This window comes from Brassica napus, unplaced genomic scaffold (assembly GCF_020379485.1).
Source record: "Brassica napus cultivar Da-Ae unplaced genomic scaffold, Da-Ae ScsIHWf_270;HRSCAF=446, whole genome shotgun sequence".
Lineage (NCBI taxonomy): Eukaryota > Viridiplantae > Streptophyta > Magnoliopsida > Brassicales > Brassicaceae > Brassica > Brassica napus.
Window position 1 is genome coordinate 139,342 of NW_026015992.1, and position 70,067 is coordinate 209,408.

General features: G+C 34.4%; 8 protein-coding genes and 1 pseudogene across 12 annotated transcripts; 7 read left to right on the plus strand and 2 right to left on the minus strand.

The window, feature by feature from the left end:
• Positions 1-436: 436 nt before the first annotated feature.
• On the plus strand, positions 437-6,238 carry LOC125601962 (probable WRKY transcription factor 10). The gene is made up of 6 exons (XM_048773891.1): positions 437-1,084; positions 1,255-1,622; positions 1,958-2,084; positions 2,217-2,376; positions 2,460-2,612; positions 2,702-6,238. Exons 2-6 carry the CDS (start codon positions 1,260-1,262, stop codon positions 3,147-3,149), a joined length of 1,251 nt encoding a protein of 416 aa, XP_048629848.1. The 5' UTR covers positions 437-1,084; positions 1,255-1,259; the 3' UTR covers positions 3,150-6,238.
• A 7,566-nt stretch (positions 6,239-13,804) lies between these two features.
• LOC125601963 lies at positions 13,805-15,546 on the plus strand. The gene is made up of 5 exons (XM_048773895.1): positions 13,805-14,047; positions 14,127-14,320; positions 14,397-14,733; positions 14,806-14,901; positions 15,003-15,546. The coding sequence occupies exons 1-5, from the start codon at positions 13,955-13,957 to the stop codon at positions 15,045-15,047; spliced, it is 765 nt and encodes a 254-aa protein (XP_048629852.1). The 5' UTR covers positions 13,805-13,954; the 3' UTR covers positions 15,048-15,546.
• On the plus strand, positions 14,178-17,549 carry LOC106361246 (E3 ubiquitin-protein ligase SIRP1). Of its 4 annotated transcripts, XM_048773893.1 has the most exons (3): positions 14,178-14,309; positions 15,200-15,226; positions 16,304-17,549. In XM_048773893.1, exons 2-3 carry the CDS (start codon positions 15,214-15,216, stop codon positions 17,326-17,328), a joined length of 1,038 nt encoding a protein of 345 aa, XP_048629850.1. In that variant the 5' UTR covers positions 14,178-14,309; positions 15,200-15,213; the 3' UTR covers positions 17,329-17,549. The 4 variants fall into 4 exon arrangements, with proteins under 4 accessions (XP_048629850.1, XP_048629849.1, XP_048629851.1 ...); XM_048773892.1 differs by lacking the exon at positions 14,178-14,309 and having other exon boundaries at positions 15,149-15,226; XM_048773894.1 differs by lacking the exons at positions 14,178-14,309; positions 15,200-15,226 and adding an exon at positions 15,912-16,101.
• Positions 17,550-21,264: 3,715 nt separating this feature from the next.
• On the plus strand, positions 21,265-23,882 carry LOC106361251 (TATA-box-binding protein 2). Of its 2 annotated transcripts, none has more exons than XM_013800973.3 (10): positions 21,265-21,523; positions 21,876-21,955; positions 22,111-22,198; positions 22,426-22,497; positions 22,603-22,653; positions 22,763-22,807; positions 22,926-23,018; positions 23,117-23,218; positions 23,313-23,395; positions 23,481-23,882. In XM_013800973.3, exons 2-9 carry the CDS (start codon positions 21,879-21,881, stop codon positions 23,385-23,387), a joined length of 603 nt encoding a protein of 200 aa, XP_013656427.1. In that variant the 5' UTR covers positions 21,265-21,523; positions 21,876-21,878; the 3' UTR covers positions 23,388-23,395; positions 23,481-23,882. The 2 variants fall into 2 exon arrangements, with proteins under 2 accessions (XP_013656427.1, XP_048629853.1); XM_048773896.1 differs by having other exon boundaries at positions 23,313-23,391.
• Positions 23,883-24,474: 592 nt separating this feature from the next.
• Positions 24,475-27,981, plus strand: LOC106361248 (ruBisCO large subunit-binding protein subunit beta, chloroplastic-like). Its single transcript, XM_013800970.3, has 15 exons — positions 24,475-24,621; positions 24,981-25,203; positions 25,276-25,401; positions 25,485-25,622; positions 25,700-25,795; positions 25,878-26,120; positions 26,194-26,428; positions 26,513-26,682; positions 26,768-26,845; positions 26,936-27,007; positions 27,088-27,192; positions 27,261-27,353; positions 27,428-27,520; positions 27,605-27,728; positions 27,824-27,981. The coding sequence occupies exons 2-15, from the start codon at positions 24,988-24,990 to the stop codon at positions 27,835-27,837; spliced, it is 1,803 nt and encodes a 600-aa protein (XP_013656424.1). The 5' UTR covers positions 24,475-24,621; positions 24,981-24,987; the 3' UTR covers positions 27,838-27,981.
• Positions 27,982-28,106: 125 nt separating this feature from the next.
• BNAA05G13750D (protein MET1, chloroplastic) lies at positions 28,107-29,967 on the minus strand. Its single transcript, XM_013800971.3, has 7 exons — positions 29,481-29,967; positions 29,226-29,332; positions 29,039-29,133; positions 28,872-28,948; positions 28,676-28,796; positions 28,543-28,602; positions 28,107-28,460 (listed from the first exon to the last, which is right to left on the minus strand). Exons 1-7 carry the CDS (start codon positions 29,867-29,869, stop codon positions 28,320-28,322), a joined length of 990 nt encoding a protein of 329 aa, XP_013656425.2. The 5' UTR covers positions 29,870-29,967; the 3' UTR covers positions 28,107-28,319.
• Positions 29,968-30,641: 674 nt separating this feature from the next.
• On the minus strand, positions 30,642-32,401 carry LOC106361249 (KIN17-like protein). The gene is made up of 2 exons (XM_022719356.2): positions 31,026-32,401; positions 30,642-30,930 (listed from the first exon to the last, which is right to left on the minus strand). The coding sequence occupies exon 1, from the start codon at positions 32,266-32,268 to the stop codon at positions 31,090-31,092; it is 1,179 nt and encodes a 392-aa protein (XP_022575077.2). The 5' UTR covers positions 32,269-32,401; the 3' UTR covers positions 30,642-30,930; positions 31,026-31,089.
• Positions 32,402-33,796: 1,395 nt separating this feature from the next.
• On the plus strand, positions 33,797-35,002 carry LOC125601957 (catalase-2-like). The gene is made up of 6 exons (XM_048773875.1): positions 33,797-33,903; positions 34,126-34,144; positions 34,235-34,324; positions 34,427-34,494; positions 34,579-34,672; positions 34,814-35,002. Exons 1-6 carry the CDS (start codon positions 33,797-33,799, stop codon positions 34,871-34,873), a joined length of 438 nt encoding a protein of 145 aa, XP_048629832.1. The 3' UTR covers positions 34,874-35,002.
• A 13,881-nt stretch (positions 35,003-48,883) lies between these two features.
• Positions 48,884-50,431, plus strand: LOC106361252 (annotated as a pseudogene).
• The last annotated feature ends 19,636 nt before the right edge of the window (positions 50,432-70,067 follow it).

Consider the following 70,067-nt stretch of genomic DNA (forward strand, 5'->3'; position numbering starts at 1 on the left):
AATAGAGAATCATAAAATATTATATTTGGTTTAAATATATTATACTAATGACTATTATTTGGCAGAAAATAACGATTTAAAACTATCTAAAAATGATTAAAATATACGAATAACCTCAATTCATTTTTAAATTAGAAATATTATATAAGAAATACTAACGAAGTAGTAGTAGTAGTTTCATAGCAAGGGTTGGTCGGAGATAGATTATAAAATTATCATTTATGGATTTGATTTCCATTAGAAATTAAGTTGTTGGTGTCTGGCGAGACGAAGACACGCCTATGTTTTAACTTCATTAAAACATTCGAAACCAAACTAATTGTCTTAACTGACTCAATAAAAACCAGTTACCTTTAGCACATACAACGGTAATATTCCGATTTCTGGTATACGTGGAAAAAGACTTAACAAAATTAGTTTAGCTACCTATATCACCAAAGTGCATTTATATTTTCATTCACATATCCGTTTAGAACTCCAAGATTAAGCGTGCTTGAATTTGAAATAATGAAAGGATGGGTGATATATCGGAAAATGATTCACGATATCATGCGAGTGAGGCTAAAGCGCGGGAAAAGATCATGTGGTGATTGTAAGGTCAGTATACAAGATTTTTGAGCCTCTGAAAATTAACGCACGTTCCGTCGGAATAAATAAGGTCCATGGACCGAGAGCGGGACATAGGAGGTCCACTAGCCATGGACGGTCGGGCATTATAAGTGATATCAAAACTAAATATAATGACATTGGTTACAAAACTGATAATTAAATAATATACAATAGATTGGTTTTATGTTTTTTTGTTAAAGAAAAATAGATTGGTTTTAAATCTGATTTATTTTGGTTATGTAAATTATATATTAATTTACTAATTTGATAAAAAATATTATATAGCAGAATATAGAAATGAAAGAAAATTTATTAAAAAGTCTCTTTCCTAAATGACAAAAGTTTGACCATATAATTTTTTTTACCAAAGTAAAAAGGTTACTAGTTTTATTATATAAACACCATCTCCCCTCTTATGCAACACACATCTCTTCTGTCTTCTTCTTTTCCTGCTAGCTTCTTCTGAATAAAAAAGGTTTCTCCTTCACCCCTATTTGCAAATTAAATACATTTTTCATTCGTTTACCAATTAAATCATTCAAATATATATCCCAAATATATCGTTATTTCAACTAGATATCCGTTTCCGACGATCTTTGCATAACTTTTTTTTTATTAATGTTGTCTTGTTTCTTGACATCTCAGGAGAAATGAATGCTTTTGATGGAACCTACAGAGGTGTGAGGACGTGTTGGGCTGCACCGTCTAGTCCTAGCCCTAGATCGCTACTAGCAATGCTGAATCAAGGCGACAACAATGATGTTGTGGATCAGATCAACGAGATCTTCCCTCAAACTAACCATCAGCCTGAACAAAGATCCAGTCTCCGCGAGAGAGTAGCCGCACGAGTTGAATTCAATCTTCCACCGCTCGAGACACAGAACAACCGTCCATTTGCTGCTTTCTTCAGGAACCCGTCGACCACCGTTCCTTCTCCTCTCGTCCTAATCTCTCCAGGATTCAGCCCATCTGCTATGTTGCAATTTCCAAACACGTTCATTGATCCTTCACACGTAAGTAACAATGTTTATGATTCTTTCATAATACGATATATAATCATATGATAAACAGTCGAACAAAAATGTGGTTGGACAACATACAACGGAATATTATTATGTATGATATTTTAAACAATTAGGCGTAAAAAGTGAGTATTATTTATCGTGTTTTTTAACGAATATTATTTAACGATATAGAATCTATCATTTCCTTTTTGTTCACGTTTGAATACATACTCTATTTGCGTTTACAATTTTCAATTCGATAACAATTTAATACAAAGTTTATGTATGAACCATAATACTATACTTTGTTATATTTAACGTGTCGCTCTTTAAACATATTTCAGATGATCCTTCCGTCTCCAGTCGCCAATGGCGGGCCTCCAGAGGCGGTTGAAAGTTCTGGTGCCGACCATGCAACGATGATGATATCCAACAACGATCCGATGCACGTTGCTCTGCCTCCTCAACAAGGTAATAGAGTTGCTTCTGTCTCAAGTTTGCTTCCATTTTGGATTCTCCTAGTATTTTTTAACATGCTCTGATGATATTCCAAAGACTCCGTTTATATCCCATCTCATGTTGATTCCATTGATGCTCCTATAGTCGCTGCTTTTGAATCTGGTCCAGCCCTTAACGAAACCGACCTCATCAACATGGAAATCGATAGGAAGAACGAGGACGAAGAGGAATACAAGGAAGATGAAGACGAAGAACACAACATTGTTGATGAGCTAGATGCTGAGCCTTCATCTCCAAAGAGAAGGTCCCAAGATAACATCAGTATTTAATAACAATAAACTTAATATATTTGATTAAATTAACCTAAACTACATAATTCTTTTGCAGGAAGTTTGGGGAATCAACCATGATTGGAGCGACAAGATCATGTAAGAGCCAAAGAGTTATCCTTCAAATGGAAACTGAAGAAAACAATCCTGACGATGGTTTTCGCTGGAGGAAATACGGTCAGAAAGTTGTCAAAGGGAACCCAAATCCAAGGTTTGTTTCTTTCATTATGCTCTTAATTTTTTTTTTTTTATCTTAGATTTTATATTATGTTAGATTTTTATATTTTTATTTTGGTGCAGAAGCTACTACAAATGCACATACACAGCGTGTGATGTGAAGAAGCATGTGGAGAGAGGAGCAGAAGATGTCAAGTTTCTATTGGTTACATACGATGGGATACACGAGCACGATCCACCAGCTGCACGTGGTAGCAGTTCTTCCGGTCTAAAGGGCCAGTACAGTTCATCAGTGTCTCAAGACCATAACAATCACCGAACCGTGCCGCCTTCTTCCTCTTCGGCCTCTGAAGCCCTTAGGTTTTTCCCTTCTTCGTTGGACCCACCAGTGGATATGACACAGTTCTATATGACTGGACTCGCTAAGCTGCCGAGTTTACCGGTTTACCAGAACCATGGTTTGATGAACTGGAATAATGAACCAGAGATTGATCGTGTGATACCGGACGGTACAGAGGTATTCAAAGGGATCAGGGATCGACTTAATCTCAACTTTGGTCTCAACCTTTAGATCGTAAACTTTTGATGTCACCCTTCTTTCTGTCCTTACCCGTATACCGTAGTGATATACAATAATAATACAAGATATCCAAAAACTTGTACTCATCATCAGCTTTATTATGATTTTTAATACATTTTACTCTTGGACTTTGACCAATTTAATTTCTATCAGTTAGAGAGGCTTACTATTGTTAATTGGAACCAATCCTATCCAAAGTAAAATAGAACGAAACAATTTTTTTTTTTTTTTGTTAGCAAAAAAAAAATTAATTTTTTGTTTAATTCTAACTATATTTTTAAAACAAACCCAATCCGAACTAAGCTAAAGAGAGTGAGAGAAAATTTCCGATTATAACTCAATTGAAAACGAGCCCAGAATTAAAGTTCTGATTTCTGTTTTGTATTTTGTCATGTAATTTAACCAAATCCGTTTTCTATTTTGCCATGTAATTTTTCTTGGTTATAATGAGTATCCTTCATTCAAAAATAAAAAAAGAACCGACACATGAAATACAGTGAAACCTCTATAAATTAATAATGTTGAGATTACACCAAAACTATAATTTTTTTTATTAATTTATAGAGATATTAACCAAAAATTCAATTTGGGACTATAAAATTATATTATTTTATAAAGATTTTTAGTGTATATTAATTTATAGAGTATTAAGTTAAAGAGGTTATAATATATATGAATTGAATCAGAGGTTGATCCGTTAAACGTCCAGTACCTATCAGAGCTGTCTGCACGAATCATAACTAAAAAGTAAAATTAGGTCTTTTGTCAAAACCACAAATTTATTTTGTTCATGTCAAAACTGTAAAATTATGTTTTTTTCAACCAAAACTATGAAAACTACATTTTTCTGCCAAAATCGGAGAATTACACCAAAACAGTAAAAATACGTTTTTCCACAAAACCGTAGAATTAAGATTCCCCCTTAAAACATAAATTAATGGTTCCACTAAATCCATAAATTTTTCCGTAAAACCGTAAAATTACGATTTTCCTCCAAAAATAAAATTATGCTTTTCACCAAAAATGTATAATTATGTTTTTACACGAAAGCAGTAAAACTATATATTCCCACCAAAATCGATTGGAAAATTACACCAAAACAGTAAAATATGTTTTTTTACCAAAACCGTAAAAGTTATGTTTTTTCCACGAAACCGTAGAATTAAGATTTTCCCCTAAAACATAAAATTATGGTTCCACTAAATCCGTAATTTTTCCGTAAAACCGTAAAATTACGATTTTTCTCCAAAACAATAAAATTATGTTTCTCGCCAAAATGGTAGAATTATATTTTTTCCACGAAAGCAGTAAAACTATATTTTCCCACCAAAATCGATTGGAAAATTACACCAAAACAGTAAAATGTGTTTTTTACCAAAACCGTAAAAGTTAGGTTTTTTCCACGAAACCGTAGCATTAAGATTTTCCCCTAAAACATAAAATTATGGTTCCACTAAATCTGTATTTTTTCCGTAAAACCGTAAAATTATGATTTTCTTCCAAAACAATAAAATTATGTTTCTCGCCAAAATGGTAGAATTATATTTTTCCACGAAAATAGTAAAATTAATTTACCCACCAAAATCCAAAACTAGGTCTTATGCCAAAACCGTAGAATTCTGTTTTTTCCATCAAAACTATGAAATTATATATTCCGTCAAAACAGTTAAATTATGTTTTTCACTAATGTTGTGAAGTTATATTTTCATGTCAAAAGCGTAAAATTTGATTTTTCGCCATAACCATGAAACTATGTTTTTCGTCAAAATTGTAAGATTAGGTTTTATGTCAAAATCGTAAAATTTAATTTTTCACCAAAACCGCGGAATTACATTTTTTCTACAAAAATCATCAAAGTATGTTTTTGGTAAGCTCATGGACGCTCATAATCAATTTGGTATTTATTCAGTTAGACTATATACCAATAGGTCTTTAGCCTAATTAGACCAATATGTAATTGGATGCGACTGTGACCCCTCCAAAATGAATTAGACTGGGTTTATCATGGACGGTCTGTCCAATTGACAGCTATAAATCGAACCGCTTGTGGGCTTAGTGATTGAGCGGTTAAAGAGCACAACCCGGGTTGTTTAATATAAAATGGGTAAGGATATGACTAACTTTGCGTCCAAACAGGCCTCATCTTTTATTCGTGTCAACAGAGCTCAGAAGAATTGGAGGGAAGATTCTGGGATTGAATTGAAGAAGATAGAAGGAATGGAGGAAGTGAGGAGTTCTGTGTTAACGGATGAAATACTGAAGCGTTAGAACCTTTGTTCCGTCGCCTGCGTCTCCGCCCCTTCTCTCACATCTCTAGATCTCTTTGTTTGTACATAACTATAACTGGTTCTCTTCCTCAACTTGTCAAACTGGAGACCATCCTCAAAAAGAGCTATTTCCTGACAGTGACTTGACTTACAGTGCGCTTCAGTCTTTGGGCTCTTGTCACCAACTTACAAGCCTCTCCCTAGTTCAAACATGTTACAACCCGCTAGATAAGTGAGACTTGCAAAGATTTAGAGTCAGTGAGACTCGGTGGGTTCCCAAAACTCAGCGACGTTAATTAATTGGTTTCGCATCGCTCCTGAAAAGGTTTGAAGTATTAGGACTTGCTTCCACGTGACAGATTCTTCGATACAGGCTGGCGCTGGCTACAAGCAAATAGTTGAGGAAGCTCAATGTCCATAACTGTGTGAGCATGACAGCTGGAGCTCCAAGATGGCTGAGCAAGCCGTGTCAACTGCAGGTCTTCATTGGCTCGGATTGGGACATACATTGTTTGTTGGTCGAAGAGAGACGGTCACAGCTATTATATGTCAGAGACCATGGATCACCTTGTGTTTTGATGGGTGTGAGCTTGGATGCTATCATGGCTGGGAATTCCACACGTCTCCCAAATTTAATGTATTGTATAAATTATAAATTCGATTCAGAAAATGATCCAATAGAATGTGTAATTTATTTGAACTTTTTTAAAAATTGATTGTAAGCTAAGTTTAGGTGTTGTGCTTAGAGTATAGTAGAGAGCTCCACATGGCTCTAACACACAAAGTTTTTAGAAGTATGTAAAAAACATAAAATCTTAAAGTTTTATATCTTAACTAGATTTTGGCCCGTGCGTTGCTACAGACTTTATTTGATACTTTAAGTTAATAGAAAAATATTAAAAGATCATTTTATTGTTGTTTTTAAATTGTTTTTTGCATATGTTATGTGAAATTTATTTTATAGTTAAGAACTCGTTTTCACACATAAGTTTCAGTTAATATTTGTTAGAGATAGAAAAAATATCCAAATGTAAAAATTTAAACCGGATCCAACCCGAAATAATAATTTTTTTTTTGTTGAAATGTTAAATTTATTTATCAACAAAATAAAAAATGTTTACAGCACAATAGAGTTTGGAAACATTTGTAGAGCTAGAATGGTAAACTAGAGAGCAAAGTAAAACTTATGTTGTTCTTCCCAGCCACTCAAGCATCATGCTGCCATAGAAAGCAACATTCTTGTGACGCAAGGAGGACACTCTATTTCGAATAATCTTGTCGATCTTCTTAATGAGCTCTGGTGCTGTATTGAAACCATTGTTGTGTTTGCGTCTGTTCCGTTCACACCAAACACTGTGGATCACGGCTTGGAATGAGAGACGAAGAAAACAAGTGACAGTGGCTGTTCGACGCCGAGAGAGGAGCATTGTGATGGTGATGTTCCACCCGAAATAATAATTATAATGAAATAAAAAGGAATTTGGAAGTTAAATAAGGCCAAGAAGCAATGACAACATTATACACTTACTTATGTACTAATTTAATGTTTTATTAAACTTATTATCTGATGTTAAATAATTTTCTTGATTCATTATTTATTATTGATATATTTTCATAAAAACATTTTAATTAAAATGAATTGTAAACTACTACATAGTAAAAAAAAAATGTAATAAGATAACAATGAAGCTTGATTTGTTTTTGACTAAACATATGTACAGTGACAATAATTTTAATTATTTTTTTATGAGCAAACATGAAAATATATATATCAAACATGCGTTTGATTTTCGTATAACCAAACACTTAAATACCAATCACTACAACATCTTAAGTTTTGATTTTTGTTAATTTAATAGCTTTAGCATCATACTTGTCATCAATTTTTGTTTTAAATGCTATTAAATAGGTATGTTTACTTTTATTAGGATTTTTTTTAGAAAGAGAAAACAATTATATTTTATAAATCTCGTTTTTATTTACAATTAAAAAAGAAAAAATATCAAATACTTTTTTTATATTTTTTTAGGATTTTAGAAAATAATGTAAACTTTTACAATTATCTCCTGTTTAGAATTTCAGAAATTTTTTATTGCTATCAAATAATTATTTCAAGCTACTATTAAATAATTTTAAAATTATGATTTTTAAAGTTCATATCAATACTATTTTACACTTTGTTTGTTAATTAAATAATTTTTAGTATCATGTTCATCATAAAATTCTCTCTTAAAATATACTATCAAATAACTTCTTACAATTCTCTTTTGGTTATGAATTAAAAAATATGATACAAATCTCTTTTGTTTAAGACTTTTTTTGTAAAGGAAAAGAAATATCAAATTTTTTTGAACAGTTTTAGGGTGTAAAAAAATAAAATTAAAATTACATAATCTTTTATAATTATTTTTTCTAGGATTTAGAAAATTAAAATACTATCAAATAATTATTTCCAGCAAATATTAACTATTTTTAAAAGTTGCTATTTTCAAAATTCATTTTCAAAACATCACTATTATTTTTAATTAAATATTTTCAGTATGATATTTATCATTAAATTTTAAAACTAAAAATTACTTTTACAATTCTATTTGGTCATGATTTAAAAGGAAAACAAAATCTTATTTGGTTAAGATTAAAAGAGGAATAAGTTATTTTTCAAATTTCTTTTATTTAGGGTTTTAGGAAAAAAAGTTATTTTCACATAATGATAGATTTTTATTCTAAAATTCTACAATTTTATTTTATTTTGTACAAATGTCACAATTATATTGGGTGAAATATTTGAATTTATTTTTGGTTTATAATTTTTTAACACAAAATTATCTATTAAAGAGAAAAGTTCGTTATTTATAAGAAATAAATTACTTTTATTTTTTTAAAGGAAAATTGCAACTATAATTCGTTTTTGTTTAAGATTTTTATACAACTAATATACTTTCAAGACCGGGTGATTGTGGTCGAGTGGTAAGGAGACGGGGCTGAGACACCAACATGTTTCAGGTTCGATCCACCTGCTGCGCGAAACTAGATCACAATTATCCGGGTCACCTAACACGGATAAGGGCCCATGCTTTAGGGCCCATTTGAATACCCGGAAAGAGGGTCTATCCGTGGGCTGCACCTCCCCTTAGGGATTAGTCTGGGCCTCTACATAGGCCTGGGATACCCCCAGGTTAATCAAAAAAAAAACTAATATACTTTCAATAAAAAAAATTATGTTTACAAAATACTAATTATTTTTACAAAATATTAGTGATATTGAGAAAACGAATTTTAGCCATGATTTAAAAGGAAAAAAAAAAATATTTGGTTAAGACTAAAAGAGGAAAAAAATATTTTTCCAAATTTCTTTTATTTAGGATTTTAGAGGAAAATTTTATTTTCACATAATGATTGATTTTTATTAATACATACACAATTTAATTTTTTTTTGTACAAATGTCACAATCATATCGGGTGAAATATTTGAAGTTAATCTTGGTTTATAAATTTTTTAACACCAAATTATCTATTAAAAAAAGTTAGTTACTTATAAGGAATAAATTACTTTTATTTTTTTAAAAGGAAAATTGCAACTATAATTCGTTTTTGTTTAAGATTTTTATACAACTAATATATTTTCAATAAAAAATTTATTTTTAGTTAATTATATATTGTGACTTATGTTCCTCATATTTACACATAGGTACAACAAAAAAAATCATAATTAAAAAAACTTGTGTTAGCATCATAAGATATAATAAGGATGATAAAAAATTGAGATGCTTAAAGAAATTAAAAGAAAATACTCAGATAATATTTTCCCTGTAAATACTATTTTTTGTGAAAATAATATGAGGAACCTTAAACCTAAATATAGATGTGAAAATAATATTTATTTTGGTTTATATTTGTGTAGCATACATTTATATGTTAAAAAGGAAAGTTAGTTGTTTATATGAAAATAATAAGAGTACTTGTACATTTTTATTTTCTTAGGTTTTAAAAAAGGAATATCACTGATTTTATAGTTATTTTTTCTATTTGATTTCTATTAAATAATTTCTTGTACTTGTAGAATTTTATAATTAGTTTTTATTTAAGTTTTTTTAAACAATTAATATTTTCTCTTGTAATATATTTCTTAAGTATCTTTAAAGATGAAAAATATGCAAAATATTTTAAAAAGAAAAAAAAACTTTCAAATTACAATTATTCTTTGTTTATAGAATTTTTTTAAAAAAATTACTATCAAATATTTTTAAAAGACTATAAAAAGAACCATATAAATATAATTGTTAAAGACTATGTAATAGTAATTTTCCTTTTCTAAACTCCTAAAATGAACAATAAACTATATTTTTTGTAAGAATTTTCCTTTTCTAGAATGTCCAAAGAAATGTAATAATAATTTTCTTTTTCTAAATCTTTAAAAATCCTAAAAAAAAAGAGAATTGTAACATATTTTTCACATATGTTACAATCTTAATAAATTAATTAACACATGTCGCGATCATGTTAATTAGCAACTTTGAAAAACCAAGCTTTATATAATAAAATTTATATATTTATTAAAAGAAACTTTAGTTGTTATTTTATTTTGGGATCGTATTCTTTTTCAATCACTCCACTTACACATGATAAAAGACAACTATGATATAGAGATATTCATCAAAATTTTAACATGGTGTAACCCTAAATTCTTGGTGTATTTAGAGCCTCACGAGGTAGTAAAAGACATGGTGGAGAAATGGAATAATGTTTATCTTATTTCAAAGTTAAAGAATGGTACAAGATCCTAGCTTCTGTTGTGATTATCTTTCATGTTCATTATCCTTTCTCTGCCGTGTTTTTTCAATCAGCTTATTGACATTGTCACAAGATTTTGGAAATAACCAACATGAAGTCAGTGCCAGTCTACCATTCTCGGATGCTCTAAGCAAAAAAATAATAATTTGTAAGATTTTCATATTAAATATTTTGCTATTATAAAAAACGTTTTAAAGCACAGAGATACTTGGATTACCACTGCTTTTATCTGATATTGTATATATAATATAAAACACATTAGAATTGTATAAACTATTAAATTCTATTAATGATTGATTGGTAAACCAAAATTATCAAATCAACTGCATAGCAATAGTAGTCAATATTATTATAAACATTTCACTGTTGCCAATTATAGTTTTATTAAAATAATTTGTTAATATGAAAAATTGAAAAATAATTATTAGTTAACAAAACACTTATTTAATATATTTATTAGTAAAAGTTCTATAACCAATGATAAAATTCTTACAAATATTTTTATTATCAAAAGAATTATAAATTATATTTACCTATAAATATTAACAAAATTCTCAAAATGAGAATATGTCTTCTAAAACTATGTGTCATAAATAATCGTCTGTGTGGCTAGCACTCTGACTGATATGCATGAAGTAAAACTATAAAATTTTGTTGACAACAAGGTTGTAGCCCTTGTGGAAGAAGTGCAACATATATCAAAATTATCTCCTTAACTAATCGGATATATCAACTCGTTGCATTATAGTCATCCCACATTTATTTAGTGGGGTAACAGATGTAGACCCAATAAAGGGCCATAAATGCTGACTTGGATCTTATAGATCATATTGAGTTTCGTTATCGAAAACCAATACAACTCTTTGAAGAAAAACACTTGCAAGAAAAAAACATACATTTTAAAAGGAATTTCATTGATATGAAAATAATATTTTATCAAAAAATTTGAATACAATTGACTATATAAATAGAGATATACGTAATATAGTAACGACGATAAAAGTTAAATTAATTTGAAGATGTTTTTTCTAAAACATTAGTTATTAACAAATTGATGAATGCAATATGTTTTACCTAGTTAAACCTTCTACACACAAAAATATGTGTGGTTTTGTCTTTTTTTTATAGACTCTTTTATTTACAGATCGCATTACAAAACTCAATACATTTGTTGATATCTCTTGATAGTCAACATTCAATACAATCATTCCATGTGTGTGATTATATTTTCTTTATCAAAAACGGTGTTTGCATATTACATTACAACCTTCAATACAGTTGTTGATATATCATGATAGTCAACATTCAATACAATAATTTCATATCGAGTCATTCTAAAAAACAATGATTTAAGTTTATTATGTCATTTGTTGACCCTTGTTAGTCACCCTTATCATGCTGATTCTCGGATCAAACATCTGTTAACTCATATTGTTGTTCCAATTAAAATTCAATAATACAAAATAAAAATTACATTAAAGAAAATAAATATAAGTAGAATTTATGTGTAACTTTATATTTTTTAAAAACTAAGTACAAATAAAATTTTAAAATCAAGGTAGTATTATATATAATCTAAGTTATTGTATTAGTAATTGTGTTTTAACAATTATAATAAATGTATGATGATTGATTTAAAGCTGATTAAAATTAGATATTACATATATAAAAAACTATTAATAAATACAATGTTTCAGTAAAATATGTAGTTTATTTGAAGAGTAGGTAATGTTGGAAATAGGAAAATGTAGGTATTTGATAGTGGCATCTTAAATCTGGTTTAAGTTTACATGGTTGATCGTGCATGTTCTTGTTTGATTTTTGCACGGTCAATCAAGTTAACTTTCCTAGATTAGGAGTGTTACCTTCAGATATGTCACTTCACCCTATATTCTATATATCTATGTTTCAAGAATTTGTACGTGATTTATATTCAGATTGATGGCATCGAAAGAGATAGAGATTAACGGCATTAGAGAAAAGAAGAAGAAGACACAACATAATATAAATAGTATTCCATTCAACATCATGTTGTAATGTATTTTATTTGATGTTATAATAAATTATATTCCATTTATATTTAACTATACTATTTCTCTTTACAAAAGCATATACACATCAACATAAAACTCAAATACATACCAATACAATGCACACTATTCTATTTAGTTTTTTGGTTGGTATTCTATTCAGTTCACAAGAACATACACAAAGTAGTAATAGTATGAACATGCACTCTTCACACTTATCCATGTTACTTGGGTAACATAGACTACTTGAAATTAGCATAGAATGAAAACAACATGCCAAACACAAAGCCACACACTTTCGGTTTAATGTGTTTACAAATAGCAAATCAGACGAAGAACAAAAAATTACTTCAAACTCAGATTTCTCAAAGCTATTCCATTTGAAATCAGATAAGACAAACGAATTGAAAGTAAAATAGAATGAAAAGTAGAGTCCAAACACACACAAAAAAATACTTCAGATTCAGAGATACTTGTTCTGGCGTTCTCTCGACTATCACAAAACGAATCCGACAAGCATCCCATTCCGTCAACGACAAAGCCTTTGAAATTGGAAAGTGTTATTCGACCTTACCACTACGCTGTTGTCGTGACCGTTAATTTCCGAATCGGTGAAGCCTTCCACTCCCATCACAAACATAGGCTGCACAAACGGTTTGGTCTTCTAAAAAACTTCTTCGGGATTTGAAATTGAAAAGTGGTATCAAATTTGTGGTATAATTACAATTTCCCCATAAATATATATAAATAAATAGTTTCAAAATATGAATTTTAAAAAAAAAATGTTTAAAAAATAATTTTTGATTTCTAAACAACGTTTTTAAAAAAAATTATAAAAAAGTTCAAAGTTGAAAAAATAGAATTCGAAAACATAAAAAAAATTATTAATTTTTATTTAAATAACAAGGGTATAAGAGTCTTTTGTCACTTAATGAAAATTGTATTTTTAAAAATATCTCTTTAGTAGTGGTAAACATGAATAATTGTATCAAGAAAGTGGTAAACATGAATATTTCCCTATAAAAATAGCCTCAAATGAAAAAATGACTAAAAAAAAGTTTTATTAAAAAGCAAAAATACATTTACATCCTAGGGTTTAGGGTTTAAAGTTAAGGGTGGAATTTTGAGAATATGGTTACAAGTTTTAAAAAATTAAAAATTAAAATTTTCAAAATAAAAATAAGCTATTTTAATCAATTTTTATTGAATGCTATTTTGTGATAAAAAAATATTTATTTTCTATTTTATAAAATTTTAAATCTTAAACCCAAATCCCTACCCCTTAACTCTAAACCCTAAAGTTTGGGTTAGTTAACCATAGAAGAATAAGTGTATATTTACCTATTTAATGAAACATTTTGGTCATTTTGATTATTAGAGTTTATATTTATGATAAAAAAAAAATTTAGTGCTATCCTAAATATTTCTCAATTAAAAATGGTTATTCTTGAGAATTGTTTTTTCAGTATAGAGAATTATAAACAAACTGAAAAGAGGAAGTGGGCCTAGTGAGAGCAGAGGAATTATTCCAGTCCTTTATTTTGATTTGATTTAGTTTCATTTTAAGAGATACTGATTTGGTTAGTAAAGAGAATTTGTAATTTCTGAGGAGAGAATGATTTGATTTGATCATCTCCGATTCGATGTGATCCCGCCAACACAGAAAAACTCTTATCGATATTTATGAAGGGGGCGAGATTGACTGAAGATGCTTTGTGGTTCTTTGCGAGATCGAATACAGCCTTGGCTTCGCGACTATGTTAAACTCCAATCTCTCGCCGTCATCCTCATCTACGCTCAGGTCTCTCTCTCTCTCTTCAAATATGTTTTGATTGGGTCTATCTATTTCTAGGGTTCATCGATCCGAGATTGTTATCCAGATTGGCTGCGCTCTGATAGGATCACTAGGGGCCTTATACAATGGAGTTCTGCTCATAAACTTGGTGATTGCGTTGTTTGCGCTTGTGGCAATCGAGAGCAATAGCCAAAGCCTCGGCCGCACCTACGCTGCTCTCCTCTTCTGCGCTCTTCTCCTCGATATCTCCTGGTTCATCCTCTTCACCCAAGAGATTTGGTATGATTGTGAATCCTCTGATCTATGCTGGAGACATTATTATTGCTCATATCATGCCTTTTGGTTGATGAAGCAGGTGCATTTCAGCGGAGTCGTATGGGACCTTCTTCGTATTTTCAGTGAAGCTGACCATGGCCATGGAGATGATTGGCTTCTTTGTGAGGCTCTCTTCCTCTCTCTTGTGGTTTCAGATTTATTGGCTTGGTGCTTCTGTTGTCGACAATTCACTCCCCCGTGAACCGGATTCCGGTTTGCGGAACAGCTTCTTGAACCCGCCAACGCCTGCTATAGACAGGCAGTGTTCAGGTGCTGAAGAGATCTTGGGTGGTTCTATCTACGACCCTGCTTACTACGCCTCTCTTTTTGAAGAGGCGGAGGCCCAATCCAATTTGAGTTCACCCAACGCAACACAGGTCACTCTTGTTTATACTGGGGTCTGGGATAAGTCACTCACTCAGTCAGTCCAATTCTTTTTTTTTTCGTAGGTGAATCATTATTCAGCTGAGAACAGTGGATCACCATCTGCAGCAGAAGCCTCTCAGATTAACTCTTCCATATCCAGATCATTGCATGTAATTGATGTTAGTCTCCGTTGATTCAACATTCCTTTGGTTCATGGTTGTCTTGTTTCCGTTGCCTTCACGTCTCTCGTATCACATATTAATAAGACAATTCTGTGTAGGAAGAGAAAGGTTTGAAGCAACCCCCGGGGATGTCTTCATTATGAGCAAATCTCCATTCAAGAAAGGTGGTGTTATCTTAGCAAATTCTAAACAAACATGTGTCTACTTTGCATTAGCTGAGGCTTAGGATTTGAAGCAGACGCGCAAGTAAGTGAGAGAGAGATTCATGAAATAATCTGCATGTTCTTACAAAGGACAAGAAGATTATATATGTTGACGACAAGTAAGCACCGTTTCTACTTAGCTTTTTTTCATTATTTATTTTGTATGAAAACATTTATTTATTTGGGGATACGTGGTTAGAATAGACTATAGATTAAGAATCTACCTGATGATTCTTTCCGGGTTTATCTTTTGTGTGTAAATGGAGCTACTTTTTGTTTTGTTTTGTTTTGGGTTTCAATGGAGATAGTATAAAGATTGGGGGGTGTATAGGTGTTGTCCTTGTGTGTTTGATATGAGTTTAGAGGGAGATGATCTTGAGAAGAGAAAAAAATACTTATAAACTAGCTCGAAATTGCTCATACGTATGAAGATTGTAGTTACATGCTGTGGAGACGTGATATGATGGAGATTGTTGCATTGTACATTGTTCCATGTGATGTGAGGGTTTTGACATGTTTTGAATCCGGTGAATATGGAAATGTTAGATGCGGTTTGGAGACTTAATCGAGTTTTCATAAATTAAGAGTTCGCTCCGACGATTTAAAGCAAAACTTTGCCATCGTTCGGATTTTCTACAACACCGTGTAAAGCCCATAGAATAAATAAGATAAAGCCCAAGAGAAAGTGGAGCTAAAAAGCCTATATTAAAGTATTAAATAAACCCCAAAAATGTCATGGATTTTTAATAAGTTTTTTAGAGAAAAAAGTCCGACTGATTTAAAAATGATGTCGTAATCAATCAGCAGAAAAAGAGAGAAACCGAGAAGGATCTGGAATCAGCACTCCTCCACACAAAAACTTAAACCCCCTTTGTCTCTCTTTTGCTTGCTTCTAATTTTCAAAAATAATCAGAAATTGCTCCTTATATTTTCTTTCGTCTCTGTGAGATTCATCTGCTGTTCTGTTGAAGAAGACTCGGAGTTTAAGAAAAAGGTGCTTTACTTTCTTTCTTGCATTTATCGTTTTGGTTAGTATTTTATTTTTTTTTTGTCATTTTAATCTCCGTGACTAGCCTTATTTGTTCTTCCTCTTTGTGAATAATACCAAAAAAAAAAAAAGTTTGTGGTGAGTTTGAGAAACGGGTTCATCGAGACTTGTTCTTTCTCGCTCATGGTAATCTTTTGACTATGAATAGGAATAGAGGCCATGGAAGAAGCTACTAATGCAACGAGTTATTGGTGCCACATGTGTTCCCAAACTGTGAATGCTGTGGTGATGGAAGACGAGATCAAATGCCCCTTTTGTCGAAGCGGCTTTGTTGAAGAGATGGATGAGGATCACCACTCTTCAGACCGGAGAGCAACAACCACTACTATCTGGGCTCCCATCTTGATGGAAATGATGAACAACTCTGCCACAAGGAACCAGACTGCTGAGTCTGTTGAGAATGAAAACGGAAACGGTAGAGACTTGGATTCGCAGCTTCAAGAGATTCTTAGGAGAAGGGGAAGACGTTCTTCCGTTTCCGTTGTGCAATTGCTTCGTGGAGTAAGAGCACTCCAACCTGAGAGTAGTAGTAACAGAGATGATGATGACAACAACCATCCGTCAAATGGACGCTTGATCGTCATCAGTCCTCATCATCAGATAATCGCCGTCCCACGCTCTCTCGTTACGGATTCTATGCCTGATGGTTCTTCTCTAAGCGACTATTTCATCGGTCCTGGATTCGAAGCGCTGCTACAGCGTCTAGCGGAGAATGATCCCAACAGATACGGAACACCTCCAGCTCGTAAAGAAGATGTCGAGTCTTTGGCTATTGTCAAAATCCAAGAGCCTAGTCTGCAATGTTCTGTGTGTTTGGATGATTTTGAGGTTGGGGTCGAGGCTAAACAGATGCCCTGCAAGCACAACTTCCATGCTGACTGCTTGCTCCCGTGGCTTGAGCTTCACAGTTCATGCCCTGTTTGTCGGTATCAGTTACCTACAGATGAGACCAAGACTACTGCTGACTCAGCAACAAATGACAACAATGGAGTTAATGAGTCTTCTTCTGCTTCAAGCAGCAGCAGCCAGGGAACTGAGAACAGCGATGCAAACCGTCACGAAGGAGAAGAAGAAGAGGAGAACGATGATGGTAATAGGAACGCATTCTCGATTCCATGGCCGTTTAGCAGCTTGTTCTCGTCGTCGTCTCAAGACAGAAATTCATCAGATTGAACATGTTACCTGAGGCAACAGAAGCTTTTGATATGATCATGGATGGGTTCAACCTTTAAGCTGTTGTTTTTTGTCTGTAAATAAGCTTTCTCAGATTTGGTTCAGTGTTACATTTTGAAAAACAAAAGTCTTATGAATTTGTGTGTTTATGTTATGTACCACCACCACCACTGTAGTAGTCCATAGACCTTTGTTTAGTCAAGGATCGCGTTCCTATGAAATACTTTCGCTTACGCGTGAAGATTATTAGGTGGGGATTCATATAAGCCAAGAGTATCACGTTTGTAAAAACACAACATAGGTGTGGCTTTAACGAACTTGAAGTTTTTATAGACCATCCAGATCTACTTCTCTATATATATATATATAGTATATACAACTTGTGTGAACTTATAACACTACTACCTCTCTTGGAGTAATACTCAACCAAAAGAAAATAATGAATCGTCTGGCTTTATCATTAGTCGCTTTGATTCTTCTCTTACTCTCTGCCTTCAACAACACAACAATGGGCCGAACCTTGCTCAGTAAGTGACCTTCTTGTTGAACTCTATATAATATTTTTATCACTTGTAAACAGATTTCATTATTCAATTCATTTTATTTTCCACAATTATCAAGGGGAAGGAGTACCTGCAAGTTTAAAAATTGATGTCTCAAAGAGTGTGTCGCCGCCAGCTCGTAAAAAATCACCTAAACCTCCTGGTCCTGGACAACAGCATCATTGATCTCTTCAAAGTTTTCTTTGACCTTCATGAACACCAAATAGTTGATCATCATAGTTATCGCTTATGTTGTAAAATCAATTTATTGTACATGTTTATATCCAAACAATAAACATGAGAAAATAAAGTATCTCTGGATACCCGAGCAAAATGATATATCATGTTTTGTCCGCAGATACGAGCATATTCTTTTTTTATGAATACTTATTAATGTGTGTTTTATTAATTCAAAAAAAAATATGACCTCACTGATTTAATGTATGTGGGTGCATTGTTCGCATGGTAGAAAACAAGAGAGGGTAATCCAGTAGGGAAAAAACTTGATAGGACTTTGATAAATGGGACTTGGATGCATTAGTACCCTTATTCTTATGCTAGCTGCAATAATGGGGGAAGTTTCTGATCATGCTAGATGTATGGTGTTATTATCGGATATAAGAGAAGAAGTTAGAAGGCCGTTTAAGTTTTTCACCTTTTTGGCAGATCGCGAGCAGTTTCTACCTACTGTACAGTCATTATGGGATACGACAGAACCCTTATTCGACTCTAGAACTACTCTCAGTCAGTTTCATCACAAGTTGAAGTTCCTTAAGGAGTTGGGAGCGCTGAATAAATATTAAGAATCACTTTGGAAACATTATGGAGAGAACAAAACAGGCGTATGAGGCATTGTGCTTCTGGTAAAATCAGGTCCTACTAGATCCAACTCCCTCAAACTTTGCTGTGGCTGATGAACTTTCAAACGTAAGACACAAATTGGCTAGTATTGAAGAACATTTCTTTCGGCAAAAGTTTTGTATCAGATGGCTTCAAGCAAGAGATCATAGTACTGCTTTTTTCACATAGCAGTCAAGGCTAGAAACTCAAGGAATTCAATCAAAATTTTGATTAATGGGGATGGTGTGTCTTTTTCTTTGGCGCAAAATATTAAAAAAAAAAGAAGTTGTACAGCATTTTTCAGAGATTTCTCCAACAATATCAAGATGTTAGTGAGGATATTTCAATTCCCTCTCTCCAGAATTTGTTGACCTTCAGACAGTGGCAGAGGCAAGAAAGAAATTTAGGAGGGTCAATCCATAATTAATATACATTATAAGGTCAATTAACAAAATTTTATAGGGGTCAATTAGCAATTTTTTGCAATATTTTCCAGCTTTTTACAGAAATATACATGTAATTTTTTTTTTAAATCAGAAATTCACCAGGGTCAATTGACCCCCTTGCCAACACACTGGCTCCGCCACTGCCTTCAGATGGTCTGCTGTAATAGATGCAAGTTTAGTGGCATATGTCACTCCTCAGGTGATATTTTCTGCATTGCACTCCCTCCCTAATGATAAAGTTTCGGGTTATGATGGCTATACAACGGAATTCCTCATTGATGCATGGTCTGTTGTTGGAAGTGAGTTTATCACTGCGGTCCAATATTTTTTCCTCTATGGTTTCTTCCCTACAGGGATCAATGCTCATGTCTTTAATACCAAAGGTTGAGAATGCTCTGACTATGAAAAAGTTCAGACCGATAGCATGCTGTAATCTATTGCATAAGGTTATCTCTAGAGTTTTGGCTGGCTGCCTCAAGGTTGTAATACAATAAGCAATTGAACCTAATCAGAGTGCTTTTGTCTAACGAAGATTATTTTTTGGAGAATGTCTTGCTTGCTTTTGAGTTGGTCATTGGTTACCACAAGACATCTACATCTCCTCGTTGTGCTATTAAGTTTGACATTTCTGAAGCCTTTGACATAATTAGGTGGCCTTTTATCACATTCAACTTGAAAGCCATGAATCTTCGCGATCAATTTATTCATTGGATCAGTGTTTGAATATATTTCAACGGCATCTTTTCGGTGGCGGTTAATGGGAGCTTTGAGGAATTCTTTACATCAGATAAGGTTGCTCTCTCTCTCTCTCCCTATGTATATGGGATCATGAACAATGTTCTTTCCAAGCTTTTAAATGAGGCAGAAGCCAATGGAGAATTTGAGTAACATCCGCAGTGTTAGAGTAGTGAATCTGACGTACTTGAGTTTTGCCGATAATATTTTAGTCTTCACGGATGGGTCCTGGGTCCGTGGATTCACTGGATGAGTCAATTTGCTAGAATTTCTAGGTATATGATCTTCAAACACGTTACTTGAGGCAACAGAAGACTTTATAGGTATATGATCTTGACCACGGTTCAACCTTTAAGCTGTTTTTCTTTGTGTCTGTACATAAAGCTTCTCAGATTTGGTTGAACACTAGCTAGTCGTTGAAAAACAGAAGTTTTTTATCATTTGTTTTGAACAGTTCTTGGGAGAATTTTGTAAAAGTCAGCTTGTGGTGTTTGTTGCGCTTTGACTTTAATTAACAGTGCAGTACCTTGTTTAGTCAATGATCGCGTTTACGCGTGAAGATTAGATTAGTAGTTGGAAATTCATAAAAAGCTGTGTGGAAAAATAACAAAAGGTGCGGCGGCTTTAACGAACTTGAAATACCAAATGTTTCATCATCTCCTCCTTCTCTATATAAGTATAGAACTTATAACGCTACCTCTCTCAGAGTAATCTTAACCAAAAGAATAAGCAAGCAAAGGGATGAATCGTCAGGTTTTATCAATAGTGGCTTTGATTCTTCTCTTACTCTCTGCGTTCAACAGCACAACGATGGCCCGAACCTTGCCGAGTAAGTGTCTGCTTTGATTCTTATCTTAAACAGATATTATATTCAATTATGTATCTCATTTTGTTCTTGGGTTTGTTTTACAATTATCAAGAGGAACGAATATCTGCAAGTATAAAAGTGGGGGTCTCAGGGAGTGTATCGCGCCAAGCTCGTAAAAAGGGACCTGGAGCTCCTGGAAAACAAAATCGTTGATCTCCTTAAACGTTTTTTGTCTTAAACCTATATATATTCATCGTTAATCATAGTTACTCTGTTTTATGGTGTAAAAATCGTGTTTATTACATAACCACACTCTAGTTTGATCAAGTGTCCGAAGCGGATTTGATTATTTTAACCAAAATGTACATATTGCAATAAAATTAAAGAATACACGCACGAGCACAAATACGTGGCGGACAAAGAGTGGTCGTTGACATATATCTCCAGCAAAGACAGTAATGTTAGGTCTATCCACGTGATTTCCCAGAACTACCCTCGTTCTACATAATGAGGGAGGGGTAGTTTAGGAAACTATATATAGGCACCAACAAAGAAGTCCATAAGCTCCTCATCAGATCCAAAACGCGACCCTCACAGAACAAATCTCATCCCCAAGAGGCCTCTAGAGAGAGAGAGGGAGCGATATCTAGAAAACGAGTCTCTTCCTTTATAAATCCCATTTTACAAATTTCTTTTCCCTCTCCAAATCTCCTCTTCTTCTGTATATATATAAAGCCTACCCCTTTTTTCAAATCTTTCTCTTCCAATCATTTGGGGCTAACGAAACCCTAGATTTGAGATTCCGAACTGCAAACTAGCGAAAGGTCTGATTCTGTTTCTTACCCTTTGTTTCTTATGGGTTCAATTACTCGGATCTGGTTTCAGTTTCGTCCTACCTTTAAGCTGTCGTTTCGAATTGGATCTCATAGTTCTTTCGATTAGTTTCATACCTCTCTGTTAACAAAAGGGTGTCCGTGTCTGATTGTGAAACAATTTTATAAGCTCTATGCTCGTAAAATTCAGTAATCAAAACCCTTTTTTATTACAACCTGTTTTGGTCAATGAATTCGATTTAAATCATCTCTTGTCTCGTGTATGTTTGTCGGCTTAGATCCACATGAGTTTCAGTTGTAATGTCTGTGTCGAGATCTCTAGCTGATTGTTTGTTTGTGTTAGAGAATGGCTGAACAAGGAATGGAAGGGAGCCAGCCAGTTGACCTTAGCAAGCATCCTTCAGGGATCGTTCCAACTCTTCAGTGAGCTCTCGCTCTCTCTCTCTCTCTCTCTCTCTCTGTCTCTCTCTGTCTCTCTCTCTCTTGTCCTTTTTTTAGATTCTTGAGTTTGTGCTTTGTGAAATTGCAAGATTTTTTTTAAAAAACTTTTTTTGTCATTGTTTGTGTGTATGTTTCAGAAACATTGTATCGACAGTGAACTTGGACTGCAAGCTTGATCTTAAAGCCATAGCTTTGCAGGCTCGTAATGCTGAATATAACCCCAAGGTTTTCATTCCTTTTTCTTTGTTGATTTGGACCTTAATTAAATAAAGTGATTCTGAGAGCCATTAGTCTTTCTTCACCTCTGTATTTAACATATGAAATGATTTTTTACACATGTCACATTTACTTGTTTTTTTTTTCTGAACCTGATTGGCCAAATGAAGTTTAAAGTTAATTTTGTTTGTATTTTTCTGGATTCAATTTAATGTTCCGTGTGTTTCATTTTCCAGCGTTTTGCTGCGGTAATCATGAGGATAAGAGAGCCAAAGACCACAGCTTTGATCTTTGCTTCTGGGAAAATGGTAATGCTATATCGTCTTTACAGCATATTTGTTCACCTTTTTTTTTGTATTGATCTATCTACCCTGTTCTCGTTTTAACGCGGCTTCTATGTTGTCTTATTCCAGGTGTGTACTGGAGCTAAGAGTGAACATCTTTCGAAGCTGGCTGCGAGAAAGGTAATTTTTCTGTCTTCTAGGAACATTGTGGTGGTCATAAACTTGATAGAATTTCAGTAGGTGTTTTGTTTTCTGTTATGTTAAAAAGAAGTCTTATTTGTTTGTTCAGTACGCTCGGATTGTCCAAAAGCTTGGCTTTCCTGCAAAGTTCAAGGTATTCAATGATCTATCTCTGGTTTTGATCCAACACACACTGATTAATACAGCGCCATTCTAAGCAGAAATTTGTACGAAACAAGTCTAGTAATTAAAAAGCTGATTACACTTTGCAGGATTTCAAGATTCAGAACATTGTAGGGTCTTGTGATGTCAAATTCCCCATTAGGCTGGAAGGTCTTGCATACTCTCACAGTGCTTTCTCAAGTGTAAGTGATAACTGATAACCACAAGAATCGTATCATCATTGTATTTGTTGGAGATAATAATGTCTGATCTGATGATTCGCATCTCTCTCTCTCTCCAGTACGAGCCTGAACTATTCCCAGGACTGATATATAGGATGAAACAACCAAAGATAGTACTCCTTATTTTTGTGTCTGGAAAGATTGTTATAACTGGAGCCAAGGTAAAATAAATAATCTTACTTTCTCCTCAGTATGATTTAAACACATTTTTTTTCATGAAAATACTTGGGGTCATCTGATGAAAATCACTATCAGATGAGAGAAGAGACTTACACCGCCTTTGAGAATATCTACCCAGTTCTTACAGAGTTCAGGAAAATCCAGCAATAATATAGTATGTGAGTCTCCAAGCTATCTTTGTATTTTTTTTCTATACATCTTAAACTAATCAATGGTTTGATTATGATCCTTTGATACAAGCAGAGCCCTATTTATGAAAAGAAACAAAAAGCATGTTTACATTTGGGATTGTCAAGAATTAGGGATCTCAGGATTGTCAAGAATTAGGGATCTCTTGGTGAGGTTATCATCTTTCAACAAGGACTTGGTTTGATCGAGATTGAAAACCAAAAACTGTAAATACCGAAAGGAGATGCCAATGTAATCTCTCTTCTTGTTTTCTTTTTGTTCTATGTTTCTTCCACGTATCTTGTTTCCTGTAATGTTTGTTTCACTGAGTAATACCATAGTAACTTAGAACCTCTGTGCTAACCTGTTTCATGTAATGTTTGTTTCAGTGAGTAATACCATAGTAACATAGAACCTCTGTGCTAACCATCTTGTAATAAGACACCTAGACTCTGTAATAAACTACTTTTAAGCCGATTTGCAGTTTTAGTTTCTTAAATGTTTCGAGTATCATAGATCATTTTTAACGATTATTTGTTAGCTTTTAGTGGCCACATATGGTATTAGGCAATTAATGGCTTATTAGTTTATCAATAAACACTTAGTACCGTGTAAATAGACAAACTATATAGTTCTTTAAGTTTTGTGAAGAAACAGATAGAACGGCTAGTACTTGAAAGTCGACTTGATTGCGTCCAAAATCTGCATCAAACGTGAAAAGAAAACACATGATTTGCTAAGAAAATGGGGGGGTTTTTGGACCAAGATGATGATGAGTGACATGACTTGCCTTGTTCTTGGTGGGCATGTAGAATGGTTCAAAATACAAGAGGGAGTGGAGTGTCCAGACCACAAACTCTGCTTACTGGAGCTTCTAGCTGCATACCAAACGGTAGTTAAAAAAACACTTGAGAGAGTTAATATCTTGCAAGAGAGAGATTTGTTGTTGAATCCGAAAAGGGCCAAGGATTAAGGCCCAAGTTGAAGCAAAGGCCAGGGAAATAGATCCAGGATACGATTACCAATCTGGAGCGTTGAATCCAACGGCCATGATTAACTCAAAAGCTTGAAGAGCTAAGGGAACGTTAAAAGGGAATCTTCCAAGCGAGCGAGAATAAAGAGATAAACCTACTACTACTTCCCTTCCAATTTTCTTATCCGGAAAAAACCCTTCCGGTGAAGAACCTCCTCCCCTGCTTCGCTTCTTCACTCCTCTGTTAGTTCCTTTTCTTCCTTACCATTTATAATCATTTTCAGTGGCTCAGTTTATGTTTGGTGTTGTTATGTTGGATGAGAATTTGCTGTAACCTTTTTATAACTCTTTTCCTTAAAGTAGTAATTCATTTCCCTAACGTTTCATTGATATAAAAATGATTGTTTCCTTAGTGTTTTTAGTGAGCTTTGCTTTGAAATGTGTGTTGCCTTTCTTCTTCTTTTCAGACATTGTTGCGAGTTTTCATCCAGTTTACCTTTATTTTGACTATGTTTATCCAAATATTGACGAAAAGAAGAGATTTTTTGTTTTCTTTCATATCTTTGAAATGTTATCTTACTGTCGAATTGTGTGTGTTTTAGTGACAAAATGGCGTCAACTTTCACAGCAACGTCTTCCATTGGTTCAATGGTTGCTCCAAATGGTCACAAATCTGATAAGAAACTTATGAACAAGTTGTCTTCAAGCTCATTCGGAAGGAGGCAGAACGTGTGCCCCAGGCTCAGAAGATCCAGTCCTGCAATTGTATGCGCAGCCAAGGAGTTGCATTTCAACAAAGACGGGACTACCATTAGGAGACTTCAAGTGAGGTTTCTGTTTTTTTTTTTATTCTTTTAGTATTCCCAAAGTTTACTAAAGGTTTTGCATTTCTACTAGGCTGGTGTCAACAAGCTTGCAGACCTAGTTGGTGTTACACTTGGACCTAAAGGGCGAAATGTTGTTCTTGAGAGCAAGTATGGATCTCCAAGAATTGTTAACGATGGTGTCACTGTTGCTAGGGAGGTATGGAATCTTTACCCGCTCTGATTATAATGTTTATATTTTTAATTGAAAAGACTCTTGTAACTCCAAACTTTCAACTGTAGGTTGAACTGGAAGACCCTGTTGAGAACATTGGTGCAAAGCTTGTCAGGCAAGCAGCTGCCAAGACCAATGACTTGGCCGGTGATGGTACCACCACATCTGTGGTTCTTGCACAAGGTTTCATTGCTGAGGGTGTCAAGGTATGCATACCGTTCTTCTTTCAGCTTTCTCTGATGAAAAAAATTGTGATATTTAGCTGGGAATTTGTATTATTCAGGTGGTTGCTGCTGGTGCAAACCCTGTATTGATCACTAGAGGCATTGAGAAGACAGCCAAGGCTTTGGTTGCCGAGCTCAAGAAAATGTCTAAGGAGGTTATAATACATATCTTTCTTTCATTTACTATAATACGAATCAAAAGTATGATCACTTAAAAGTAAGACATGTCTGATGTAGGTTGAAGACAGTGAACTTGCAGATGTGGCAGCTGTTAGTGCGGGTAACAACGAAGAGATTGGAAGTATGATTGCCGAAGCAATGAGCAGAGTTGGCAGGAAAGGTGTGGTGACACTTGAAGAGGGAAAAAGTGCAGAGAACGCACTCTACGTTGTGGAAGGAATGCAATTTGACCGTGGTTACATCTCACCTTACTTTGTGACAGACAGTGAAAAAATGTCAGTTGAGTTCGACAACTGCAAGGTAACTGTGTTTCCTAACTCTGACCTCAATCCATCAGATGAATGTTCTGATGCATTGTTTGTTTTGACTGCAGTTACTTCTTGTTGACAAGAAAATCACCAATGCAAGGGATCTCGTTGGTGTTCTGGAGGATGCCATTAGAGGCGGATACCCAATTCTAATTATTGCAGAAGACATTGAGCAGGAGGCATTAGCGACCCTTGTAGTTAACAAGCTTAGAGGTACACTGAAGATTGCAGCTCTCAGAGCTCCAGGATTTGGAGAGCGCAAGAGTCAATACCTTGACGATATTGCCATTCTCACTGGAGGTAACTTGCTCAGCCCTTGTGTTTAGGCATAATCGTTGTGGTCTTAATCTTGTCCTGTTTTTTTTTTCCAATCTGTGCTTGCAGCAACTGTGATTCGTGAGGAAGTTGGTCTTTCACTAGACAAAGCTGGAAAAGAGGTTCTTGGACATGCCGCAAAGGTCGTCCTCACAAAGGAGACGTCGACCATTGTGGGTGATGGGAGCACACAGGACGCAGTGCAAAAGCGTGTTACACAGATTAAGAATCTTATTGAGGTATTCACTCGAAGTTAACTTGTAGTAGAAATCTCTATTACTTTTGGTCGGTACTTAATAGTAAAGTGGTGTTTGGTTTGTGCAGCAAGCAGAGCAAGATTATGAGAAGGAAAAACTGAATGAGAGAATTGCAAAGCTCTCTGGTGGAGTTGCTGTGATTCAGGTTACTTACAAACACAATTGGTATTCTTAAATATAACAAAAGAATATGCTCGAGAGATTTTTAATTAAAGATACTTTGTATTGGTTAAAGGTGGGAGCACAAACTGAGACAGAACTCAAAGAGAAGAAACTGAGAGTTGAAGATGCTCTTAATGCTACAAAGGTGATTGATCTTCTTTTTATTCTGAGGTTTTGAAAGTGTACTCGTGAACAATACTGATCAGGATGTCTATTGTTCTTCAGGCTGCTGTTGAGGAAGGTATTGTCGTTGGTGGTGGTTGTACTCTGCTTCGCCTTGCTTCCAAGGTTGATGCCATTAAAGCCACCCTTGAAAATGATGAAGAAAAGGTAAGTTGATCAAGCATTCAGTTTCTAATCCCTAAACACTTCAGGTCTTCTAACTTCTCTTACTTCAGGTTGGAGCGGATATCGTGAAAAGAGCACTGAGTTACCCTCTGAAACTGATTGCCAAGAATGCTGGAGTCAATGGAAGCGTAGTTAGCGAGAAGGTAGTTTAACAGACAACCTTCACACACAACTTTAAAGCAGTTGCTTGAATAGCTGTCTTTTTATTTATTGTCAGGTGCTTTCTAACGAGAACGTGAAATACGGTTACAATGCTGCAACCGGCAAGTACGAGGATTTAATGGCTGCAGGAATCATTGATCCAACAAAGGTCAGTTGTTGGCATATGCATAAACTGTATTCACTAGCTAATTTGATCATCACAGAACCTGAGTGTGCTTTGGTCTGGATTTAGGTTGTGAGATGTTGCTTGGAACACGCAGCTTCGGTTGCAAAGACATTCTTGATGTCAGACTGTGTTGTTGTTGAGATCAAGGAACCTGAGCCAGTTCCCGCAGGCAACCCAATGGACAACTCAGGTTTGTTCAGACGCTCAGATACTTTGAATCTCCGGTGAAGATCCACCAAAAAATTCATGTCTCATCACTGATTCTGTTTACTACTATTGTTTCAGGATATGGATACTGAGTGGATCAAGTAACTCTCCCGCATATTGATTCCTTTTAGCTTGCAATAGATGAGCGCTAAGTGTAATGGTTTTGAACCAAGAGAATGTGATTTGTTTACTGAAATTTTGAATCTATCTTATTAATAAAATCATGATTCCTTAAATGTTTGGAAATAATGTATGTATCTTGAGTTCATGTTGTCTACAACTAATGCATGCACATAAGCGTATCTGAATTTAGCATGACATACTAATACAAACCATTACGCTACATGTCTGGTCGTAAAAAGAGGCTGAGTTTTACTTTCATTTCATATGAGAAAAAATACAACTGAGACTGCAATGGTAAAGAGAGAGATTCACAGGTAAAAGAACACCTTTAAGATTGAATACAATTCCTCAAGAGTATATATATATATATAAGCCAAGAAGAGAGGAGAAGCGAAGCTATGAACAGAATCACATCAAAAAGACATAAACTTGCAAGTCTTTAGGTGGTGAACTATTTCTTGTTAAAGCCAAACAAGGATTTGATGGCGTTAATGGCACTTTCGTTGATGAAAGATTCATCAAACTGCTTCATGAGTGGATCAAAAGCTTCCGACTTCCTGATGTTTTCCAGATCTGGATCACTTCGGATTCTCTGCAAACAAAACAAATCCCTCAACAGCTTCAACAGACAACAACATGTCTTTTAGGGAAACATGACAAGTCATCGAGATTACCTTGAAATCTTCATATCCTGACTTCAATGCTTCTTCCAGAGCAGAGAGACCAGCTTGAACCTATCAAAGGAAGTCTTATGAACTCTAAAAACTCAAAATGCTGCAATATCTGAAAGATTATAGTATTTTTTACCTGATTAAGTTTAGAGTAGCAACAAGCAACATTGTAACTTGCAATTGATGCCTCATCTGGTGTTGGTTTAGAGCCTAACACAGACTCAAACCTCTCCAGTGCTTCTTCATATTTACCATTCCTACATCAATTAGAGATTACAAGTCAACATTCACTTTCAGAGTGCTAACTCACAAGAGAACTTGAGGATTTTAACTTGGAAAACTGAAGCCCTTCACGAAGATCCTTCTCCCGTTGAGCTTTCAGTTCTTTCTTCCTCAAATAGTTTTGCATCTACCCCCATACATTTCACAATACATTATTTTGGTGTAACAACAACATAAACAACAATACTTTTAAAGAAGCTTTCAATAAGAATCTAACCTGAATCTCTCTCAACCTACTGCTAATGAATCCGGCATTTCTCTCAGCTCTTATTATCTCTTTCTCTGTTAACTCACCAGAATCATCCACCTTACCTACAAGAAACAATACAAGTTTCTTAGAGAACCACAAAAGGGAGAGAGTATAGTTTTTTTGGGAATGTTAACAAACAAACAAACAAACAAACCATAACGCTTCTCCATCTGCATAAGCAAAGGACCAATTCGCTGACGGATGGTGTACATAGTCCTACCGTACTCAGCTGCAGGCCAAATCTCTGTTCCAAACACTGCACTGCACACTCAAAATATGCAACGTCCTTTAGTTACACAATGCAAAGATAGATACAGGGCCAAGTTTGAAGGTCCTATAATTGAGATTCCAGTCACAATCTCTATAAAGGTAATCAAAATTCAAAGGATGAGAAAAGAAGAGAGCAAACCTTGTGGCAATAACTCTGTCTCCTACTGTGAATTTTCCGGTTTTATCAGCAAATCCACCAGGCAAGATGGCATCAATGTAAGTACCACCATCTCTTCCTTTCCTGAATTTCAAACCATAAGGCTGCTCCACTTCTATCTCATATGTCTCGTACTTCTCTTCTTCTTCCTCACTTCCTTCTCCTCCTCCTGCTTCAGGTTTGGCTGTGGGCTCTGTCTCGGATGCCTTCAGAGCGAAACTCCGGCGTTTTGCCACATGGGTATTGCACGAATTGCTCGAAAGGAAGAGACTTTTGGCGGAAATGAAGATGGGTTGAGTGATCAAGGCAGGGTTTTGCTGGGTTCTTGGTAGTGAATAGAGAGATGGATAACTGGTCGGAGCTAAAGACATGGTTGATTCTTATCCTCTTTAGGTTCGAGCTCAGACACAAGGTAAAGAGACAGAGATTTACTTGGATTTTGCCATATGGAGGAGACCTTGTGTGGTTTGGATTACAAGTTTGCATGATTTAGTGGCTATGGTGTGTTTTGCCACGTGTCATCTTGTAATGGTACCAATGAGCTTGATCCTTTTTTTTTCCTCCCATACAAAAAATTCGCATCACCCCCTCACTTTGATTCTTTTATTACAATATACGAATCGTGCTTTCACTCTTAAGTACTGACCAATTCTGCAAGAAGACAAACACAACACTACAGCAAAAAAGTGGTATGTTCAGCGAAAGTGTCACTGGCTCTCTAAAGAAAATATCTCATGATGATCCTTAAGTTGAGGCTGCAAACAATTACTCAGGAAAGATACTGAGATAATCACATAGCAAGAATGTATTCACCTCTTCCTCTTGGATTTGTATAACAAATTTCCCCGCCTGAGTTTTTCACTTTTCAAGCAGTTTCTCGGTTTGGACAAAAACAAATTCTAATTTCCCCGAAGAATATACTTGTGGACTCCACAGATCAATTCACATTATTTTCTGAAATTCACTAAGCTTCTTGTGGACTGGATGAAACCAAAACAGGAGCTTCGAATACTCTGCATTAAGAGACCTATCAACCTTGCTTGTTACATGAAGCAAACTTTGATAACATTTGCTTCAACCTTGACACAACATAAGTAGGAAACTTATATATGGAAGGCGCCAACACAACATCCCTGACAACTATATACACACAGTGTCTTATTATTATAAATGTAAAAAGAGCTGCGTCAAACACAAGATGCTGACAGATTAAAGTTTCATGTACACATTTGATCTACATGGTGATGTTAAATTCATACGAAACTAAATCGCATAAGTAGAGATACTGGTTGCTACTAAATAAACCAATTAAAACAAAAGATAATCCAGTCAAGAACATACGGTCTGAAATAGAGTCATCTGCAGTACCTTGGTCATGAGATGATCTGTCCGAAATCAAAATGCTTCAACCTCTGAGATGCAACCCTGTTCGCTACAAAGATTTGACCAGACAAAAGAGAATGAAAATAAACAAAAGAGATTTTGAACACTTTGTGTTTATTACAACATTGAGTGTCTGAAACTCACTTGCAGAAAAAAAAGGTTCACGTAGAAGTACAACGCACAGTAAAAACATGATATGTCTAAAGATCTAAGCAATTTTGCATACGTCCTCATACTCAATGGCTTTTATGACTCTTCCTTCGTAGACACCTTTCTCAATCTGCACTTTAGCGCAAAACTTGTCTGTATCCACACCCAACAACTTGGCGTTTGAACCACGATAAGCCCCATTCACAATCTTCACCAACCCTCCAATCTGTGGAAGCACCGTCTCAAGCTCCTCCTGATCAACTCGTAGCACGTGCTTAGAATCAAGCATTTCAACCTCCCCAACATAGTTATCAATCACTTTCCTCACAACACCCTTTTGCTTATAATAACCTTTCTCAGCCAGAGCTTTACTCATCACCTTGACAGTGATCCCTTGACACAACCAGTAAGCTTTACGATTCATCCTCTCCTTCATCTTCTCTTCCTCCCTCATCAACTCAGCCAAAGCCGATCCCCTCTCCGAGTCTCCTCCGCTTCTTTTCCTCTTCTCCCCTCTCTCGTCCTCTTCATCCTCAAACATATGTTTCGAGCTCTCCCCCCTCGCTTGACCACTAGTAGTAACAGCCTGTTTAATAATCCCTCCACCAAGAGAGAACCCAACCTTAACTCCACTCTTCAAACTCAAGTCTTCGTCTTTCTTCTTCTCACCATCATCACCAGCATTGAACATATCCGAAGCTCTTTCGATCTGTCTCTGAATCTCCCTCTCCTGCTTCTCCTCCTCAGCCAAATCACTCTTAACCCTCTTATTCTTCAACCTCTCCTTAAACAAAGTCTCAGAATCTCTATCGATGTAAGTAATGAACCAACCTTTAGGAGTCTCGTCGACCTTGCACTTGCCAGTCTTCCCCAAGTACTTAACAAACTCCGTCAAAGTCGCCCACTCCGTGGAGTTCATGTGAACATGGTGCCGGTCGTTGATGTACTCGTTGTAAACCACGGTGGCGGCGATACGAGAGAAGCGGTGGCTACGGCGCATGAGATCGAGGAAGGTCGCCTCGAACTCCTCGGAGTAGCCTTCGAGGACGCGAGTGGGGTTCTGGCCGAAGACCTGCATCTGACGCTGGTGAGACTCGCTCATGCAGTGGCACTTGAAGCCGTTCTCGTCACGGCACTGTTTCTGGCACATCTGGCAATACCATCGGAGCTTCTGAAGACCCTTCGCCTTCATCCGATTCGCCATCGCCTTCGGGGTTAGAAAATCGTTCTTCCCCATCCTTCAATCTCCTCCAGCTAATTAGGATTGAAATCTAGGGTTTACGTTAACGATCGATTCAGGTGGAAAATATTGCAGAGAGCAGAGACCGATCTGAGTTTTTTTTTTTTTTTGTTTCTCGATGGCGTAGAAGTAGAAAGCGAGTTTTATTGCTTCTCCAAATTTATCAAAACCGAAATAGTTGACCCAAAAGAAACGAAAATGGACAAAATATCCCTTAAAAAAAAATTTTGGTTAAATTTAACTTTCACCACGTCATTTTAATCCTTCATTTTTCAGTAAATCACAAATAAATCTCGTACTCCCCTTAACAAAAAATTTGTTTGAAATCACTGAATGCATCATCCAAAAGAAGTAGTTTCTTTGTTGTATGGTGATATTTTTACAATCGTTGAAAAATGGTCATTTCAATTATTATTTCTTATGGTTGAATCAATACACTGGATTCTGAATCTAAGAATATTAATAGATCTAGATTGGAATGAGACCAATGTAATACAACAAAGAAAACTGATAATCCAAATGCGACGACGATTCAAGTTCGCAAGAAACTTTCTTATCGTTTTAGTTATTTTATTTGGTATTTTTCATTATCTATCTATATATATAAAAAAAGAGAAAAAGACTAGGATAGCACCAAACCAAGTTTTTGTTCCCAAAGTAGCACTCAAGGCTCAAAGTCACAAAAATAGGTTTCATTAAAGAGGTAAATATACACTTATACCCCTTGGGTTAATTAATCCAAACCTTAGGGTTTAGAGTTAAGGGGGTGGGGTTTTGGAATTAGGGTTTAAAATTTTATAAAAAATAAATACTAAAATAAAATAAAAAATTTAAAAACAGTTTCAAAAAGTATTTTTAAATTATAAAAAGAAAATTTGAAAAAAAAAATAAAAAAAAAATTCGAAAAAAAAATTTCAAAAAAAAATTATAAAAATTTCGAATCTGAAAAATATAATCTGAAACTATAAAAAAAATTTCTTTTTTTCATTTTTCATTTTTTTTATTTTTATTTTATTTATTTTTATTTATTTTTGTTTGTTTATTTAATTTTAAACCAAGGATATTAGGGATATTTTACCCTTTAATGAATGTCATTTTTGTGACTTTCTCCTTCAAGTGTTATTTTTGTGACATAAACTTCAAAAGGTGCTATTATTGACAATTGCCCATAAAAAAATGTTGGTGACCCTCCTATGAAGCCACGTGGAAACTCTTTCAATATAGGGGCAACGCGTGTCCTCATCTCTGCCTCAAGCCGGGCTTAATTTTGTTTAATACGTTCTCTATTGTTTGGGCTTTGGTTAGCATTAGAGGAAAAGGCCCGTTCTCTGGTGAGAGACTAACCCTAAATCACGTTTCCAGCAGGTCGTCACCTCCGCACTGGCTTGACGTTTCCGGTACCTTCCGCAGAGAAACGTGGTATATCTCCGTCGCGATTCAGGGAGCTGCAGAGCGATTCCAGCGAAACCCAAGGAGATGGTCAATGGTATGGTTTCTTAGTTTTTTTCTTAAAACAATCAATTGAATGATTGCTCTGTTTCGACTCTGGAGTTTGATGGTTTATGATGAGAACGATGATGATTGTGCAGGTCTTGATGAAGATAAAACCGTAATGATCAATCTGACTCAAGAGTAAAAAAAAGCCGATATCTTTGGAGAATCTGTTTGAGGCAGTGGCTGATGATCTACAGAGTATGAACGACAATCTTCTCTCGGTTAGTACTTAGTACCTTGGTATCATTTTTACTTCTACACCGTGTCTTAAAACGAGAGCTTTAGTGTTAAATGTAAATGCTTTTTCTATGTTTATAGATTGTTGGTGCAGAAAACCCGGTTCTGATATCTGCGGCTGAGCAAATATTCTGTGCTGGTGGTAAGAAAATGAGAGCTTTAGTATTTATATCTATGGTCTGAAGCAGTTATAACTTATAACTAACTTCACAAGGGACCTGGTTTGGTGCAGGTTAACTACTTCCCTTCAAGGTATGACCCGGTTCGCCATGCAGAGAAGTATCCAACTCCACCTGTAGTCTGCTACGGAAAACGTGAGAGGGTCAGTAATCAACTCAAACTTGTATTCAACTCTGTTTCAGTTTCCTCAGGATAGTTCAGACAAGAAAACATATGATCTGAAAGTTCAAAATCTGTTTTGCAGTGTATTATTGAGAAAGGGAACAACTTCAAGGAGACTGTAGATAGATACCGTTCCTTCACACCAGAGAGGTACGCATTGTTTTTAATATTTTCTTTTTGGTGATACTCAATACACTTACATGTTTATTGTTTTATTGTTGGTTTCTACTTCAGGCAAGGACGTTTCATCGGTCGAGGGATTGATGCTCTATCAGACCCTCCCATCACACATGAAATCCGCAGCATCTGGATATCTTACTGGTCCCAGGTATATAATCTGAAAATTTTCTTGTACTGTCATTGTATCTTTCCTTGAGCCTTAAACAGTTAAACAAATTTGTGAAGTTTCTTAAACATTTTTTGAATTATAACATTTTTGACACTGATTGGCTAACGATGTGTGAACCAGGCTAATAAGTCACTGGGACAGAAGCTGGCAAGCCGTCTGAACGTGAGACGAGGTATCTAAAACGAGTGAACAAGATTCTCTTGGTCGTTGTGTGGTTCTGTTGTAATATTATTTGTTTTAAGACCAAAACAAAAAAAAACTTCTGTTGTCTTGTGACCTTAGTCTTATCTATTTTTATGAGTTCAATTACAACTATTCTTTTACTATACATATTTGATAGTTTTACAAATATGTAAAAATATGTTTATATTATACAATAACTTAAAATGAAAATTTTGTACAACAATCTTTGACTAATAAAAAAAATACAGATACGCGCATAATAAATACATAGTTTATGCTATAAAGATGTAAAGTTTTTGTACCTCGGTAATGAAAATCCAAATATTATGTATTTCAGGTTTTTCATCAATTAACATTTCATGCTTCTGCTAGGTTCATCAACTAAAATGAAAAATTCTGTACAACAATCTTTGACTAATAAAAAAATATACAGATACGTGCATAATAAATACATAGTTTATGCTATAAAGATGTAAAAGTTTTTGTACCTTGGTAGTGAAAATCCAAATATTTTGTATTTCAGGTTTTTTAAGAAAGTATGTTAGTTGTTTAAAAAAAAATTTCTATGTTTATAGAACAAAAAATATTTAGTTTTGTTCGAATGCAACTTAGATCTCTTCAAAAAAAAACCAATTTCTACCAATTAGTCCTCCAAATCTTGAAAACATCTTGATAACTGATCTCGAATGGAACATAGAAACCATTATGATCACTTCCTCCATAGAATCTTAAATCATATGCTTAAGAAAGTTAAGCCCAAGCAAGAAACGGTTCAGAATATGACCCAACAATAAATCTTATTTTACTAAATCTGAGTATCACCCAACAATAAACTTATGAAATGAGACCAAAGAACAATAGGAAAAATATTCCAACCCAACTGAATGGCTAATGTTTGGATTGCCAATTTCTCACCAAACTTGAGATTTCATTTTTGGAAGATTATGAGAAGGCCTTACGGCTGAAGAAAACCTCAAAAAAAGTCATATATATTAGTTGTTAGATACAAATTATTCAAAACATAACAACTCGCATGATGATGTCATAGAAGCCAAAAATTCAAAACAAAATTTGCTTACAAACAAACTAACCAACAACTTAAATTAATAAAATAGTATATATCAATACTAACCAAAAATTCATTATGGGACGTTTCTATATTGAAAAAGAATTGTTATGGAACTAATATGATATTATGCCACCAAGAAACTGCCTTTCCAATAATCTGGAAAATCAAGCAGTAATTGTTTTTTTGTATAAACACATGGAAAAGTTTTCGGAGTTGATTTTACGGTGAGTAACAAGTGCCTACTCTTATCAACCACTACTCAATTTTTACACTTTCTGGTTTTAATGTTTTCTTATTTTGATTAGCTTTGCTTCACTACATTCTTCGCATTCAATATAGCATTATAATTTTAATAATAAATGCAACTTCAAATAATCGCATCTTTCACTCCAATAGCATGTTAAAAGACTATGATTTCAACATAAAAATTATTACTCTTATAACATACAAAAAAATTAACACAAAAGACCATTCAAAGCTCTCACATCATATCAATGCCACTTCTTTTTAGTATAGAAACAACTATTGTTTTTTTTTTGGACAAACAATTAATGTAAACAAACATAGCATATTTTATCACATATAATCTTTTGTCACCTAAAATTTTATGAAAGACAAAAATCATTATCATACACATCTTTTGCAAACACAAACCTAAAACGCTAACCACAAAATCATACAAATAATAATAATTTAAATCATAAATAAAGTATATCCCGCCCGTAGGGCGGGCCGGCCCTAGTTGTATATGTATTTATGTAATTTGTTTACAATTTAATTAATAAATAAATTTTAGTTGGTAAAAAAAAAACAAAATCATTCTATTTTGTGAAAGTCAAATATTTAATTCTGTTAGTTATGTTTAACGGTCGATCTCTAGCATGACCGAAATAGTTTAATCAATACAAATATAAGATTTTTTGTTCCAAATAAAAAAAATAATTTTTTTTTATTTAAAATAGTTTAATTAAAATTTGGAATTTCTCATTTATTAAAATGATATGTTCAAATAAATTTAAAATAATATTTTCTTAAAATTGAATCGAAGATTAAAAGGGCATAATCATTATTTTTAGTTTAACAAATCTGTTGAAGAAATATATGTTTAAACTAACTATAATAAAATCTGTTAAAATCTGTTGAGAAAAAAAATATATTCAAATCTTATTAAAGTTTTAAATATTTTTATAAAATAATCCAATACTGAAATATATCACATGTGATTTGAACCATTTGACAAATTGCTTATTTTTCGTTTATCCACCTCATTTGCAAATATTTGCTATGAAACCAAACAAAAAACGAAAGCAAACTGAATCAATAACGATTCCTATTATTTGTAAAAGAAAACTGAAACCAAATCGGAAGCAAATCAAGAACCAAACTTTCAAAAATACAATTTATATACCTAAAATAATATTTATCTTTCGTTTTATAATTAGAGAAATTTCCAATTATCTTTCGTTTTATATTTACCTAAAATATACACAATTCAAGTTTCCAATTATCAAAAAAGATACTTTGAGTTCTGTGAACACTTCTTCTTAGGGGGCGACTGGTTTTCCCGCTACCACCCGCAAACGCAGCTTTTGCGGTTGGTAGCGGTTGTCGGCGGTTTGCAACAATCATTCAAATCGTTCTAAACCGCTTCAAACCGCTCCGAATCTCATAAATTCAAAAGCTGGCTCCAGCTAGCGTTTACGGTTGCGGGCGGTTGCGGGAGGGTAAAATTATTTTCTTTTTTTTAAACAATATATATACAAAAGTAAAAATATTTAATAAAAATTTTAAAATTGAAATTATGAAAATATTAAAATATATCTATTATATTTTAATTAATATTATAAAATTTTATAATAAAAACAATTTCAATAAATTTTCAAAAATTAAAATTATAACTTACTAAATATAAATTTTATATTTATTATAATTTTATGATTTTTAATATTTTTATAATTATATTAAATGTAAATATTGTTAATTTATTATTTGATTGTTACCGCATTAGATAGTTAACCAGTCATAAGTCATCCTCAAACGCACCAATTTTTAACCGCAGTGTCAGTCGTACAAATCTCTTAAAACCGCTAGAAATCGCAACCGTCCGCATCCACAAATTCCCGCAACCGCAACCGCTGCGTTTGAACCAGTCAGGCCCTTAGGGCCTGACTGGTTTAACCGCAGCGGTTGCGGTTGCGGTTGCGGGAGTTTGCGGATGCGGGTGGTTGCGGTTTCTAGCGGTTTTAAGAGATTTGTACGACTGGTTATGCGGTTAGAAATTTGTGCGTTTGCGGGATACTTATGACTGGTTAACTACCAAATGCAGCAGCAGTTAAATAATAAATTAACAATATTTACATTTTATACAATTATAAAAATATCAAAAATAATAATATTATAATAAATATAAAATTTATATTTAGAAAGTTATAGTTTAAATTTTTTAAAAATATAGAAAATATTTTTATTTTAAAGTTTTATAATATTAATTAAAATTTAATTGATATATTTTAGCATTTTTATAATTTCAGTTTAATTTTTTATTGAATTTTTTTATTTTTGTATTTATATTGTTTTGGAAAAAAAATAATTTTTTTTTATCCTCCCGCAAACGCCCGCAACCGCAAACGCTAGCTGGAACCAGCTTTTGAATTTATGAGGTTCAGAGCGATTTGGAGCGGTTTAGAGCGGTTTGAGCGATTGTTGCAAAACGCCAGCAACCGCTACCAACCGCAAAAGCTGCGTTTGCGGGTGGTAGCGGGAAAACCAGTCATACCCTTAGTGAATTGTTTTATCTAGCCTTCAACTATGTGAACTCTCTCCTTTCTTTGAATTCATTAACTAGATGGAACCTTTTAATAATAACCACTTTAATATTTTAAAACAATAAAGCTAATTCCTTTTTTTCTTTATTAAAAACATCTTTATCTATTCCCTTTCTAAATTCCTAAATCTTGTAACATCTCAGAAAACAAATCATAATCCTCTTTCTCTCTGTCTCAGATTTCTCGATCCAGAAATTATAGTGTCCGTAATCACGCCGCTTTGCTTCAGTTTCAATCTCCGACATGGAAGGTTTGTTTCTCGTTTCACAAGCAACGACATAATTATAGTTTGTCCTAGCGGCTTTAAAACAAAACTCACTGTTTCTTGATGAATCTTTGTTTCATTGCAGAGAACAGAGAAGACCATGTCTCCCCGAGAGACTTTTCGCAACAGATCGGTTCTCTTGTCGCCGTCTGAACTCTGAATATCTACTCAAGACCTAACATACTTGCTTTCATCCGCCATCTTCTTTGTGGTTCTCCAGAATTTGTGGACAAGATAGTTATGGACAAAATACTTGTGGTCAAGAGAATTGTGGTTAAGAGAATTGTGTTATAGAAGAAAGAATTGTGGATAAGATAGTTATGGACAAGATACTTGTGGTCAAGAGAATTGTGTTAATATTTTTATAAAGAAGCTATGCAATTGACCGTTTGTGTTTCAAGTTTTTGTACAATCAAGTGGAAGCTCAAGTATATGTAATGTCTTGGACTTTCTGATCTTACAAACCATGTATGAGAGTATGTATACTGATTCAACGATATAAGACTCATGGATGGGTGATGCGTGGACAGTGGTTTATGGATGAATGTATCGTGGATGGATAGGTTTCTCGTGAATATGTATGTGGATATGTCATGGATGAATGTATCGTGGATGGTGTCTCGTGAATATGTATTTGGATATTTCTTGGATGAATGTATAGTGAAAAATAGAAAAAGAAGCTGCGGAGAAACAAGTTACATTACATGCAAATAGTCATATTTACGCAACTAAAATTGTAAGAACTTGTCATTAAGAACACAACCACCATAGACTTTTTTATAAAAAACACATTCATGTGACTTTTGTCCACTAAAATATATCCACCAGAAAACTGTCCACAATATTAATATATGTACTAACCTAAAAAAATAAGTATTAAAATATATATACATATAGATATCAAAATTAGAAGAAAAATACTTTATTTTTAGGTATGTATACTCTATATATTTATAGATTGAAAAAATATATAATGATGAATTTAAAGGTGATAGAGTGTGAAAAAAATAGTTTTAATTAGAAGGTAATAAATTTTGTGCTATTTTTTTAATAAAAAAAAGCTCTACTCCCAACTATTAGATCAACTTTTCTTTCTAAAAATCTAAAGGCCCAAATCAAATCACACAAACCAACACACCTACCTCCATTCTGTTATAAAAGGATGATTATTCATAGAGACACTTGTTTTATTACTGAAAATAATGTATTAGTCATCATCCAGATGTCAGCTTTAATGTTCTTTCTTTTCTTCCAAGTTAATTAAGTCACCGACTTGATACATGTATAAATAGGGTCATTCCCTTCTTTCTTTTGTAAGTATAATAACATAAGAGAAGAAACATGAAAGACTTCATTATCTCTCTCTCACGTGAACATACACATACAATATTATATAAATATTTTTACTAATAAATATAAACACCATTATCAGTTTAGTTTCATCTGGTTATTTACAACACGTTATCAGCACGAAGCTCTGGCCAACTGAGGTTTATCAATCCGAAAGTTCTCAAACCAGTCGAGGTAATGCTTAAATTTATGTGTTTCAATAAACTTAATTTATTTAAATTTTATTATTGTTTCGGAGTGAGAGGCTGGACCTTCTCCGTCTATATTCCGGGATGATAGGCGATGCCTTTCCCGACTGATCGTTATGGTAGGCTATGCTTTCATGATCAGAGAAACACGTGGTAGGCTTTGCCTCCGTGAATTGAAAAAAAAAATTTACGTGAAAGGTTTTACCTCCGTAAATAAAAAGAAAATGTCAAAAATGGTAGACTAAGTCTCCTCGAACTTTGAAATAAGTAAAAGTCAAAATGGTAGACCATGTCTCCTCGGACTTTGGAAAATGATCAATATGGTAGTCTATGACTCATCGGATCATGTGGTAGGCTGAGCCTCCCGATTTTATTTATGTTATTTAAATTTTTGCAATTTAAATTTCTGCAATTTAAATTTATGCAATTTAATTTATGCATTTATTTTATGCTTTTAATTTATGCATTTAAATTCTCATATTTATTATAATATTATTATATGAATAATGTTATCAAGTGAATTTTGACAAAGCTCAAAATAAATGCCCTTGATATTACGAGAAATAATTATAAGGCTTGGGCAGTGGGTGCAAAGATGCACCTGAGAGAAAATGAGCTTTGAAAAATCATCGATATAATCTATATTGGATGAAAAAAAGATAAAGCCATGATAATTTACACCACTTTAATGATGGTTTATAAGATGAGGTGTATCATAAAAAAATATCTAGAAGATCTTTGAATAATTAAATCCTTGAAAGAAAGGATTCAATAAATAGTTGGAGTTGATGAAAATCCTCCTTGAAAACTAAAAAAAAAAAGGGGGGAAAATGAAATCATGATACTAAACCATCAAGTCGGTCCTATTAGAAAAGGACGAGGGTGTAGATGCGGTTGAAACCCCCTATCGTGGTCGTGGAAGTAGACGAGAAAGAATATTCCGTCCATGCGAAATAATTAGAACTTCCACGAAAATGAAAGTGGTCGGGTGATAAAAGGCAAACATAAAAGGTTATAGATACGGCTAGAAAGAAAATTGGATACGTAGTTGTCGTATACCAAATATTTAGCCGATCTATATCGAGAATCAAAAAGGAAAAGAGAAAGGAAGTATATTAAACTTCGTCTCTTATGAGCCCGAACCATCTTTCATAGCTTAAATACTCATCTTGATGATTCAGATTTTCTGGTTGGTCCAGAAAATAAAAATAAAATCGATGTGATATGAGAATTATCTTTCTGAATAAGATTTAAAGATTCAGAATGAAGATAGATATATCTGGCAGATATTGGGTCATCGTACATGACTAATAAAGGTAACAACTATTTCTCCTCTCTCAAAATAAGTAAGTATAATTACTATAAAAGATACTATTAGTTCTAGAGGAGCTTATGATGAAAAGACATGCATAAGAAAAAGATGGCAAAATTATAAATGAGTGGTAAATTTGGAGTTTACTGATATATAGCCATCTCCAATAATGTTATCGACATTATTGTGAAATGTTGAAAAACCAGAAATTTTTCATATAAAGCATGTCTTAAAAGAAAATAAAGGAAACCATCATGGATGATGAATCATCAAACAACTTCACAATATGTGATTTTTTTAAGCAGACCCCAAATTAAGATCTCACTCTAAAGAATTTGAAACATAATTCATCCCAAATGGGAAAACTGAATATGTTATTGGTTCTAGAGTGGGATTCAGTACGAGATTTTAGACATGGAGTGTCATCATCTCGAGGGGGAGAATTAAAGAATCCTAGTGAGTGGAACATTGAGAAATTATGTTCGCACTTGAAAAAGAACTTGATAAAGTAAATTCAAGTAAGATGATCCCCATGATCGGTGTTAATAAAGACATACAATCCAGAGGGATAAAGTATATGGATACTTAGAAATATGCTCGCAAGTTTGCTAGAAGCATATGATAAGCTGATGGAATGAGATATGTGAAATGGATTACAATGAAAAGTAGAATAATCAATTTACAAAATGCATGCCAGACATTTTGATGAAATAATGAAATCTCATATTCCAGCTGAAAATGCTCCAATAAGAAAATAGTGTCCAAAACGGACGATATATGAGTCTATGGCACGCTAGAAACGTGATAGACCACTTTGGTTCCAAAGAGTCCTCGAAAAGGAGTAAAAATATAAATAGAGGATGAATCTCATGATGAGACCGTTAATATGGTTAATATAACAGTCAGGTACCTGGGTAAATCATTGATGAGATAAAGAGATCTCGATCAACCATATCAGTACGGATAAAAAGATGGAACTAAAGAGAAAATAGATTGTCGACAATAAAATAAAAAAAGCGCTACATAAATAAGGATTATGAATCTACCTCTATGTATGAGGGTAGAGTGAATTGATTGGCCATCAATTCGATATAAAGCTCGTTAGAAAAACGAGAGATTTTTGGACCAAAAGTCCAAGGTATATATTTCTCCAAAGAAGGAAATGAAAGATGACCTTGAGGTATGAAAAACGGCTTGTTCCGAGGTCACTGGAGAAAATTTAAAATAGATGCAATATATTGAAATGTCTGGCAGGAGAAAAATGACTTGGATACATCTTGATATTTAGTAGTCCCTGGAGAGTTAAATATACTCTCGGGAATGTATCAAACTCTGGAAGAGTTAGAACAAGCCGTATATAAGGTATCTTGAACCAGTAACTGGTGATATGTTTACGGCACGATTTCCCGGAGGATGAATTTCCAGCGTTAGGGGGAAGAATTTGAGAAATTCCTAAATAAATTACATGGTGTACACATTCGTTGTTACACTTTGGTCCTCCTACAAATCAAAGAGAGCTGGAAGTTCAGGAAATTGTGCATTTGCATAATTTGGCAAACCAGTTACCAAATGTGTTCACAGATACGACATGATATACCAGCAGAAAATGTTCCATCCAGAGTTGATGTTCCTAAAGAAAAAAACTGATGGTAACAAAATAAACGAACCTAGGGTTCAGTTAAAGAGGGGAAGACTAGCGGGTTCTAAAGATAAAAATCCCCGAAAGAAAAAAAATTTATTGAGCAAAGCAGAAAGGTTCCAGAAGAACCTGATAATAAAAATGTCTGAAAGAAGGCATAGATGAAGAGGTTCAAGATGAACCAAATAAATATTATCCAAATGACGAGAAGGGAACAGAAAAGTATGAGATTTCCATCAACTACACCCTTGATAATAAGTTATAAGGTAAAAGATGTTGATGGAATGTTCTCCTTTTCTGTGTCCAAAGAGATCGATCATAAAAGTGATGATTTCGATCCAAGGTCCATTTTAGAATGCTAAAAAGACACGATTGGGAGGAGTGGCATAAGGCCATTCGAATTGAATTATTCTCCTTAAATAAAAAGAATGTCTTTGGACCTATAGTCATAACGCCTGAGAATATAAATCTTGTTGGGTATAAGTGGGTATTCGTGAGAAAAGTAACACGATATAAAACCTGATTAGTTGCCCAAAGATTTTCTCAGAGACCGGGAATTGATTTTGAGGAAACGTATTCCCCGGTAATGGATGCAACTACGTTTAGATTTTTGATGAGCCTAACGGCGTCTAAAAATCTTGAGATGCATCTCATGGACGTTGTGACTGCATATTTGTATGGATCGTTTGGATAACGATATATATGAAACTCCCTGAGGGATTGAAAATGCCAGAGGCATTGAAAGAAAAATCCAGGGAGATTTGTTCGGTCAAGTTACAGCGATCACTATAAGGATTAAAGCAATCCGGACGCATATGGTACAATCGCTTAAGTGAATATATCTTGAAAAAGGGATATGTTAATAATGCGATATGTCCATGCGTTTTTATAAAGAAATTGTCATCTGGCTTTGTGATCATTGCTGTATATGTAGATGACCTGAACATAATTGGAACTCAAAAGGAGGTTGATGATGCTCGAACTCATATGAAAGAGGAGTTCGAAATGAAAGATCTCGGCAAGACAAAGTTTTGTCTTGGGCTCCAGATAGAGCATCTCCGAGAAAGAATAATTGTGCATCAATCAAATCATACGAAAAGGTTATTAAAACGTTTTTGTATGAATAAAGCGACTCCTTTGAGTACTCCAATGGTAAATAGATCTCTCGATGTTTAAAGAGATGTTTAAAAGATCCAGGTAAGATCTTATATAAATAAGTACTTTGGAGATGCTAATAAAGCATTTGTGAGCTTATATGTCTTGCAAGTTGTATTTGATAAAATATAGTTTTAGACACTAATGTCTTTGCAAGATACAGCTCATTTTCTATTTATGAAAATTAGAATGGCGCTGAGAACATGTCAGTTCTATCCAAGGTACATTTTGATTCAGAATTGGTTTACCTAGAAACTCCGAGTTTGGTATGGTTTTGCAGATACATGCCATTTATAAAGTCGAACGAAAACCGGATATGGTTTTACAATTGGTGGAACCGCGATCTCTTGGCGGTCCCAGAAACAAACTCTAGTTGCGACATCTTCGAATCATGCAGAGAGTATTGCGCTTCACGAAGCATGTCGAGAATGAGTATGGCTTCGGTCAATGAGTCACCATATTCAAAAATCAAGCGGAATAGTTAAAGAGCCGACGAAAATATTTGAAGGTAATACGGCTTGTGTCGTTCAACTCAAAGAAGGCAACATTAAGAGTGACAGAACAAAGCACATCCCTCCAAGATTTTTCTCGTACATAAGAGAGCTCGAGAAAAATAAAGAAGTGGACATCGAGTATGTACGGTCATGCGAAAATCCGGCTGACTTGTTCACCAAAGCTCTTCCAACTACAACATTCCAAAAACACGTCTACAGTATCGGAATGCGGCATTTGCGTGACCTTTGAAGAAAAAGCTAAGTCCACTATTCTCAGGGGAAGATTACGGCAGTGTACTCTTTTTTCCTGTTCACGGTTTTTATCCTACAGGATTTTTCCGTGATTAGGTTTTTAACGAGGCACTACGTGATACAAGATGAATAATCAAGGGGAAGTATTATAAAAGGATGATTATTCATAGAGATACTTGTCTTATTACTGAAAATAATGTAGTCATTATCCAGATGTAAGCTTTAATGTTCTTTCTTTTCCTCCAAGTTAATCAAGTCACCGACTTGATACATGTATAAATAGGGTCATTCCCTTCTTTCTTTTGTAAGTATAATAACATAAGAGAAGAAACATGAAAGACTTCATTATCTCTCTCACGTGAACATACACATACAATATTATATAAATATTTCTACTAATAAATATAAACACCATTATCAGTTTAGTTTCATCTGGTTATTTACAACACATTCAAAATTAAGGTAGCATTTATTGCCAACAAAACCACACGCTACAAACTAAGTTTCTTTTCTGTTACTTCTTTAATAAAAAACAAAGGGCATAATTGTCTCATAAAACAGGTTCCGTACAGACAAAGTGCTCCAAAAAGCAATGTGTCTTTAGGCATAAAGAGAAGTCATAATGTATCTTTTGGCGTAACCTTCTCTTATAATTATCAAATATTCTAAAATGCAATTTATAAACTAAACTATCCAAAATTTGAATTATCCTAATATTTTTTATCCAAAATATTCTAAATTATCCTAATTCTCCGAAAGAACCGAATTCCAAAAATATTTTATCCAAAATATTTAAATGTATCCAGTATGAGAAATACCCTAGAATAGCACTAAAAACGTTTATGTCACAAATATAAACTCTAAGAATCAAAATGACCAAAATGTTTCATTAAAGAGGTAAATATACACTTATATCCCTAGGATTAAATAATCTAAACTTTAGGATTTAGAGTTAAGGGGTAGGGATTTTGAATTGAGGTTTAAAAATTTATAAAATAAAAAATAAATATTAAAATTTGAAAATAAAAATTACAAAAATAGTTTCAAAAAGTATTTTCGAATTACAAAAAGAAAATTTGAAAAAATAAAAAAATTTCGAAAAACAAAAATTTCAAAACAAAATTATAAAAAAAAGTTCGAATTTGAAAACATAATCTAAAACTATAATTTTTTTTTTTATTTTTTTTTTATATATATCTAGGGTATTAGTGTCATTTTACCTATTAAATGAAATATTTTAGTCATTTTCTTCTTTGTGGTCTATTTTTGTGACCAAAACTTAAAAATTATCTATGTATGAGAATTGCTCATCCAGTATTTTACCAAAATGTTTAAAATATAATTTTTTATCTGAATTATTCAAGATTATCCGAAAAATGGAAACTGAACTTGAACCTAATTGAACTTGAAATTTTATCGGATTCTTAACATTGTTATCCGAACAAAACCCAAACCAAATCCAAATTCATAAAAAAACTAACGGTTCTTATATCTATTGAACCGAAAAACCAAAAATTACAACCAAACAAGAACCGAACCAAAACTAAAAAGAGAAAACTGGAACTAAACCAAAACCGAACACCCATGCTTAATAAATCTATTAGCGAACAAACAAACAAGTTAATAAATTTGTAAACAAAAAATAGTCCCACGCTTCAAAATTTAGTTTAAATTTACATATGAGAATTTGAGTGAGACGTGACTATCTCTCTCTCTCTCTCTCTCTCTCTCTCTCTCTCTCTCTCTCTCTCTCTCTCTCTCTCTCTCTCTCTCTCTCTCTCTCTCTCTCTCTCTCTCTCTCTCTCTCTCTCTCTCTCTCTCTCTCTCTCGTTTTACTGATCTTCCATTTCTCTAGGATAAGATTGTATTTCTCCATTTTGTATTCGATAGAATGAGCTCTCGTAGCTGCTGTCGGTCCGAAATTATGTCTTTTCTCTTATTATGTTTGCATGTTTTTTGGGTAGGTCTTTAGTCTATTAGAATGTGGTTTTCGACCTCTATATTCATATCTTAATTTTGTTGGTTATGGTTCGTCGTTTTTTTTTTGATAACTCTGGTATCTGGGCAGCCACATTCCCAACTATCCCCCGAAAGAGGTCCAGCGCCCCAACGGAAGGGATGTTAAGGTTATGGTTCGTCGTTTGTGGCTCATTCATTGCTTTTTTCTTACAATGAACGGTTATTCTATTATTATGGCTCATTCATTGCTTATCATCGTATTTATTTGAATTATATGATTCATTTTTAAAAAAATATTTTTAAGTTTGTTTAAAACATTTAGAAAAATTCTTAAGTAAGTGATTATAATTAAGATGAAAAAGATATAAATTTAAGTAAACTACTTTTAAAGAAATCGTTTTAATCTTCAATTTTTACACTAATGTATTTTTATAATTATGTTGAACAAGTTATCTCGATTATGGCAAAGTCAACTGTTAGCTATAATTAATAGAACCAAATGCTTGATTTTTAGGGGAGTAAAATAGTTTGGCTAAAGAAAATATGTGATTTATTTGTTCTCAAATGAAAGTTGAAGATTAAATTTGTGTTTTTGTGAGTAAGAGATATTTTTGGTTTAAATTTAAAAGTTCAAATTATTTTGTCCATTTTCTAAAAAGTTTATGCCTATAATATCACTAAAGCTAAATATTAATAAGGTCCAAAATAGTATTATAGGCCCCACAAGCTACATTACAGATCATTTATACTATTAATTAAAAAGAAGCACTAATATTTTTTAAATATCCAGTTAAATCGTTATACAATATTTGTTTAACTTTTAATTATTTCTCTATAACTAACTTATTAACTATACAATCAAGCCTAACATAGTATTTAAACATTTTCAAAATAAGATGTCTTAAAAGAAACTTTTAAATATATATTTTTCAAAATTACATTTAATAATATATTTTTATTTAATATATATATATATATATTTTAATATTAAATTATAATAAATACGGTACATTTATTTGTTATGTTTTTACAAATTATATTTTTTACAGAATATTTATTAAGTATGAGATATATTAAATGATATAATTAATTTATATTATAATAAAATAAATTTTGACTGATATTTAAAAAAAATATTATAAATTTTAAGCTTTAAAATATAGGTAAGTATATATATATATATGTATAAAAGAATTGTTTTTATTTTCATAAAAATATATTTAAATAAATTCCAGTTTGATTATCTATATTTTTAAACCAAGTATTTTATAAAAATATATGTATAAATCTCTATCTATATTTTAAAAATAATTGTTTTATAAAAATATATGTATAAATCTCTAATTTTTAGTAAATAATTTTCGAATAAAAATTAGTTCAGCACCTTAAAAACGCAGATAGTACTAAATGAATAGGCCCGTTATTACACGGAAGAAAAGTCAACAATGTACAGACGAGATATTTTAAACATTCATTTGGTTTAAGAATATGGAAGAAAGACCAACTCGTGGGTTAAGAAGAAGAAGACTCGTCGCCAGATCTGACTTTGTCAACTTTGACTTGGTTCCATTCCATTCCATATAAAGATCAGTGTATAATTCCCAAAATGTAATAAGCAAGACAAGATCAAGAACAAGAATAACAGAGAGAGATCAAGAAAGAAAAAAGAATGGCTGCTTTGTCTGATAAACTAGCGGATGCTTACCAGAACGCAAGGCCAAGGTACCCGATCGACTGGTTCACGAAGCTTGCTGCTCGAACCGGTCAACACAAATTGGCTTGGGATGTCGGTACTGGAAATGGTCAAGCCGCCATTGGTGTAAGCTTCTTCTTTCTTCTGTCTAAAAGTTTACTTTTTTATCTTCACTAGATCATTATGATGACACAAGAACTAGATCGTGAAGTTAACATAACTTCTTCTGTTGTTTAACTACAGCTCGCAGAGTACTTCGAGAAAGTTGTGGCTACAGACATAAACGAAGCACAACTGAAACGAGCAGTGAAACATGAGCGAATCAGCTACCATCACACTCCAAAAGAGTTGTCCGAAGACAAAATGGTCGCTCTAGTCGGCGGAGATAACTCCGTTGACCTCATCGTCGCTGCACAAGCCGTTCACTACTTCGATCTCCAACCATTCTACAACATAGTCAAACGTGTTCTCCGCAAAGAAGGAGGTTTAATCGCAGTTTGGGTATACAACGACCTAGTCATCTCCCCTGAAGTCGACGCCATCATGAAACGTCTCGTGGACTCCACGTTTCCGTATAGAACTCCCGTTATGAATCTTGCGTTTGACGGCTATAAGACGATGCCGTTTCCTTTCCAAAGTATTGGGATGGGGTCAGAAGGGAAGCCTATACAGCTTGACATTCCACATAAGCTTTCTCTTAAAGGGTTTGTAGGGTTCTTGAGATCTGGCAGCCTGCTATGAAAGCTAAAGAGAGAGGTGTTGAGCTTGTAACTGAAGATTTGATCAATCAGTTCGAAGATGCTTGGGGTGATGATGATGATGTTAAGGATATTTTCTACAAAGCTCATATGATTGTTGGCAAACTCTCGGTAAATTGATTCATTCATCACTTTGGTAATATTCATAGTATGTTTTGTTCATCTTCTAATGACTGATTTGGTATACCTAATGGCGCAGTCTGCAGATATAGAACGTCATCGAAAGAGATTTGAATCAAACTGTGTGGTTACTAAACTGAAAGATAGTAACAACTCAGCTGTTATTGCTTCAGGTTTGTGGCTTTATATCTTCAATATTAACTATTTCCAAAATTAAACCATTACAATCTGATTTAACTAAATTAAGTTGTGTTGTGTTTGTCAACTTGTAGTGACGGCTGCTGCGTTTGCTGGAGTGGCAGCTTACTGTGCCTACTCTGCGAGGAAGAACACGTAACATATTGATATATACCTTTTGATGGACAAGAATCGTTTTAATAAAATCTTTTGAAGGCTATTGCTAATAACTCTATCGAGAATGTATACATGTAGTCATGTATTTGTGTGTGTCATTGAACGGAACATTTCTTTTACCATCTCCATCCCATTTATGCGTGACTTTTAAATAGACCATTGCGTTGGTGCAAGGTTTTAATAATTATTGATATCGCTTATGGTCTTCTTGATCATGTGCTACCAAACTTCCAATATTAACTGAAATAGAAAAAAAACCATATATAAACCCCATAAGAACAGACTAGTGAGTAAGATAGACATTAGATGGCTTGAAATGGATATAGTTAGGGATTATCATACTCTTCGCGAATCGCGATATATTCAAAGCACACAAGATCAATAATAACGTCTGCATAATTATATTAAAGAGAAAAACATGGCTTTAGAAAGATTCTTTCGGCTTCCCAGAGCTCCCAACCTCAAAGCATCATGCAAAATAAATCTTTACCCAAACAATGGCTCAAAATAATAGATATATGTCTATAAAACATCAGGGACTTGCTGGAAATAAATAAAACTTTTGGGACAAATTGCAATTTTTGAAACTTCATTAAAAACTCGTGAAATTTTATTGTCCACGATGGGTGTCGAGTATCGATGGTGTCAATCCACACTAGGTACATAGATATCTCTCAACTTGGTCTTTTCAGTGCAATTTTGATCATGTTCTAAAATGCTCAAAAATCTTCAAATTTGTCCAAAACGTACATGAACCTACAACGACTCAAAATATACATTAAAACTCTAAAACAAGACTTATATTATTGTTAAAACCCCAGAAAACCATGATATATCAATGTGGAAGAGGAAGATGTGGCTTAAGTTTCGTTGAAAACTTATAAACTCTAATTTGGCCTTTAATAAAATCTTACTTTGTCTCCTTTGTGTTGTGTGATTTGTATAATCAAGTGAATGAATTTCTCTCTCCCTTTAATTCGGAAGTTTCAAAAAATTAACTTATTTAATCGGTAACACAATATTGAATAGGTGAGAAAAAAAATTACATTGAAATATGAAAACTACATTTTGTCATCAATATAAACATACTCAGTTAAGAATCTACAAACCAAAAATGTAACTCTACATCCATATGAACGACGAATGACGGTTGTTTCATGGCATTGCGTGCCAGACTGTCCGCCATTTTATCATGCGTTCGGGGTATATGAATGAACTCTGAGTGAGTGAAGCTTCTTTTCAGAGTCTTGATATCTTCCAAGTAACTTGCAAATGCTGGTTATTCTTTTAGTTCTGAAACCATATTCACCAATTGAGAACAATCCGTTGAAATATAACATGAAACTGCCGTAAATTTCTCATGCACTCAATTGCCCATATGAGCGCTTTTATCTCCGAATGTAGGGGAAAGGGTATCTCTCGTATTCCTTGTCTCCATTGGTACATCAAAGCCTTCTAACGTGATAAACCATCCTTGTCCAGAGCTATCTTGATCTTTCTCTGACCCATCCGAGAATCACCAGAATGGATCATGAAAACTACTTATATTGTGAAACAGTTTTTTTACTAAAGCTACTACCTATAATATGAAATAGAGGAAGTATTTATTTGGTTCCGGTTCAACTGAGGTTTGTTTTGGCATAGAGAAACGAACCATTCGGGTAACTGTGAATATTGGTTCGTTTTAATTTGGGTTTAGTTCTGTTTTCTTTATGATTTTTCGTTTAAAAGCCAGGACTAGTTCAAAGGTTTGAACTTTTCGGTTGCTTTTAGTAAATATGAAAACTGTATATTAAAATAAAATAACAAAACATTATACAATAAAAATTCTATAAATTAATACTCGATATATTAAAACATGATAAATTAATAAAAAAATCAGTTTTGAATTGCCTATTTAATATATAACAAAAATCGATAAAATAATAAGATAATAAAAAATTTATGTAAATATATGGTCTCATTAAAATCATAAATTAATAATTCATATACATACAGTTTGTATAAGTATAAACAAAATTTTATATTATTTGTTTTATATTCACAATGTAGTTCATTTCTATTTTTTCTTAACATTTCAATATATTTTGATACTATTAAGTAAAATTATATCTAAATTTTTTTTAAATTCTATGAAACATATTTAATCTATATAAAAATATAATAAAAACTATATAGAAGTCGAGTTTCTAAAATTTAATAAATCTATATACGGTAAGTCAATTATTTTTCTTATATTATAAAAAACATATATTATATGTTAATAAGTCTATAAATTAATTAAAAATTATAGTCCAATATTATTAATTTATAGAACTATCCGGTAGAAAAGGTGCTCAACGTCCCAAAAGGACATTCAAATACTTTAGTAGCAAGACGCACGAAACGTTTTCAAGACCAAAGTCAAACCAACTAGAGAGAGAGAGAGAGAGAGAGAGAGAGAAAGAATCTTTTGGTTATGGTGTTCAACAGTGCGGTGGTTGTGGCTGTAGCCGACGTCTCCATCGACACATGGCAGCTGATTGTAGGGTTCCGCCGTCGCAGAGGATCAACACAAGGGAGCTTGTGGACATGGCGTTTTGCTACCCGTTGAACGAGTTGGGTCGTTTCCTTCTCTGTTTATGGAGTTTTGTGAGTATACCTCCTTCTGATTCCTTCTACTCCAACACCTACGAACCCATATCTACTTTCTGATGATCTTCGATCAGCTTCGTTTGATTGACTTTTGATCCTTCCTATAGCTTTGTGATCTGATTGATTAGGTGATGCCCCTGTTTCTTGAAAAAGTTGCAATCTTTAAAAAAAAAATGCTGTTACTTATTACGCTTGGATATTCAGAGGAGTTACTGAAACAGATAAAAATACCAACTCAATAAACTTTCACTTTCATATTGCTCTTTGGGCAAATGGTTGTGTTCTTTTTATGTTGATACTGTGAATGCTAATTGGTTGATTTTGTGTTAGAAGACGTTTCAAGATAAAAAAGATGTTTGCTTTTAACACCTAGTGTTGATTCTCATTTCCAAGTATAAGACCAATAAAGCTTTGTCGTTTTTGACACTTCTTAGATTGTAATCACGAATCCAATAATTTCAAGGATTGGTGTTTTTTTGGATAAAAATTTCAGCAGAAACTTTTTCTTTTTTTTTTTGAACACGCAGAAACTTTTCTTTCTTCTGTTTTTTTTGTTTCTTCCAAATCCTCATGTCAGCATAAGTGATCGGATTTGTCTATAGCACATTAGGAAATAGTCTAGTAAGTAAATGTTAATATGTTATGAGGGAAACATATATTCTCTGAAAATCATAAAATATTTGTGTCTTCCGTACATGAAGACATAAATCTTGTCGAGTTGATTTTTGACATGTGTGAGCAATTAATTTCATCTACAGAGGAATATAAGTTGTTTAATGTTCAAACACACGTGAACACTTTCCAAAATATCGATAATCCATACTTTGTATCTTGTAAATAACAGAACAACTTGTGTACAGTTGATATCTCGATCTGTTTATACAACTTTGCTAACCCACATGATTAGGCCAAATCTAAATACGTGTATATCTTATACAATTCGGATATATCTCTAAGATATACTATCTGCTAAATAAATATCATTATCCAATAAATCTAGAAGAGACAACGTTGTTCCAAGCCGGATCACAGTTTCTACAAAGCATTAAATCATGATATATATCCCAAGTTAAACACACTCCTTTTTTTTTTATAATCCAGATATCCGGACTTATCATTGAATCCGACTATCCCACCGCGTCCAACCGAAACTGGCGAAGAAGGTCCTGGAGACCAAACGGAAACCATGTTAAATCCGATGTGGTCGAGGCTCGAATTCGTAATGGCGAACACCTCAGCCGAGGTTCCTTTACTACCAGACCACGAAGCGCGGTTTAAATACACTCTATTCTTCTGGTTTCTGAACCACTTTTGATAAAATAATAGGTTGTCCCAGTCTGGGTAGTTGTACTTAAGGCAATATCATCTTCCATATGGGCTGGTTTAGGTCAAATGAATTATGTTTATACTTTGGCCCAGTGAAGGATTGTTTCCAGCCATAGTTGCCTCTTTTATTTTTTCTATATTTTTATGTTTTGGTCAGTAATCATCTTGATTTCGTTATGATTATTTTAGCGTGAAGCAACAAAAAAGATGCGCACATGTTTGACATTTTGCATAAAAGATAGTAACAAGTCAAAATTGGATTCAAAAGTTTTCATCTTCGCATATTAGTTCATGTGGTTCACCAGGAAAAGACAAAAAAAAGAATAAACAACAGGAAAGAAGTCACATGTCTCGGCAGTCTTTCCATGAAGACAAACGCTTCCATCCATTTACATGATCATCTCCATACATCTCTACTCTGTCTATTTTGAACATCAAGGATGATTATATTGAACAAGTTATTTTACAGCAAGGAGACACAAATCAGACATAAAAGCCGGAGGAAATAAATAATTTCTCCGGAAACAAAGCCATCACCAATAGAAAGACAAATTTGAAATAATATACATACATGGTGATTGATGCAGATAAAGTATTTAAAAATATTCTAAACTAGGTGATTTTCGTGTTTATGCATGGATATAAATATTTTTAAAATAATTAAATTATAATTATTAATATGTAACTTTTGTTTGTTGATTAATTCTAAATATTTTATAATATACAGGTATAAAAAATACTCAAATATGTGATTTCATTTATAAAATCCAGATTAATTCATTTTTCTTTTTCAGTACATTGGCTGTATTTTTTTTTATCTCAGTCACAATTGATTTTGGTTTTAAATATATTATAATCATCTTGTTTTAATTTATATTTAGTTTGATTCATCCTATTAATTTCTGAATATATATTTATAATTAGTTTAACATATATTTTATTTATAAGAATTAAAACGAATTTAATAATTTATTTTTAGACATATTGAGTTACAACAATTCCTTTAACCTGAACTAACTATTTTTTTGTTATGGTGAGGCTAAAATGTGAATAATTTTTTTTTTCATTTAGTTTTCTTTCGTTACACTTGTAAGTATTTTGATATATGTTGTTTAAAGTAAAATTAGACAAAAATACGAAAACTAAAAAATACTGGTTCTCCAACTTTAAAATTAAATAATTAATATATTTTATTTTGAATTTGTTTTCTGTCATCTACTTTGAAAATAAAAAAGTAAAAATATTTTCAATCTATAAAAATTTTGTAAGTAAAAACCCATAAATATTTAAAAATATAAAAATAATATATTCATTTGCAAAAACATCTCAAATATTTTTTCCCACGATCAGTGAAATGGTAAAAAAGGTAAATTTATTAGGTCTTGATTGGTAAAACATTATCATAAGCATTAAGATTTTTATTATCCAATCAACAGTTTTTAGAAAACTATTTAAAAAGATATTTACAAAATGTTAATACTCTCCTAATGCTCCTTACTCAATGTACTTAATGAAGTTTTTGGTATACCATTCAAAAAAATTGAAGTGCGGAACGTGAGTAAATTATTAATTAGAGATATGGTTCATGCCAAGTTTTTATTAGGGCTGGGCAAATAAATCGAATCCGAAAATCCGAACCGAATCCGATCCGATAAAAATGAATCCGAACCGATCCGAACCCGACATAAATACCGAATGGATCCTGTTTTTTGGTATTTTGGGTTATGGGTATTATCCGAACCGAATCCGGACCTAAATGGATATCCGATAGAACCCGAAACATTTAAAATCACAAAAAAACTTCTACCAAATATGATCTTAATTCTTAATATGTATCCAAATAACTTTAAGATATTATTGAATTTCTAAAATAATTATCTGTTACATGAAGGTTGATGCTGGAATGTGGCGGTTGATGCATGAAGTTTTTAGATTTTGGTTTTGTTTTTATTGAATAATGTTTCTCATTTCATGAGAACTTATTTTTGTTTTATGATTTCATTTATCTGTTTTTTTCTATCACTAACTATGTTTATCTTTCGCTTGATTTTGAATGATCACCGTTTGATGTTTTTTCTTATTTTTGAATCGATTTTACTTATGTTTTGGCTATTAAAATATGTACAAATCATGTATTTTAAATCCGAAGAACCGATTTCATTTATGTTTTAGTTACAAAATAGGTACAAATCAAGTATTTTTAAACCGAAGAACCGATTGGGACCCGAACCCGAAAGTACAATGGGTTATACCGGTTTTTTGAAGATTTACTAACCCCGACCCGAACCCGATAGAACCCGAACCGGTCCCGAACCGAACTTTTATATAACCCGAATGGGGTTGATTTTGATAAACCCGAAAAACCAAAACCCGAATAGATAAAACCGAAACCCGATTGGGACCCCGAATGCCCATGCCTAGTTTTTATCTGCAAAGAGTAGAACCTACTTTTTTGACCCAATACAAAAGTCTTGTAAAAGTTTCTACATCTCCTATAAAATACAGATATTCACAGCTTTGCCATTTTGATTTTTAAAAACAAATCAAATAATAAAAAGTAACCTACTTTATAATTTACAAATTTTATTGTTTTTTACGTTTACTCTCTCTCCACGATTCTCTTAATATAAGTTATATTATATAATATTTTTATATTCGTACATATATGCACGTATTGGAATGTATTTTTAGATAAATATATAATTTATATATAGAAAGCGACGAATCTGAATTTTTTTCTTTTGCTAAGAAACGAATCTGAATTTTGGCTGACCAAATACATTCAATCTATTTTTAAAAAATACTAGGTAATAATCCGCCTCCTACGCGGAATGAGAGATTAAAAGAGATTATTACGTTAATCTATAGATATTATAAAGTAAAAAGATAGTCACAAATATTAGATATAATAAAATATTAAACGAAATTATGCAGATTTATATAATGTAGCTCTTTTTCCCAAAAAACTTGTGTAACTGGTTAAGTGCAATCGAAGTATATTATATGGAAATAAATCTTTAAGCCTAATCAAAATTAAATAAATTTATTATGAATTTAAAATAAAAAAAATTTATGATTAAAATATGAAACAAAACATTGGTAATAGAATAATAAAATACGCAAACAACAAATTATAAAGAAACAAATTAAAAACTCCTAAAACCACAACTGATGTGAAAAATGTCTTTAGAACTCTAGGTTTGCAATCCTAGAAAGAAAAACAACAAAAAACTCAAGGCTACATATTTATATACGTAAAATGATGTGTTAATCTTCTGAAATCAATCTCACCGATATTATATAAAATCTTCATTAATTATTATCACAAAACTTGCTCTCCAATCCCCCTTAAAAGCTTGCCTTAACACACGATATAATAAATCATATTAGGTAAATACTATGTTACACAAATGATGTAATCAATTCACTTTCTTTTTAAACACTTGTAATGATATCACCTTCAATTTCGGGATGATATTTAGACAACAAAATCATGTGATATAATTTTTAAAATCTGGATACATAATCTAACTTTCTTTATATACAACCGTAATTGCAGATGAATGATTAATGATTATAAAAAATCGATCAATTAAAATTAGGAATTGATATGTAATTTAATTTGTCCAATCAGAATAATCTAACTTTCTTTAATACAACCGTAATTACCGATAAATACTTAATAACTTTAAAAAGACAATCAATAAAAATTTCGAATTGATATCTAAATTTAATTTGTCCAAGCGGACTAATAAATTTTTCAAATTCAACATAATAACATACGTAGCTAACCGGTCAAGGCTATAGCTTAATACATTTTTTTTATATATTCAATATAACTATACCTATAATGAGTTTATATATGTGAGGTTGATATAAAAAAAAGAACATATGACCATTGGACAATAAGGACTTCCGAAATAAGAAAATTAATACAAACCGTATAGATCAAGCAGTCATATAGCTCCTTCTATATTTTGAAGATATTGAAATTGCTTTATAGTTGATATCATTTAAGTGAGACGAACCTTCTTACTTATACAAAAACAGATTTATACTTGAGATTTCTATATTTTCAAAGATGATAGGCGTTTCGAGCTATATTCGATTTTTATTTGTACTTATATTATAAAGATGATAGGCCTCTCGAGATAGATGAGAAATATTTCTTGAACTAAAACCTGTGGTATACTACTTTTACTAATATATTTGTATCTACTTGATGAATATAGAAACATAAGGAGACTACGAAAATCAATAATAAAAAGACTTTTTATTAATACGAAGGAGGCCGCGTGAGAAATGGGTAATTAATGATCAAATGAGTTATCGGTTATATAGATATGAGTCATATAATATATTATGTTAAGCTATATTGTAATGAATAATGACGATATATGTAATTAGTCTAATGAGGAGAGAGTTTTTAGTTAAAGGGTGTGAGAATGATTCTAGTGTTGACACCTAAGAAATAACAATTTGGTTAATAACACATGAGGTCAATATTAGTTTAAATTAATGCTCCTCAAATAATAAAAAAGGGATTTTTGTTTTTTGATGGTGGTAAACTAAATTAACTGGAAGTTAAACAAAGCTTTTCCATTCATATATCTAAACGATGTTAGCAATGTGTGCATTATTTTTTTGGGAGAATGCAAACTAATTCCCGTTTTTTAGCAAAACTAATCCACAAGTTAGCTGTCAAGATTATTTATAAAGTAATATCTCCATTGATTGAGATTAGGGCTGTTCAATATGGTAAAACCGAATCGTACCAAACCGAACCGAAATAGATAATATGGTTTGGTTTTGGTATATACCATATAAACCGAATGGATATAATTTTATAAAAACCGTAGGATTTGGATATTGTTTGGTATATAACCGATTAAACTGAATAAACCGAAAAAACCGATTCAAAGTAGAAACATGTAAATATGTATCTATTTTATAATAATACATGAAAATCTATTTGTTACATAAGTTAAATTTGTGTTAATAACTATTACCATAATTTTATAGTAATAAAGAACCTTAATTTGTAAAACACTTGAACTATAATTAAATAACAATACATCGCAATTCAAACATCTTATTTTCTAAGTCTTCTTTTGATATTTTCCGAAGAGTGTGCACTGAAGCATGTACACTAAAGCATATACACCGTTGTGTGTACACTCAAGAATGTACACTGGATCATGTATACTCGAACATGTAAAACAGAGAATGTACACTTGAGCATGTACACCAGAATGTGTAAACTTGAATATGCACACCAAAGTGTGTATACCGGAGCATGAACACTCGAGTGTATACACCGTAGCTTTGATTTAGTGACTCTTTAGATTGTGTTAGTGATCACTTTAGTTCATTGACTCTCTAATCTTTCTTTTCTTTTCTTTTAAGTATTTCAATTGAAATCAAAGAACGAAACCATTTTGAACTATGTCATGTCCTTTAGTATAGTGATGTTCTTTGATTTTTTTTTTTTTTTTTTTTGTCATCAGTGATGTTCTTTGATTTTATTAATTGAAAAATAAACATTTACACTGTGAATAATATATCAAGTGTTCACAATGAAAGAACATCTACATGTGGATAAATTTTATTATTATTATTTTATTTTTTTGTATTGACATGCATAATTGCATATCACATGGTCTAAATTGCACAGTTGAAAGTTTATGGCGAAAATCATGAGTTAAATTTCACTTTATGGAAGTCTTGGGTACCAATGCTGCAAATTTAGAATATTCGATTTGGCTAAAATGTAAAATTAACATGTTTGGGGCTGAATCAAGAGGACGTTTCTGCACATTGTAAGGGCTTCGGGCAAAAACAAAAATTTACAAAGGATGAAGGACAAGACTTTCCAAAAAGCCAAGAATAGCCATTGGAGCTCACGAGCTTTCTCTTCGAGCCATTAGCTCATATGCCCTTATATGACAAAAACAAATCCACTATATCCCTCACTAATCTCAATACCCTTCATCATTTAATGAAAATATGAAAACCCGATTTTACTCATATTCATTAACGAAATTAATTATTTTCTTTAAAAAATTCAAAAATTCAAGATTTTTAATTTTCACATTTCACATTTTCAAATTTTCGACGTACTACTGGTCCAATGTTTTACATGCCTATAAGGCCATAGTTAAAAGGGCAAGGCCCAGTAGAGTTTAGTATAGAACACATATCAATGGAACTGTCCAGCCCACCTCAGTGATAGAGGCCCAGTAAAAGAGTCGACAGGGAGAGAAACCGATGAAGTTGGAGGAGGAACCAGTAGGAGATACTATGGACGGAGAAACCATAGTTGAGACAACGCTGATGAAGCTCTAGGGTTGGAGTGACGGAAGCTCTGGATCCTATTCCGCAACTGCTTGTCGATAGTGGAGATGAGAACGTCTGTTGTTTTGAAGGTTTGATTATCGAGTCTTGAGTTCCTCTCATGCCAAATCCAGTAGATCGTTCCCTGAAACGCTAGTAGTGTTAACCGGTGAAGATTCTTATTGCGCACCACCTGCAGTTGGTCGATCAAGGCATCCCAAGTAGTGGTGAACTGCAACTGACACCTATCCGAAATCGATCTCCACACGATCCCACTAAAAGAGCAGTCAAAGAACAAATGGTTCCGTGATTCATTCCTGGAGTTGCAAAGTAAACACTTGGGGTCAACCTGAAGTCCCCACTGGAGGAGTCTATCACGGGTAGGGCAGCGGTTCTGCATGACAAGCCAGGTTAGGAAACAATGTCGGGGGATACCGAAAGAGAACCAGACCAACTTCGACCACGATACCAGAGGAACATGGCCTTTGAGGTGAGTATATACCGCTCCAGTGCTGTACCGAGAACAAGTTTTTCCTGCCACCTCCCACTCGTAACAATCTTGTTCATCAATGAGGGTGATAGTAGTGAGATGTACCTGTAGAGCTAACTGATTCTCTGATCTTGCAGGTGGAAGAAGCCAATGATCTTGGTGATAGAGCGAAGCCACCGTAGCAGTTCTGGGGATGCCAAAGCGAGAAGTAGAGGCACCAAGTAATTCTTGTAAGTTACCAAAAGGCGACCAGTGGTCAACCCAGAAGCTTGTTGTTTCACCATTCCCTAACCGTCTCCTGAGTAGTGGGTAAATATGGCTCCTTGTCTTGATCATTTTATTTACCAGCCAAGAGAAAGAGGGACTCGGATTAATGGTCCAGTAGTTGCTAATGTCTCCTCTTAATATCACTTCTTTGAACCAGCAAACCCAGACCGAAGACGGGCGAAAGAAGATTATCCATATCAGTTTAAGAATACATGCCAAGTTCCAAGAATGAAGATCTTTTACCCCCAGTCCACCCTGCGCTTTAGTAAGTGTTACCCTCTCCCAAGCCACTTTCGCCGATTGATGTCCCTCACTTTTTCCATTCCAAAGGAGCAGGCCACATAAAGAGTTTATTCTATTTATGCAGGCTTTAGGAAGAATGAAACTCGAGCACCAAAAAGTGGAGACTCCAGCAATGACTGTTTTGATAAGGAGCAATCTACCCGCAAACGAAAGAGATTTAGCTGACCAAGATGAGAAGTGCGCCTTTATTTGCTGCATCAGGGGTTCACAATTCACCAGATTGAGCTTCTTCGTGCAAAGGGGGACGCCAAGATACCGCATTGGGAGTATACCACAAGGCATTCCAGTGGAAGCTTGAATAGCAGAGATTTCTGCTTCTAAGAGACCCGATGCAAAGAAGCTAGACTTTTGAAGACTCACAGCAAGGCCCGAGCGCAATTCAAATTCATGGAGGATTTGCAGGACTCTTTGCACCGATTCCAGTGAGCCATCTATGAAGATGAGAAGATCATTCGCAAAAGAGAGGTGTGTCAGCTTAGTCTTATAGCAATGATGGTGGTACGAAAGATGACCCGTCCTTGCTTCCTTATCCAGCATCATTGACAGACAATTCATCGCAATCACGAACAGGTAAGGAGATAAAGGGTCCCCCTGCCTTAACACTCTCTTACCTTTTAAAAACCCATTCACCACTCCATTGTAACCCACAGTAAAGGATGTTGTTCGAATGCAGGCTCGTAGGAGATTAAGGAACGCCTCTGGGAGGTCAAAGTTGTCCAACGCTGAGAAGAGAAAGTCCCAAGAGAGAGTGTCGAAAGCCTTGGCGATGTCGAACTTAATGGTGATTTTAATTAAGCCCTTGTTCCTATGGTATCCATTCACAAGCTCACTCGCTAAAACTGTATTTTCCACTAGCAGTCGTCCTTCTACAAATGCTGTCTGGTTTGGGAGGATTAATTCCTGCAAAATAGGTTTCAGATGCTTCACCAAAAGTCTAGAGATAACCTTGTAGATGGTATTGAGACAGGATATTGGACGGTAATCAGTGATGCGCGTGGCTCCTGGAAACTTGGGGACCAGTGACAAGATAGTGGAATTAGTTGTTTTTGGGAGGAAACCAGAGTTGAAAAAGTGTTGAATGGAGGCTACACACTCTGCTCCAATCAGGGACCAAGCAGCTTTGTAGAATGCAGAGGAAAGACCGTCTGGACCTGGGGCTTTGTTCGGGTTAAGAGAGAACATGAGTTTAGTAATCTCCTCCGAAGTAGGCATGAGTAGGATTTTGTCTCTTTGTAGCTGCGTGCACGTGAAAACCGTAAGCCCTCAGAATCAAGTAATGGGAGATTGAAGCATAAGGGGCAGAGGGTGATCTGGACCAAGAACATCTTTGAAATAGCCAACGGCATGCACACTCATTAGTAGCAGATCAGTTAGGAGGACACCCGTGTTGAGCAGAAACGATCTGATAGCATTGAAATTGGCACGTGTTTGACAGACCCTGTGGAAGAATGTTGTATTAAGGTCCCCCTCACGAAGCCAATTGATCCTTGATTTCTGTCTATAGAAACATTCCTCAATCTGCCGAAGCAACTCCCACTTCTCATATAGAATGTGCTCTGCTTCAAAGGTTTCTGGTGATGGATCAGTAAGAGCATGTACCTGCGCAAGTTGTAACAAACCGTGAGTTGTTTTAACCCTCTCCTGAATATTTGAAAAATCTCTATTTAGTTGTTTTAAACTTCTCTTTATGCATTTCAGCTTCCAACACAGTGAAGTTAGGTTAGCTGAGATATTTCCGCCTTGATACCAAGAGTCAGACACTACCTCCAAGAAGTTCGGGTGTTTAGATAGGTAGTTTAGGAATTTGAATGGTTGGGTACCGGCTTTAGGTAGGATAAAGGCGAGGTCAATTAGGCAAGTGGAGTGGTCAGAGGGCACAGGGGGAAGGAAGGAAGCTAAGGCATGAGGGAAAGAGGTGATCACAACATCATTAGTGAGGCATCTATCTAGCTTCTTCGCAACAGGGGAGAGAAGTCTCTTGTTTGACGAAGTGTGATTAGGTCCATGGTATCTAAGGTCAAACACACCTAGTTGGTGAAGACAATCTCGAATTGAAACATCCGGGTAGAGTGTTTGGTGTGATTGAAAGCAGAATGGTCACTACTGTAGAGTATTTGGTTGAAGTCTCCTCCTATGATTCATGGTTGCGAGTCAAGATCAAACGTAGTATGGAGATTCAAGAGCTCGGCCCATAAATCATTGTGTTCATCGCTGAGGTTAGAAGCATATATGGCAGTGTAGACAATGGGCGGGCAATTGGGCAGAATGAGCTCACAGGTGACCATCTGGCGCGATTGCAACAAGATACACACTTTAGCAGGGTCCTTCCAGATAAGTATGATGCGCCCGTCTTCATCAGATTGGTGATTCGATGTGTAGTGCCAGCCTCTACAAACAGAGCTCATGAGGGAAGCCAGAGAAAGTTCCTTGATATGTGTTTCTAAAATACTACCAAAAATAGGTTTATGGCTATTGAGCCAATCCGAAAATGGTCTATGTTTATTCGGGTCATTCAAACCACGAATGTTCCAAAAAGAGTTTCGCACTCATTAGAAATATAGGGTTGGGTCTCCAGAAAGCTGGAGAGAATCATTAACTTGAAGTGGTAAAAATGGGTTAGAGACAGATGGTGGGTGAATGAAAGGGGAAGATTTTATGTAGGTTAAAGTTCCAATATTTGGAAAGTTTAGAGGAAGGTGGACTATAGAACCGGTGGAAGATGGTTTTTGATGTGAGGGGGGTGATAGGGAAGGGGAAGAGCGGCAGCGTTTTAATGATGGTTTGGGAGGTTTGTCAGAAGGACCTTGGTGGGAGGAAGGGAAGGACAACTCTTTTGGGACTACAGAAAAGGGGTTAGGGAAAAGGTTTATTTTTACAGCCGAAGGGCTAGAAGGCAAGGAAACTGATATAGGAGGAGGAGGGTCAGACAAGGGAATGGTAGAAGCAACATTAGAAACACCAGTAGTGAACCCAGAGACTGTTTTCTTTACGGGAACATAGTGTTTGCCTGTAGGAACTCCTCCCGAGGCGTGCTTACGAGGTTCATTGATAGGAGCTTTCTCTTTTTGTTTCGTTGCAGTTTCAGTACCAGAGGGAGGGTTCTTTGGTGGCGTGTATGTCAAGCAGTTGCGCATCACATGACCTAGTTCTTTGCAATGGGAACATGTCGGAGGCAGCCAAGGATAGTCAACTTGAACTTCAACCACTTCTCCATTTTGCCTCTGAAACTCCACTACACTAGGTAATGGTTTAGTGAGATCCACTTCTACTTTAACATGAGACAAAGTAAGACTAACTAGGTTTAGAGTGAAGTCATCAGTCTCTTTAGGTTCACCCACTAAGCCTGCGACAAGACTGAGACCCTACTGATAACGGAGATCAAGAGGAACACCGGTTAGATGGGCCCAAATCTGGATGGAGCTAAGAGGAGGAGTAGACGCCGAATGAGCTGACGACCACTGAGCGGTATGAAACATCGAGTCACCAACATACCATATGTTTTTCTCAAGTATCTTTTGTCTCAAATAATCACTAGGAATACAGACAATAGCTGAGCGCTGACGGGGATTGTTGTGAATCTCAAGCTTTTTTCCCTTTCTCCACATGTGGGAGAGGACACTTTGGATTTGGTTGAATGGTGGGGGGCGGCCATTGAAATAACAGACAATGAAATCTTTATGCATTTCAGCTCCTTTATGAAAAACAGAGTCTGGAATGATAACACGAGGTCTACCATTGTTTGCCAGCTGCAATGGAGCAAGTCGCTTGAGAGATTTATCCCCTTTGACTCTTAACTGGTCAGCCAGAGTTGGAGGAGACAGGGGAGCAGCTGCTGACGGGGAAGGGTTGGAAACAGGTGGGTTTGAAGGAGAGGGAAAGATGGAAGGGTTTGGAGGGATGATAGTGTTTGAGGAGAGGATTTCAATAACAGGGGGTAAATTTGTGAAGGTTTTAGGGTTTAAAGCTTTATTAGTAAGGAGAGGAGAGTTGAGTGAAGGTGGGAGGAGATTTCGACGGTCGGGGAGGTTAGTAGATAGAGATAAGGTTGAGTCTCGAGGAGAAGTTTGGCTAGGGTTTCCTGTAGCAGGAATAGTATTTTGGGATCCAATCTCAGTTTGGCTTGGGATGGTTGGAATTGGACAGTTTTCTGGTGAAGACTGGACCATAGTTGTGTCTACTATCTCTAGAGACCGATTCTGAATCACAGAGACCTCAGTAGTTGGGGGAGAAAGGTGGGATCTACGGGCAGCGGATCAGGATATTTTAGTTGGAGTGGCAGAAAGGGGAGGAAACTGGACGGGAGAAAGGGATGAGGATGGGTCAGGGGGGTAAGGCGGGTAAGGCGGAGGCAGGAGAACATCACCGGAGGTAGGTGACAGAGGTTTCACGGCGGAAGGGAGGCCAGGTTTGGCCCAACGAGACTGCATCGGGAAGCGGGTCAGAGAGAAACTGACTTTTTTTTTTTTTGGAATCTTGTGGGTCTTGGACATGGGCGGATGTAGTAAGCGACGAACGGGAAATACAACTTTTGTCTAGATCCACCACTGGTCTTGGATTGAAAAGGTTTAAGAGATAAACTGAGAGGATAAAATTTAATGGCTCACCGACATTCCATCTAATCGTGGGACACACATCAAGTGAACAACTAAGTGTTTTCTGCACCATGTGAAGTAATAATTTTTAAAAAATAAATTTTTACTATTATTTTAGATTTTATTACTTTTTTACCAATATTTTAATATATGTTAATCATTAAATGTATTATATAGTTTGCTAATTTCTTCTGTCATTGTATTATATTTTTAACATAAATAGTTTATATTTATGAAAATAAAATTTATAAGCTTATCGATTTAATATACTTTTATCATATTTATTTTAATATAATAATTGTATTTTAACATGATTATTATAATTATAATTTTTAAATTTTGATTTCATTAAAGATAAAAAACAATTTTGTTTATTTTAAATTATTTTTAAGAATAGAATCTTTTAAAAAAGTATCTATTTCTTTTGGAAAAAACTTATCAAAACAACTTGTATAAAATTAATAAAAAATTGATACAAATGTTTTATAATTATCAAAAAGTAAAACTAAACAGTATTTCTAAAATTTGTAAATATATAAAAATAATATTATGATTAAAATTTTATAGTTTTTAAAAAATTGCAAAAAAAAAATTGAAATCTTTTTTAGTAATAAAAAGGGGAAATATTATGTTTACCACTTTCAAGGTACTGCTTTTCATCTTTACCACCACTTAAGAGACATTTTCAAAAATACCTTGTTCATTAAGTGAAAAAAAACTCTTATGCTCTTATTATCTATATATATATATATAATAAATCATTATTTAAATAAAAAATAAAAAATAATAATAATTTTTTTATGTTTTCGAATTATACTTTTTCAAATTCAAACTTTTTTATAATTTTTTTTTCAAATATTTTTTTAATTTTTTTTTCAAATTTTCTTTTTGAAAATCGAAAATCATGTTTGAAACTATTTTTTAATATTTTTTATATTTTTTAAGTATATATTTATATATTTATTAGAATCTTGAATTTCACATTCCAAAAACCCTACCACACCCCTCAACTCTAAACTCTAAGTCTAGATTAGTTAACCCTAAGGATATAAGTGTCTTTTACCCTTCATTAAAAGTGAGAGTAAAAGTGATTAGTGTAAACATGAAAAGTGGTACTATAAATGTGATATTTGTGGCAGTTTTGAAATATTCAGGAAAGCTTGTTCGTATTGATTTACCACGTAATGTATATATACAAGGATATCGAGACAATATGTCAATATTAGATAACTACAATATGGAATATATCCTTATTCTAATACCCCCCCTCAAGTTGGAGGTGAGATGTCTTGAAGCTCTAACTTGGAGATGAGATATTGAAATGTAGTCGAAGGCAATGCCTTAGTGAGGATATCAGCCGGCTGTTCCTTCGTCCTGATGTGTACTGTGGTGATGAGCTTTGCTTTGACAGCATCGCGGACAGAATGGCAATCACGTTCGATATGTTTAGTACGCTCATGGAAAACTGGATTCGCAGCGATGTGAATAGCAGCCTTACTGTCGCAGAACATGCGCATAGGACCTTCATGAGGAAATCCAAGATCTTCTAGGAGACCTTTAAACCATTTGAGCTCCTTTAATGTGTAGGCCATCGACCTATATTCTGCTTCTGCAGACGACATAGATACCATATCCTGTTTCTTAGTCTTCCAAGACACAGGTGAAGACCCGAGATAGACAACATAAGCGCTGAGAGAACGTCGACTGTCGGGGCATGTGCTCCAATCAGCATCACAGTATGCCGTGACCTGCAAGTCACTGTCGGCACGGAGGAATACGCCTTGACCTGGGCACCCCTTTAGGTATCGAACTACACGAAGTGCAGCATTCCAGTGATTGACTGTTGGAGCTTTCATAAACTGTGATAGGATGTGGACGGTGTAGCAAAGCTCAGGACGAGTAAAGGTGAGATAGATCAAGCGGCCTACTAAACGACGATAGGCAACAGGAGTCGGACATAACGGACCATCTTCACTAGAGAGCTTATGATTCAATTCAATAGGAACTGGAGAGGGCTTGCACGCCAATAAACCCGTTTCAGCAATGATATCAAGGGCGTACTTACGCTGAGATAAGAAAATTCCATCCTTATTGCGAGCAACTTCTATACCAAGAAAGTACTTGAGCTTGCCGAGGTCTTTCATATGAAAACACTCACTGAGATAGTTCTTAAACTTTTGAAGAGTAGAAATATCATTACTGGTGATGATGAAATCGTCGACATAGACCAGTATGTGTAGGCTTATTTTTCCGTGATTGTAGCAGAATAGAGAGTAATCGGCTTTGCTTTGAACAAATCCATAAGATGTCAAGGCAGTACTGAGTTTTGCGAACCAGCATCTTGGAGACTGTTTAAGACCATAGATAGATTTCCGAAGACGACAAACCTTAGTTGGATCCGGATCCTCATAGCCTGGTGGGAGTTTCATGTAAACTTCTTCTTCTAAATCTCCATGTAAGAAGGCATTGTGTACATCCATCTGGTGTACTTCCCATTGTTTAGCTGCAATAATCTCCAAGAGGACCCGGACTGTGTTTGGTTTCGCAACTGGTGCAAACGTTTCTTTGAAATCCACACCCTCTTTCTGCCGATTCCCACAAGCTACCAAGCGCGATTTATGACGAGAGACCGTGCCATCCGAATGATATTTGATTTTGTGAATCCATTGGCTGGCGATCGCTTTCTTGCCTGGTGGTAACTTAGTAACATCCCAAACATGATTATCCTCCATGGCTGTGTATTCGTCGTGTACGGAATCACGCCAGACTTTATCTTTGATTGCCTCCTTATAACTCCTTGGTTCAACGCCAGCTGTTATAGCTGCAACAAAAGATCGATGGCTCGGAGAAAAATGAGTGTCAGAGACGTAGCTTGAAATTGGATATAGAACGTTACCTGGAGCCGTTGTAGAGGACTCGAGAGAAGCAGGTGACGAAGTGAGAGAGGGTGTATCAAGTAGCTGAGCAGTGTTAGTAACATAATTCTTAAGGAGGACAGAAGGTAACCGTTGTCTATGGCCGCGACCAAGCAGTTCCGGTAAACCAGGGGAAGCCGGAGCAGTTGACTCATGAACTGTAGTACCATTGGTCGGCGATGTTGGTTCTGGTATAGGTTGAGCACCAATGACGGTCTGCTCGTTAGTTGGAGGAGACGGACTAGTTGTAGACGGAGGTGTTTCATTCGGAGGAGCAGCGTTATCTGCATCAGGAGAGAGAGATGAAACAACCACATTGACTGGATCGAGCCAATCATCCATCAATACCGTGGAGGTCGGAGAGATAGTAACGTCAGTGTCCGGGATGCCGGGGAATTTATTTTCTAAGAAGACGACATCACGGCTGGAAAAGAACTCGTTTCTGTCAATATCATAAAGATACCAAGCCTTTTTCCCATATGGATAGCCAACAAACAAACAGCGTCTGCTCCTATCACCGAATTTGTCTTTATCTCGAGATCGACGATGTGCATAACAGAGACAGCCGAAGACTCGAAGAAAATCATATGATGGTGGAGAGCCGTGAAGTAATTCATATGGAGTCTTCCCGTTGAGGACTGCTGTAGGAGTACGGTTTATGAGATGTGTTGCTGTGAGTATACTTTCGCCCCAAAAGTGAACTGGTAGGCGAGCCTGAAACAGACATGCTCGTGCTACATTGAGAATATGACGGTGCTTGCGCTCTACTCTGCCGTTTTGTTGCGGAGTATCTACGCAAGAGGTCTGATGTTGTATACCTTGTTGGCGAAAGAATGAGGAAAGGACCATAAATTCAGAGCCATTGTCGCTGCGTATGGTTTTGACATCTTTGCCAAAT

Coding starts and splice junctions, on each gene's coding strand:
- LOC125601962 (XM_048773891.1), top strand. CDS start 1,260: ATGAATGCTTTTGATGGAACCTACAGAGGTGTGAGGACGTGTTGGGCT. Junction 1,623..1,957: donor CGTTCATTGATCCTTCACAC/GTAAGTAACAAT, acceptor AACATATTTCAG/ATGATCCTTCCGTCTCCAGT. Junction 2,613..2,701: donor AAAGGGAACCCAAATCCAAG/GTTTGTTTCTTT, acceptor ATTTTGGTGCAG/AAGCTACTACAAATGCACAT.
- LOC125601963 (XM_048773895.1), top strand. CDS start 13,955: ATGCTTTGTGGTTCTTTGCGAGATCGAATACAGCCTTGGCTTCGCGAC. Junction 14,048..14,126: donor TCATCCTCATCTACGCTCAG/GTCTCTCTCTCT, acceptor ATTGTTATCCAG/ATTGGCTGCGCTCTGATAGG. Junction 14,902..15,002: donor GATCATTGCATGTAATTGAT/GTTAGTCTCCGT, acceptor AATTCTGTGTAG/GAAGAGAAAGGTTTGAAGCA.
- LOC106361246 (XM_048773892.1), top strand. CDS start 15,184: ATGTTCTTACAAAGGACAAGAAGATTATATATGTTGACGACAA. Junction 15,227..16,303: donor ATTATATATGTTGACGACAA/GTAAGCACCGTT, acceptor GACTATGAATAG/GAATAGAGGCCATGGAAGAA.
- LOC106361251 (XM_013800973.3), top strand. CDS start 21,879: ATGGCTGAACAAGGAATGGAAGGGAGCCAGCCAGTTGACCTTAGCAAG. Junction 21,956..22,110: donor GGGATCGTTCCAACTCTTCA/GTGAGCTCTCGC, acceptor TGTATGTTTCAG/AAACATTGTATCGACAGTGA. Junction 22,199..22,425: donor ATGCTGAATATAACCCCAAG/GTTTTCATTCCT, acceptor TTCATTTTCCAG/CGTTTTGCTGCGGTAATCAT.
- LOC106361248 (XM_013800970.3), top strand. CDS start 24,988: ATGGCGTCAACTTTCACAGCAACGTCTTCCATTGGTTCAATGGTTGCT. Junction 25,402..25,484: donor GTGTCACTGTTGCTAGGGAG/GTATGGAATCTT, acceptor TTTCAACTGTAG/GTTGAACTGGAAGACCCTGT. Junction 27,354..27,427: donor GAAGCGTAGTTAGCGAGAAG/GTAGTTTAACAG, acceptor ATTTATTGTCAG/GTGCTTTCTAACGAGAACGT.
- BNAA05G13750D (XM_013800971.3), bottom strand. CDS start 29,869: ATGTCTTTAGCTCCGACCAGTTATCCATCTCTCTATTCACTACCAAGA. Junction 29,134..29,225: donor GCAGATGGAGAAGCGTTATG/GTTTGTTTGTTT, acceptor TGTTTCTTGTAG/GTAAGGTGGATGATTCTGGT. Junction 28,797..28,871: donor GAAGGGCTTCAGTTTTCCAA/GTTAAAATCCTC, acceptor TAATTGATGTAG/GAATGGTAAATATGAAGAAG.
- LOC106361249 (XM_022719356.2), bottom strand. CDS start 32,268: ATGGGGAAGAACGATTTTCTAACCCCGAAGGCGATGGCGAATCGGATG.
- LOC125601957 (XM_048773875.1), top strand. CDS start 33,797: ATGATTGCTCTGTTTCGACTCTGGAGTTTGATGGTTTATGATGAGAAC. Junction 34,325..34,426: donor GCTACGGAAAACGTGAGAGG/GTCAGTAATCAA, acceptor TCTGTTTTGCAG/TGTATTATTGAGAAAGGGAA. Junction 34,673..34,813: donor GGATATCTTACTGGTCCCAG/GTATATAATCTG, acceptor TGTGTGAACCAG/GCTAATAAGTCACTGGGACA.